Raw genomic sequence first — 60,948 nt, forward strand, 5'->3', positions numbered from 1 at the left:
CACTAAGCATTGCGCCAAGGAAGCTTAGAATTTAAATTGTTGTCAGGTATTGTGGAAAAACTTTGGCTTTTTACGTTACTTTTGAGATATCACAACACCGCTCCCGGAAGGGCTCGAACCACCAACCTTTCGGTTAACAGATGAACGCACTAAGCATTGCGTCAAGGAAGCTTAGAATTTAAATTGTTGTCAGGTATTGTGGAAAAACTTTGACTTTTCACGTTACATTTGAGATCTCACAACACCGCTCCCGGATGGGCTCGAACCACCAACCTTTCAGTTAACAGCCGAACGCGCTAACCATTGAGCCACGGAAGCTCAGAAATTCAATGGTTGTCAGGTATTGTGGAAAAACTTTGACTTTTTACGTCACATCTGAGACCTCACAACACCGCTCCCGGATGGGCTCGAACCACCAACCTTTCGGTTAACAGCCGAACGCACTAAGCATTGCGTCAAGGAAGGTTAGAATTTAAATTGTTGTCAGGTATTGTGGAAAAACTTTGACTTTTCACGTTACATTTGAGATCTCACAACACCGCTCCCGGGTGGGCTCGAACGACTAACCTTTCGGTTTACAGCCGAACGCGCTAACCATTGAGCCACGGAAGCTCAGAAATTAAATGGTTGTCAGGTATTGTGGAAAAACTTTGACTTTTTACGTCACATCTGAGACCTCACAACACCGCTCCCGGGAGGGCTCGAACCACCAACCTTTCGGTTAACAGATGAACGCGATAACCATTGCGCAACGGAAGCCCAAAAATTATATCGTCGTCAGGTATTGTGGAAAAACTTTGACTTTTTACGTCACGTCTGAGATCTCACAACACCGGTCCGGGATGGGCTCGAACCACCAACCTTTCGGTTAACAGCCGAATGCGCTAACCATTGCGCCACGGAAGCCCAAAAAATAAACGTTCGTCAGGTATTGTGGGAAAACTTTGACTTTATACGTCACATCTGAGGCCTCAAAACACCGCTCCCGGATGGGCTCGAACCACCGACCTTTCGGATAACAGCCGAACGCACTAAGCATTGCGCAATGGAAGCTTAGAATTTAAAATGTTGTCAGGTATTGTGGAAAAAGTTTGGCTTTTTACGTTACTTTTGAGATCTCACAACACCGCTCCCGGGTGGGCTCGAACCACCAACCTTTCGGTTAACAGATGAACGCGATAACCATTGCGCAACGGAAGCCCAAAATTATATCGTCGTCAGGTATTGTGGAAAAACTTTGACTTTTTACGTCACATCTGAGACTTCACAACACCGCTCCCGGATGGGCTCGAACCACCATCCTTACAGTTAACAGCCGAACGCGCTAACCATTGAGCCACGGAATCTCAGAAATTCAATGGTTGTCAGGTATTGTGGAAAAACTTTGACTTTTTACGTCACATCTGAGATCTCACAACACCGCTCCCGGATGGGCTCGAACCACCAACCTTTCAGTTAACAGCCGAACGCGCTAACCATTGAGCCACGGAAGCTCAGAAATTCAATGGTTGTCAGGTATTGTGGAAAAACTTTGACTTTTTACGTCACATCTGAGACCTCACAACACCGCTCCCGGATGGGCTCGAACCACCAATCTTTCGGTTAACAGCCGAACGCACTAAGCATTGCGTCAAGGAAGGTTAGAATTTAAATTGTTGTCAGGTATTGTGGAAAAACTTTGACTTTTCACGTTACATTTGAGATCTCACAACACCGCTCCCGGGTGGGCTCGAACGACTAACCTTTCGGTTTACAGCCGAACGCGCTAACCATTGAGCCACGGAAGCTCAGAAATTAAATGGTTGTCAGGTATTGTGGAAAAACTTTGACTTTTTACGTCACATCTGAGACCTCACAACACCGCTCCCGGGAGGGCTCGAACCACCAACCTTTCGGTTAACAGATGAACGCGATAACCATTGCGCAACGGAAGCCCAAAAATTATATCGTCGTCAGGTATTGTGGAAAAACTTTGACTTTTTACGTCACGTCTGAGATCTCACAACACCGGTCCGGGATGGGCTCGAACCACCAACCTTTCGGTTAACAGCCGAATGCGCTAACCATTGCGCCACGGAAGCCCAAAAAATAAACGTTCGTCAGGTATTGTGGGAAAACTTTGACTTTTTACGTCACATCTGAGGCCTCAAAACACCGCTCCCGGATGGGCTCGAACCACCGACCTTTCGGATAACAGCCGAACGCACTAAGCATTGCGCAATGGAAGCTTAGAATTTAAAATGTTGTCAGGTATTGTGGAAAAAGTTTGGCTTTTTACGTTACTTTTGAGATCTCACAACACCGCTCCCGGGTGGGCTCGAACCACCAACCTTTCGGTTAACAGATGAACGCGATAACCATTGCGCAACGGAAGCCCAAAATTATATCGTCGTCAGGTATTGTGGAAAAACTTTGACTTTTTACGTCACATCTGAGACTTCACAACACCGCTCCCGGATGGGCTCGAACCACCAACCTTTCAGTTAACAGCCGAACGCGCTAACCATTGAGCCACGGAAGCTCAGAAATTCAATGGTTGTCAGGTATTGTGGAAAAACTTTGACTTTTTACGTCACATCTGAGACCTCACAACACCGCTCCCGGATGGGCTCGAACCACCAACCTTTCGGTTAACAGACGAGCGCACTAAGCATTGCGCCAAGGAAGCTTAGAATTTAAATTGTTGTCAGGTATTGTGGAAAAACTTTGGCTTTTTACGTTACTTTTGAGATATCACAACACCGCTCCCGGAAGGGCTCGAACCACCAACCTTTCGGTTAACAGATGAACGCACTAAGCATTGCGTCAAGGAAGCTTAGAATTTAAATTGTTGTCAGGTATTGTGGAAAAACTTTGACTTTTCACGTTACATTTGAGATCTCACAACACCGCTCCCGGATGGGCTCGAACCACCAACCTTTCAGTTAACAGCCGAACGCGCTAACCATTGAGCCACGGAAGCTCAGAAATTCAATGGTTGTCAGGTATTGTGGAAAAACTTTGACTTTTTACGTCACATCTGAGACCTCACAACACCGCTTCCGGATGGGCTCGAACCACCAACCTTTCGGTTAACAGCCGAACGCACTAAGCATTGCGTCAAGGAAGGTTAGAATTTAAATTGTTGTCAGGTATTGTGGAAAAACTTTGACTTTTCACGTTACATTTGAGATCTCACAACACCGCTCCCGGGTGGGCTCGAACGACTAACCTTTCGGTTTACAGCCGAACGCGCTAACCATTGAGCCACGGAAGCTCAGAAATTAAATGGTTGTCAGGTATTGTGGAAAAACTTTGACTTTTTACGTCACATCTGAGACCTCACAACACCGCTCCCGGGAGGGCTCGAACCACCAACCTTTCGGTTAAAAGATGAACGCGATAACCATTGCGCAACGGAAGCCCAAAAATTATATCGTCGTCAGGTATTGTGGAAAAACTTTGACTTTTTACGTCACGTCTGAGATCTCACAACACCGGTCCGGGATGGGCTCGAACCACCAACCTTTCGGTTAACAGCCGAATGCGCTAACCATTGCGCCACGGAAGCCCAAAAAATAAACGTTCGTCAGGTATTGTGGGAAAACTTTGACTTTTTACGTCACATCTGAGGCCTCAAAACACCGCTCCCGGATGGGCTCGAACCACCGACCTTTCGGATAACAGCCGAACGCACTAAGCATTGCGCAATGGAAGCTTAGAATTTAAAATGTTGTCAGGTATTGTGGAAAAAGTTTGGCTTTTTACGTTACTTTTGAGATCTCACAACACCGCTCCCGGGTGGGCTCGAACCACCAACCTTTCGGTTAACAGATGAACGCGATAACCATTGCGCAACGGAAGCCCAAAATTATATCGTCGTCAGGTATTGTGGAAAAACTTTGACTTTTTACGTCACATCTGAGACTTCACAACACCGCTCCCGGATGGGCTCGAACCACCAACCTTACAGTTAACAGCCGAACGCGCTAACCATTGAGCCACGGAATCTCAGAAATTCAATGGTTGTCAGGTATTGTGGAAAAACTTTGACTTTTTACGTCACATCTGAGACCTCACAACACCGCTCCCGGATGGGCTCGAACCAACAACCTTTTGGTTAACAGCCGAACGCACTAAGCATTGCGTCAAGGAAGCTTAGAATTTAAATTGTTGTCAGGTATTGTGGAAAAACTTTGACTTTTCACGTTACATTTGAGATCTCACAACACCGCTCCCGGGTGGGCTCGAACGACCAACCTTTCGGTTAACAGCCGAACGCGCTAACCATTGAGCCACGGAAGCTCAGAAATTAAATGGTTGTCAGGTATTGTGGAAAAACTTTGACTTTTTACGTCACATCTGAGACCTCACAACACCGCTCCCGGATTGGCTCGAACCACCAACCTTTCGGTTAACAGCCGAACGCACTAAGCATTGCGCCACGGAAGCTTAGAATTTAAAATGTTGTCAGGTATTGTGGAAAAACTTTGGCTTTATACGTTACTTTTGAGATCTCACAACACCGCTCCCGGGAGGGCTCGAACCACCAACCTTTCGGTTAACAGATGAACGCGATAACCATTGCGCAACGGAAGCCCAAAAATTATATCGTCGTCAGGTATTGTGGAAAAACTTTGACTTTTTACGTCACGTCTGAGATCTCACAACACCGCTCCGGGATGGGTTCGAACCACCAACCTTTCGGTTAACAGCCGAATGCGCTAACCATTGCGCCACGGAAGCCCAAAAAATAAACGTTCGTTGGTATTGTGGGAAAACTTTGACTTTTTACGTCACATTTGAGGCCTCACCACACCGCTCCCGGATGGGCTCGAACCACCGACCTTTCGGTTAACAGCCGAACGCACTAAGCATTGCGCAATGGAAGCTTAGAATTTAAAATGTTGTCAGGTATTGTGGAAAAACTTTGGGTTTATACGTTACTTTTGAGATCTCACAACACCGCTCCCGGGTGGGCTCGAACCACCAACCTTTCGGTTAACAGATGAACGCGATAACCATTGCGCAACGGAAGCCCAAAATTATATCGTCGTCAGGTATTGTGGAAAAACTTTGACTTTTTACGTCACATCTGAGACTTCACAACACCGCTCCCGGATGGGCTCGAACCACCAACCTTACAGTTAACAGCCGAACGCGCTAACCATTGAGCCACGGAAGCTCAGAAATTCAATGGTTGTCAGGTATTGTGGAAAAACTTTGACTTTTTACGTCACATCTGAGACCTCACAACACCGCTCCCGGATGGGCTCGAACCAACAACCTTTTGGTTAACAGCCGAACGCACTAAGCATTGCGTCAAGGAAGCTTAGAATTTAAATTGTTGTCAGGTATTGTGGAAAAACTTTGACTTTTCACGTTACATTTGAGATCTCACAACACCGCTCCCGGGTGGGCTCGAACGACCAACCTTTCGGTTAACAGCCGAACGCGCTAACCATTGAGCCACGGAAGCTCAGAAATTAAATGGTTGTCAGGTATTGTGGAAAAACTTTGACTTTTTACGTCACATCTGAGACCTCACAACACCGCTCCCGGATTGGCTCGAACCACCAACCTTTCGGTTAACAGCCGAACGCACTAAGCATTGCGCCACGGAAGCTTAGAATTTAAAATGTTGTCAGGTATTGTGGAAAAACTTTGGCTTTATACGTTACTTTTGAGATCTCACAACACCGCTCCCGGGAGGGCTCGAACCACCAACCTTTCGGTTAACAGATGAACGCGATAACCATTGCGCAACGGAAGCCCAAAAATTATATCGTCGTCAGGTATTGTGGAAAAACTTTGACTTTTTACGTCACGTCTGAGATCTCACAACACCGCTCCGGGATGGGTTCGAACCACCAACCTTTCGGTTAACAGCCGAATGCGCTAACCATTGCGCCACGGAAGCCCAAAAAATAAACGTTCGTTGGTATTGTGGGAAAACTTTGACTTTTTACGTCACATTTGAGGCCTCACCACACCGCTCCCGGATGGGCTCGAACCACCGACCTTTCGGTTAACAGCCGAACGCACTAAGCATTGCGCAATGGAAGCTTAGAATTTAAAATGTTGTCAGGTATTGTGGAAAAACTTTGGCTTTATACGTTACTTTTGAGATCTCACAACACCGCTCCCGGGAGGGCTCGAACCACCAACCTTTCGGTTAACAGATGAACGCGATAACCATTGCGCAACGGAAGCCCAAAAATTATATCGTCGTCAGGTATTGTGGAAAAACTTTGACTTTTTACGTCACGTCTGAGATCTCACAACACCGGTCCGGGATGGGCTCGAACCACCAACCTTTCGGTTAACAGCCGAATGCGCTAACCATTGCGCCACGGAAGCCCAAAAAATATACGTTCGTCAGGTATTGTGGGAAAACTTTGACTTTATACGTCACATCTGAGGCCTCAAAACACCGCTCCCGGATGGGCTCGAACCACCGGCCTTTCGGATAACAGCCGAACGCACTAAGCATTGCGCAATGGAAGCTTAGAATTTAAAATGTTGTCAGGTATTGTGGAAAAAGTTTGGCTTTTTACGTTACTTTTGAGATCTCACAACACCGCTCCCGGGTGGGCTCGAACCACCAACCTTTCGGTTAACAGATGAACGCGATAACCATTGCGCAACGGAAGCCCAAAAATTATATCGTCGTCAGGTATTGTGGAAAAACTTTGACTTTTTACGTCACGTCTGAGATCTCACAACACCGCTCCGGGATGGGTTCGAACCACCAACCTTTCGGTTAACAGCCGAATGCGCTAACCATTGCGCCACGGAAGCCCAAAAAATAAACGTTCGTTGGTATTGTGGGAAAACTTTGACTTTTTACGTCACATTTGAGGCCTCACCACACCGCTCCCGGATGGGCTCGAACCACCGACCTTTCGGTTAATTGCCGAACGCACTAAGCATTGCGCAATGGAAGCTTAGAATTTAAAATGTTGTCAGGTATTGTGGAAAAACTTTGGCTTTATACGTTACTTTTGAGATCTCACAACACCGCTCCCGGGAGGGCTCGAACCACCAACCTTTCGGTTAACAGATGAACGCGATAACCATTGCGCAACGGAAGCCCAAAAATTATATCGTCGTCAGGTATTGTGGAAAAACTTTGACTTTTTACGTCACGTCAGAGATCTCACAACACCGGTCCGGGATGGGCTCGAACCACCAACCTTTCGGTTAACAGCCGAATGCGCTAACCATTGCGCCACGGAAGCCCAAAAAATATACGTTCGTCAGGTATTGTGGGAAAACTTTGACTTTATACGTCACATCTGAGGCCTCAAAACACCGCTCCCGGATGGGCTCGAACCACCGACCTTTCGGATAACAGCCGAACGCACTAAGCATTGCGCAATGGAAGCTTAGAATTTAAAATGTTGTCAGGTATTGTGGAAAAAGTTTGGCTTTTTACGTTACTTTTGAGATCTCACAACACCGCTCCCGGGTGGGCTCGAACCACCAACCTTTCGGTTAACAGATGAACGCGATAACCATTGCGCAACGGAAGCCCAAAAATTATATCGTCGTCAGGTATTGTGGAAAAACTTTGACTTTTTACGTCACGTCTGAGATCTCACAACACCGCTCCGGGATGGGTTCGAACCACCAACCTTTCGGTTAACAGCCGAATGCGCTAACCATTGCGCCACGGAAGCCCAAAAAATAAACGTTCGTTGGTATTGTGGGAAAACTTTGACTTTTTACGTCACATTTGAGGCCTCACCACACCGCTCCCGGATGGGCTCGAACCACCGACCTTTCGGTTAACAGCCGATCGCACTAAGCATTGCGCAATGGAAGCTTAGAATTTAAAATGTTGTCAGGTATTGTGGAAAAACTTTGGCTTTATACGTTACTTTTGAGATCTCACAACACCGCTCCCGGGAGGGCTCGAACCACCAACCTTTCGGTTAACAGATGAACGCGATAACCATTGCGCAACGGAAGCCCAAAAATTATATCGTCGTCAGGTATTGTGGAAAAACTTTGACTTTTTACGTCACGTCTGAGATCTCACAACACCGGTCCGGGATGGGCTCGAACCACCAACCTTTCGGTTAACAGCCGAATGCGCTAACCATTGCGCCACGGAAGCCCAAAAAATATACGTTCGTCAGGTATTGTGGGAAAACTTTGACTTTATACGTCACATCTGAGGCCTCAAAACACCGCTCCCGGATGGGCTCGAACCACCGACCTTTCGGATAACAGCCGAACGCACTAAGCATTGCGCAATGGAAGCTTAGAATTTAAAATGTTGTCAGGTATTGTGGAAAAAGTTTGGCTTTTTACGTTACTTTTGAGATCTCACAACACCGCTCCAGGGTGGGCTCGAACCACCAACCTTTCGGTTAACAGATGAACGCGATAACCATTGCGCAACGGAAGCCCAAAAATTATATCGTCGTCAGGTATTGTGGAAAAACTTTGACTTTTTACGTCACATCTGAGATCTCATAACACCACTCCGGGATGGGCTCGAACCACCAACCTTTCGGTTAACAGCCGAATGCGCTAACCATTGCGCCACGGAAGCCGAAAAAATAAATGTTCGTCAGGTATTGTGGGAAAACTTTGACTTTTTACGTCACATCTGAGGCCTCACAACTCCGCTCCCGGGTGGGCTCGAACCACCAACCTTTCGGTTAACAGCAGAAAGCACTAAGCATTGCGCCAAGGAAGCTTAGAATTTAAATTGATGTCAGGTATTGTGGAAAAACTTTGGCTTTTTACGTTACTTTTGAGATCTCACAACACCGCTCCCGGAAGGGCTCGAACCACCAACCTTTCGGTTAACAGATGAACGCGATAACCATTGCGCAACGGAAGCCCAAAATTATATCGTCTTCAGGTATTGTGGAAAAACTTTGACTTTTTACGTCACATCTGAGACTTCACAACACCGCTCCCGGATGGGCTCGAACCACCAACCTTTCAGTTAACAGCCGAACGCGCTAACCATTGAGCCACGGAAGCTCAGAAATTCAATGGTTGTCAGGTATTGTGGAAAAACTTTGACTTTTTACGTCACAACTTAGACCTCACAACACCGCTCCCGGATGGGCTCGAACCACCAACCTTTCGGTTAACAGCCGAACGCACTAAGCATTGCGTCAAGGAAGCTTAGAATTTAAATTGTTGTCAGGTATTGTGGCATACTGTATCTGTAATGCAAATAAAATAAACATTTTGAATTTAATTGAATTGAAACTTTGACTTTTCACGTTACATTTGATATCTCACAACACCGCTCCCGGGTGGGCTCGAACGATCAACCTTTCGGTTAACAGCCGAACGCGCTAACCATTGAACCACGGAAGCTCAGAAATTAAATGGTTGTCAGGTATTGTGGAAAAACTTTGACTTTTTACGTCACATCTGAGACCTCACAACACCGCTCCCGGATTGGCTCGAACCACCAACCTTTCGGTTAACAGCCGAACGCACTAAGCATTGCGCCACGGAAGCTTAGAATTTAAAATGTTGTCAGGTATTGTGGAAAAACTTTGGCTTTATACGTTACTTTTGAGATCTCACAACACCGCTCCCGGGAGGGCTCGAACCACCAACCTTTCGGTTAACAGATGAACGCGATAACCATTGCGCAACGGAAGCCCAAAATTATATCGTCGTCAGGTATTCTGGAAAAACTTTGACTTTTTACGTCACGTCTGAGATCTCACAACACCGCTCCGGGATGGGTTCGAACCACCAACCTTTCGGTTAACAGCCGAATGCGCTAACCATTGCGCCACGGAAGCTCAGAAATTCAATGGTTGTCAGGTATTGTAAAAAAACTTTGACTTTTTACATCACATCTGAGACCTCACAACACCGCTCCCGGATGGGCTCGAACCACCAACCTTTCGGTTAACAGCCGAGCGCACTAAGCATTGCGCCAAGGAAGCTTAGAATTTAAATTGTTGTCAGGTATTGTGGAAAAACTTTGGCTTTTTACGGTACTTTTGAGATCTCACAACACCGCTCCCGGGAGGGCTAGAACCACCAACCTTTCGGTTAACAGATGAACGCGATAACCATTGCGCAACGGAAGCCCAAAATTATACCGTCGTCAGGTATTGTGGAAAAACTTTTACTTTTTACGTCACATCTGAGACTTCACAACACCGCTCCCGGATGGGCTCGAACCACTAACCTTTCAGTTAAAAGCCGAACGCGCTAACCATTGAGCCACGGAAGCTCAGAAATTCAATGGTTGTCAGGTATTGTGGAAAAACTTTGACTTTTTACGTCACATCTGAGACCTCACAACACCGCTCCCGGATGGGCTCGAACCACCAACCTTTCGGTTAACAGCCAAACGCACTAAGCATTGCACCAAGGAAGCTTTGAATTTAAATTGTTGTCAGGTATTGTGGAAAAACTTTGGCTTTTTACGTACTTTTGAGATCTCACAACACCGCTCTCGGGAGAGCTCGAATCACCAACCTTTCGGTTAACAGATGAACGCGATAACCCTTGCGCAACGGAAGCTCAAAAATTATATCGTCGTCAGGTATTGTGGAAAAACTTTGACTTTTTACGTCACATCTGAGATCTCATAACACCGCTCCGGGATGGGCTCGAACCACCAACCTTTCGGTTAACAGCCGAATGCGCTAACCATTGCGCCACGGAAGCCGAAAAAATAAATGTTCGTCAGGTATTGTGGGAAAACTTTGACTTTTTACGTCACATCTGAGGCCTCACAACACCGCTCCCGGATGGGCTCGAACCACCGACCTTTCGGTTAACAGCCGAACGCACAAAGCATTGCGCCATGGAAGCTTAGAATTTAAAATGTTGTCAGGTATTGTGGAAAAACTTTGGCTTTTTACGTTACTTTTGAGATCTCACAACACCGCTCCCGGGTGGGCTCGAGCCACCAACCTTTCGGTTAACAGATGAACGCGATAACCGTTGCGCAACGGAAGCCCAAAAATTGTAACGTCGTCAGGTATTATGGAAAAACTTTGACTTTTTACGTCACATCTGAGACCTCACAACACCGCTCCCGCATGGGCTCGAACCACCAACCTTTCAGTTAACAGCCGAACGCGCTAGCCATTGAGCCACGGAAGCTTAGAATTTAAAATGTTGTCAGGTATTGTGGAAAAACTTTGGCTTTTTACGACACATCTGAGACCTCACAACACCGCTCCCGGATGGGCTCGAACCACCAACCTTTCGGTTAACAGCCGAACGCACTAAGCATTGCGCCACGGAAGCTTAGAATTTAAAATGTTGTCAGGTATTGTGGAAAAACTTTGACTTTTCACGTTACATTTGAGATCTCACAACACCGCTCCCGGGTGGGCTCGAACGACCAACCTTTCGGTTAACAGCCGAACGCGCTAACAATTGAGCCACGGAAGCTCAGAAATTAAATGGTTGTCAGGTATTGTGGAAAAACTTTGACTTTTTACGTCACATCTGAGACCTCACAACACCGCTCCCGCATGGGCTCGAACCACCAACCATTCGGTTAACAGCCGAACGCACTAAGCATTGCGCCACGGAAAATTAGAATTTAAAATGTTGTCATGTATTGTGGAAAACTTATGACTTTTTACGTCACATCTGGGACTCCACAACACCGCTCCGGGATGGGCTCGAACCACCAACCTTTCGGTTAACATCCGAATGCGCTAACCTTTGCGCCACGGAAGCCCAAAAAATAAATGTTCGTCAGGTATTGTGGGAAAACTTTGACTTTTTACGTCACATCTGAGGCCTCACAACACCGCTCCCGGGTGGGCTTGAACCACCGACCTTTCGGTTAACAGCCGAACGCACTAAGCATTGCGCCATAGAAGCTTAGAATTTAAAATGTTGTCAGGTATTGTGGAAAAACTTTGGCTTTTTACGTTACTTTTGAGATCTCACAACACCGCTTCTGGATGGGCTCGAATCACCAACCTTTCGGTTAACAGATGAACGCGATAACCATTGCGCAACGGAAGCCCAAAAATTATATCGTCGTCAGGTATTGTGGAAAAACTTTGACTTTTTACGTCACATCTGAGATCTCATAACACCGCTCCGGGATGGGCTCGAACGACCAACCTTTCGGTTAACAGCCGAACGCGCTAACCATTGAGCCACGGAAGCTCAGAAATTAAATGGTTGTCAGGTATTGTGGAAAAACTTTGACTTTTTACGTCACATCTGAGACCTCACAACACCGCTCCCGCATGGGCTCGAACCACCAACCATTCGGTTAACAGCCGAACGCACTAAGCATTGCGCCACGGAAAATTAGAATTTAAAATGTTGTCATGTATTGTGGAAAACTTATGACTTTATACGCTACATCTGAGACCTCACACCTCTCCCGGGTGGGCTGGAACCACCAACCTTTCGATTAACAGCCGAACGCGCTAACCATTGCGCCACAGAAGCCCAAAAATTAAATGGCCGTCAGGTATTGTGGAAAAACTTTGACTTTTACGTCATATCTGAGACCTCACAACACCGCTCCCGGATGGGCTCGAACCACCAACCTTTCGGTTAACAGCCGAACGCACTAAGCATTGCACCAAGGAAGCTTAGAATTTAAATTGTTGTCAGGTATTGTGGAAAAACTTTGGCTTTTTACGTTACTTTTGAGATCTCACAACACCGCTCTCGGGAGGGCTCGAATCACCAACCTTTCGGTTAACAGATGAACGCGATAACCCTTGTGCAACGGAAGCCCAAAAATTATATCGTCGTCAGGTATTGTGGAAAAACTTTGACTTTTTACGTCACATCTGAGATCTCATAACACCGCTCCGGGATGGGCTCGAACCACCAAGCTTTCGGTTAACAGCCGAATGCGCTAACCATTGCGCCACGGAAGCCGAAAAAATAAATGTTCGTCAGGTATTGTGGGAAAACTTTGACTTTTTACGTCACATCTGAGGCCTCACAACACCGCTCCCGGATGGGCTCGAACCACCGACCTGTCGGTTAACAGCCGAACGCACAAAGCATTGCGCCATGGAAGCTTAGAATTTAAAATGTTGTCAGGTATTGTGGAAAATCTTTGGCTTTTTACGTTACTTTTGAGATCTCACAACACCGCTCCCGGGTGGGCTCGAGCCACCAACCTTTCGGTTAACAGATGAACGCGATAACCGTTGCGCAACGGAAGCCCAAAAATTGTAACGTCGTCAGGTATTATGGAAAAACTTTGACTTTTTACGTCACATCTGAGACCTCACAACACCGCTCCCACATGGGCTCGAACCACCAACCTTTCAGTTAACAGCCGAACGCGCTAACCATTGAGCCACGGAAGCTCAGAAATTCAATGGTTGTCAGATATTGTGGAAAAACTTTGACTTTTTACGACACATCTGAGACCTCACAACACCGCTCCTGGATGGGCTCGAACCACCAACCTTTCGGTTAACAGCTGAACGCACTAAGCATTGCGCCACGGAAGCTTAGAATTTAAAATGTTGTCAGGCATTGTGGAAAAACTTTGACTTTTCACGTTACATTTGAGATCTCACAACACCGCTCCCGGGTGGGCTCGAACGACCTACCTTTCGGTTAACAGCCGAACGCGCTAACCATTGAGCCACGGAAGCTCAGAAATTAAATGGTTGTCAGGTATTGTGGAAAAACTTTGACTTTTTACGTCACATCTGAGACCTCACAACACCGCTTCCGCATGGGCTCGAACCACCAACCATTCGGTTAACAGCCGAACGCACTAAGCATTGCGCCACGGAAAATTAGAATTTAAAATGTTGTCATGTATTGTGGAAAACTTATGACTTTTTACGCTACATCTGAGACCTCACAACACCTCTCCCGGGTGGGCTGGAACCACCAACCTTTCGATTAACAGCCGAACGCGATAGCCATTGCGCCACGGAAGCCCAAAAATTAATTGGCCGTCGGGTATTGTGGAAAAACTTTGGCTTTTTACGACACATCTGAGACCTCACAACACCGCTCCTGGATGGGCTCGAACCACCAACCTTTCGGTTAACAGCCGAACGCACTAAGCATTGCGCCACGGAAGCTCAGAAATTCAATGGTTGTCAGGTATTGTGGAAAAACTTTGACTTTTTACGACACATCTGAGACCTCACAACACCGCTCCTGGATGGGCTCGAACCACCAACCATTCGGTTAACAGCCGAACGAACTAAGCATTGCGCCACGGAAGCTTAGAATTTAAAATGTTGTCAGGTATTGTGGAAAAACTTTGGCTTTATACGTTACTTTTGAGATCTCACAACACCGCTCCCGGGAGGGCTCGAACCACCAACCTTTCGGTTAACAGATGAACGCGATAACCGTTGCGCAACGGAAGCCCAAAAATTGTAACGTCGTCAGGTATTATGGAAAAACTTTGACTTTTTACGTCACAACTGAGACCTCACAACACCGCTCCCACATGGGCTCGAACCACCAACCTTTCAGTTAACAGCCGAACGCGCTAACCATTGAGCCACGGAAGCTCAGAAATTCAATGGTTGTCAGGTATTGTGGAAAAACTTTGACTTTTTACGACACATCTGAGACCTCACAACACCGCTCCTGGATGGGCTCGAACCACCAACCATTCGGTTAACAGCCGAACGAACTAAGCATTGCGCCACGGAAGCTTAGAATTTAAAATGTTGTCAGGTATTGTGGAAAAACTTTGGCTTTATACGTTACTTTTGAGATCTCACAACACCGCTCCCGGGAGGGCTCGAACCACCAACCTTTCGGTTAACAGATGAACGCGATAACCATTGCGCAACGGAAGCCCAAAATTATATCGTCGTCAGGTATTCTGGAAAAACTTTGACTTTTTACGTCACGTCTGAGATCTCACAACACCGCTCCGGGATGGGTTCGAACCACCAACCTTTCGGTTAACAGCCGAATGCGCTAACCATTGCGCCACGGAAGCCGAAAAAATAAACGTTCGTCAGGTATTGTGGGAAAACTTTGACTTTTTACGTCACATTTGAGGCCTCACCACACCGCTCCCGGCTGGGCTCGAACCACCGACCTTTCGGTTAACAGCCGAACGCACTAAGCATTGCGCAATGGAAGCTTAGAATTTAAAATGTTGTCAGGTATTGTGGAAAAAGTTTGGCTTTTTACGTTACTTTTGAGATCTCACAACACCGCTCCCGGGTGGGCTCGAACCACCAACCTTTCGGTTAACAGATGAACGCGATAACCATTGCGCAACGGAAGCCCAAAATTATATCGTCGTCAGGTATTCTGGAAAAACTTTGACTTTTTACGTCACATCTGAGACTTCACAACACCGCTCCCGGATGGGCTCGAACCACCAACCTTTCAGTTAACAGCCGAACGCGCTAACCATTGAGCCACGGAAGCTCAGAAATTCAATGGTTGTCAGGTATTGTAAAAAAACTTTGACTTTTTACATCACATCTGAGACCTCACAACACCGCTACCGGATGGGCTCGAACCACCAACCTTTCGGTTAACAGCCGAGCGCACTAAGCATTGCGCCAAGGAAGCTTAGAATTTAAATTGTTGTCAGGTATTGTGGAAAAACTTTGGCTTTTTACGGTACTTTTGAGATCTCACAACACCGCTCCCGGGAGGGCTAGAACCACCAACCTTTCGGTTAACAGATGAACGCGATAACCATTGCGCAACGGAAGCCCAAAATTATACCGTCGTCAGGTATTGTGGAAAAACTTTTACTTTTTACGTCACATCTGAGACTTCACAACACCGCTCCCGGATGGGCTCGAACCACTAACCTTTCAGTTAAAAGCCGAACGCGCTAACCATTGAGCCACGGAAGCTTAGAATTTAAAATGTTGTCAGGTATTGTGGAAAAACTTTGGCTTTTTACGTTACTTTTGAGATCTCACAACACCGCTCCCGGGTGGGCTCGAGCCACCAACCTTTCGGTTAACAGATGAACGCGATAACCGTTGCGCAACGGAAGCCCAAAAATTGTAACGTCGTCAGGTATTATGGAAAAACTTTGACTTTTTACGTCACATCTGAGACCTCACAACACCGCTCCCGGATGGGCTCGAACCACCAACCTTTCGGTTAACAGCCGAACGCACTAAGCATTGCGCCACGGAAGCTTAGAATTTAAAATGTTGTCAGGTATTGTGGAAAAACTTTGACTTTTCACGTTACATTTGAGATCTCACAACACCGCTCCCGGGTGGGCTCGAACGACCAACCTTTCGGTTAACAGCCGAACGCGCTAACCATTGAGCCACGGAAGCTCAGAAATTAAATGGTTGTCAGGTATTGTGGAAAAACTTTGACTTTTTACGTCACATCTGAGACCTCACAACACCGCTCCCGGATGGGCTCGAACCACCAACCTTTCGGTTAACAGCCAAACGCACTAAGCATTGCACCAAGGAAGCTTTGAATTTAAATTGTTGTCAGGTATTGTGGAAAAACTTTGGCTTTTTACGTACTTTTGAGATCTCACAACACCGCTCTCGGGAGGGCTCGAATCACCAACCTTTCGGTTAACAGATGAACGCGATAACCCTTGCGCAACGGAAGCTCAAAAATTATATCGTCGTCAGGTATTGTGGAAAAACTTTGACTTTTTACGTCACATCTGAGATCTCATAACACCGCTCCGGGATGGGCTCGAACCACCAACCTTTCGGTTAACAGCCGAATGCGCTAACCATTGCGCCACGGAAGCCGAAAAAATAAACGTTCGTCAGGTATTGTGGGAAAACTTTGACTTTTTACGTCACATTTGAGGCCTCACCACACCGCTCCCGGCTGGGCTCGAACCACCGACCTTTCGGTTAACAGCCGAACGCACTAAGCATTGCGCAATGGAAGCTTAGAATTTAAAATGTTGTCAGGTATTGTGGAAAAAGTTTGGCTTTTTACGTTACTTTTGAGATCTCACAACACCGCTCCCGGGTGGGCTCGAACCACCAACCTTTCGGTTAACAGATGAACGCGATAACCATTGCGCAACGGAAGCCCAAAATTATATCGTCGTCAGGTATTCTGGAAAAACTTTGACTTTTTACGTCACATCTGAGACTTCACAACACCGCTCCCGGATGGGCTCGAACCACCAACCTTTCAGTTAACAGCCGAACGCGCTAACCATTGAGCCACGGAAGCTCAGAAATTCAATGGTTGTCAGGTATTGTAAAAAAACTTTGACTTTTTACATCACATCTGAGACCTCACAACACCGCTACCGGATGGGCTCGAACCACCAACCTTTCGGTTAACAGCCGAGCGCACTAAGCATTGCGCCAAGGAAGCTTAGAATTTAAATTGTTGTCAGGTATTGTGGAAAAACTTTGGCTTTTTACGGTACTTTTGAGATCTCACAACACCGCTCCCGGGAGGGCTAGAACCACCAACCTTTCGGTTAACAGATGAACGCGATAACCATTGCGCAACGGAAGCCCAAAATTATACCGTCGTCAGGTATTGTGGAAAAACTTTTACTTTTTACGTCACATCTGAGACTTCACAACACCGCTCCCGGATGGGCTCGAACCACTAACCTTTCAGTTAAAAGCCGAACGCGCTAACCATTGAGCCACGGAAGCTTAGAATTTAAAATGTTGTCAGGTATTGTGGAAAAACTTTGGCTTTTTACGTTACTTTTGAGATCTCACAACACCGCTCCCGGGTGGGCTCGAGCCACCAACCTTTCGGTTAACAGATGAACGCGATAACCGTTGCGCAACGGAAGCCCAAAAATTGTAACGTCGTCAGGTATTATGGAAAAACTTTGACTTTTTACGTCACATCTGAGACCTCACAACACCGCTCCCGGATGGGCTCGAACCACCAACCTTTCGGTTAACAGCCGAACGCACTAAGCATTGCGCCACGGAAGCTTAGAATTTAAAATGTTGTCAGGTATTGTGGAAAAACTTTGACTTTTCACGTTACATTTGAGATCTCACAACACCGCTCCCGGGTGGGCTCGAACGACCAACCTTTCGGTTAACAGCCGAACGCGCTAACCATTGAGCCACGGAAGCTCAGAAATTAAATGGTTGTCAGGTATTGTGGAAAAACTTTGACTTTTTACGTCACATCTGAGACCTCACAACACCGCTCCCGGATGGGCTCGAACCACCAACCTTTCGGTTAACAGCCAAACGCACTAAGCATTGCACCAAGGAAGCTTTGAATTTAAATTGTTGTCAGGTATTGTGGAAAAACTTTGGCTTTTTACGTACTTTTGAGATCTCACAACACCGCTCTCGGGAGGGCTCGAATCACCAACCTTTCGGTTAACAGATGAACGCGATAACCCTTGCGCAACGGAAGCTCAAAAATTATATCGTCGTCAGGTATTGTGGAAAAACTTTGACTTTTTACGTCACATCTGAGATCTCATAACACCGCTCCGGGATGGGCTCGAACCACCAACCTTTCGGTTAACAGCCGAATGCGCTAACCATTGCGCCACGGAAGCCGAAAAAATAAATGTTCGTCAGGTATTGTGGGAAAACTTTGACTTTTTACGTCACATCTGAGGCCTCACAACACCGCTCCCGGATGGGCTCGAACCACCGACCTTTCGATTAACAGCCGAACGCACAAAGCATTGCGCCATGGAAGCTTAGAATTTAAAATGTTGTCAGGTATTGTGGAAAAACTTTGGCTTTTTACGTTACTTTTGAGATCTCACAACACCGCTCCCGGGTGGGCTCGAGCCACCAACCTTTCGGTTAACAGATGAACGCGATAACCGTTGCGCAACGGAAGCCCAAAAATTGTAACGTCGTCAGGTATTATGGAAAAACTTTGACTTTTTACGTCACATCTGAGACCTCACAACACCGCTCCCGGATGGGCTCGAACCACCAACCTTTCGGTTAACAGCCGAACGCACTAAGCATTGCGCCACGGAAGCTTAGAATTTAAAATGTTGTCAGGTATTGTGGAAAAACTTTGACTTTTCACGTTACATTTGAGATCTCACAACACCGCTCCCGGGTGGGCTCGAACGACCAACCTTTCGGTTAACAGCCGAACGCGCTAACCATTGAGCCACGGAAGCTCAGAAATTAAATGGTTGTCAGGTATTGTGGAAAAACTTTGACTTTTTACGTCACATCTGAGACCTCACAACACCGCTCCCGCATGGGCTCGAACCACCAACCATTCGGTTAACAGCCGAACGCACTAAGCATTGCGCCACGGAAAATTAGAATTTAAAATGTTGTCATGTATTGTGGAAAACTTATGACTTTTTACGCTACATCTGAGACCTCACAACACCTCTCCCGGGTGGGCTGGAACCACCAACCTTTCGATTAACAGCCGAACGCGCTAACCATTGCGCCACGGAAGCCCAAAAATTAAATGGCCGTCAGGTATTGTGGAAAAACTTTGACTTTTTACGTCACATCTGAGGCCTCACAACACCGCTCCCGGGTGGGCTCGAACCACCGACCTTTCGGTTAACAGCCGAACGCACTAAGCATTGCGCCATGGAAGCTTAGAATTTAAAATGTTGTCAGGTATTGTGGAAAAACTTTGGCTTTTTACGTTACTTTTGAGATCTCACAACACCGCTCCTGGGTGGGCTCGAACCACCAACCTTTCGGTTAACAGATGAACGCGATAACCATTGCGCAACGGAAGCCCAAAAATTATATCGTCGTCAGGTATTGTGGAAAAACTTTGACTTTTTACGTCACATCTGAGATCTCATAACACCGCTCCGGGATGGGCTCGAACGACCAACCTTTCGGTTAACAGCCGAACGCGCTAACCATTGAGCCACGGAAGCTCAGAAATTAAATGGTTGTCAGGTATTGTGGAAAAACTTTGACTTTTTACGTCACATCTGAGACCTCACAACACCGCTCCCGCATGGGCTCGAACCACCAACCATTCGGTTAACAGCCGAACGCACTAAGCATTGCGCCACGGAAAATTAGAATTTAAAATGTTGTCATGTATTGTGGAAAACTTATGACTTTTAACGCTACATCTGAGACCTCACAACACCTCTCCCGGGTGGGCTGGAACCACCAACCTTTCGATTAACAGCCGAACGCGCTAACCATTGCGCCACGGAAGCCCAAAAATTAAATGGCCGTCAGGTATTGTGGAAAAACTTTGACTTTTTACGTCACATCTGGGACTCCACAACACCGCTCCGGGATGGGCTCGAACCACCAACCTTTCGGTTAACAGCCGAATGCGCTAACCTTTGCGCCACGGAAGCCCAAAAAATAAATGTTCGTCAGGTATTGTGGGAAAACTTTGACTTTTTACGTCACATCTGAGGCCTCACAACACCGCTCCCGGGTGGGCTCGAACCACCGACCTTTCGGTTAACAGCCGAACGCACTAAGCATTGCGCCATAGAAGCTTAGAATTTAAAATGTTGTCAGGTATTGTGGAAAAACTTTGGCTTTTTACGTTACTTTTGAGATCTCACAACACCGCTTCTGGGTGGGCTCGAACCACCAACCTTTCGGTTAACAGCCGAACGCACTAAGCATTGCGCCACGGAAAATTAGAATTTAAAATGTTGTCATGTATTGTGGAAAACTTATGACTTTATACGCTACATCTGAGACCTCACACCTCTCGCGGGTGGGCTGGAACCACCAACCTTTCGATTAACAGCCGAACGCGCTAACCATTGCGCCACAGAAGCCCAAAAATTAAATGGCCGTCAGGTATTGTGGAAAAACTTTGACTTTTACGTCATATCTGAGACCTCACAACACCGCTCCCGGATGGGCTCGAACCACCAACCTTTCGGTTAACAGCCGAACGCACTAAGCATTGCACCAAGGAAGCTTAGAATTTAAATTGTTGTCAGGTATTGTGGAAAAACTTTGGCTTTTTACGTTACTTTTGAGATCTCACAACACCGCTCTCGGGAGGGCTCGAATCACCAACCTTTCGGTTAACAGATGAACGCGATAACCCTTGTGCAACGGAAGCCCAAATATTATATCGTCGTCAGGTATTGTGGAAAAACTTTGACTTTTTACGTCACATCTGAGATCTCATAACACCGCTCCGGGATGGGCTCGAACCACCAACCTTTCGGTTAACAGCCGAATGCGCTAACCATTGCGCCACGGAAGCCGAAAAAATAAATGTTCGTCAGGTATTGTGGGAAAACTTTGACTTTTTACGTCACATCTGAGGCCTCACAACACCGCTCCCGGATGGGCTCGAACCACCGACCTGTCGGTTAACAGCCGAACGCACAAAGCATTGCGCCATGGAAGCTTAGAATTTAAAATGTTGTCAGGTATTGTGGAAAAACTTTAGCTTTTTACGTTACTTTTGAGATCTCACAACACCGCTCCCGGGTGGGCTCGAGCCACCAACCTTTCGGTTAACAGATGAACGCGATAACCGTTGCGCAACGGAAGCCCAAAAATTGTAACGTCGTCAGGTATTATGGAAAAACTTTGACTTTTTACGTCACATCTGAGACCTCACAACACCGCTCCCACATGGGCTCGAACCACCAACCTTTCAGTTAACAGCCGAACGCGCTAACCATTGAGCCACGGAAGCTCAGAAATTCAATGGTTGTCAGGTATTGTGGAAAAACTTTGACTTTTTACGACACATCTGAGACCTCACAACACCGCTCCTGGATGGGCTCGAACCACCAACCTTTCGGTTAACAGCCGAACGCACTAAGCATTGCGCCACGGAAGCTTAGAATTTAAAATGTTGTCAGGTATTGTGGAAAAACTTTGGCTTTTTACGTTACTTTTGAGATCTCACAACACCGCTCTCGGGAGGGCTCGAATCACCAACCTTTCGGTTAACAGATGAACGCGATAACCCTTGTGCAACGGAAGCCCAAAAATTATATCGTCGTCAGGTATTGTGGAAAAACTTTGACTTTTTACGTCACATCTGAGATCTCATAACACCGCTCCGGGATGGGCTCGAACCACCAACCTTTCGGTTAACAGCCGAATGCGCTAACCATTGCGCCACGGAAGCCGAAAAAATAAATGTTCGTCAGGTATTGTGGGAAAACTTTGACTTTTTACGTCACATCTGAGGCCTCACAACACCGCTCCCGGATGGGCTCGAACCACCGACCTGTCGGTTAACAGCCGAACGCACAAAGCATTGCGCCATGGAAGCTTAGAATTTAAAATGTTGTCAGGTATTGTGGAAAAACTTTGGCTTTTTACGTTACTTTTGAGATCTCACAACACCGCTCCCGGGTGGGCTCGAGCCACCAACCTTTCGGTTAACAGATGAACGCGATAACCGTTGCGCAACGGAAGCCCAAAAATTGTAACGTCGTCAGGTATTATGGAAAAACTTTGACTTTTTACGTCACATCTGAGACCTCACAACACCGCTCCCACATGGGCTCGAACCACCAACCTTTCAGTTAACAGCCGAACGCGCTAACCATTGAGCCACGGAAGCTCAGAAATTCAATGGTTGTCAGGTATTGTGGAAAAACTTTGACTTTTTACGACACATCTGAGACCTCACAACACCGCTCCTGGATGGGCTCGAACCACCAACCTTTCGGTTAACAGCCGAACGCACTAAGCATTGCGCCACGGAAGCTTAGAATTTAAAATGTTGTCAGGTATTGTGGAAAAACTTTGGCTTTTTACGTTACTTTTGAGATCTCACAACACCGCTCTCGGGAGGGCTCGAATCACCAACCTTTCGGTTAACAGATGAACGCGATAACCCTGGTGCAACGGAAGCCCAACAAGTTGGGAAAACCAAAATATTACCTCTCCGAGTCAAGAGGACTACTTACAAATTTAATTTATGAAATACTAAAGCAGTATACAAAGCATAGCAAATATACTGTAAATCAGACGACATTTTACATCCAATAATGATATACTTGTACACATTAAAATCATCCGATGGGGAAAAACGGGAAATGAAGAGATAAAACTTTGGAGGGATATTACCTTTACGTGTTTGTAAAGGCCCAATTTTCTACTCCTCAACTGTATGCCCTCTATGTTCAAAGCCATATTCACAACAGGGTTGCCATGCAAACACTATCCTCTCGTTTCACCTCAACAATTTTCATAGTTTGTCAACATGACTGTTAACGTTACAAACACCAAAGCTTATTTGTGGCTACACACACTGAAAGTAAATGCGTACCATAAAAAGCATGAAAACACGAAGCTATTATCCGATTACGATCAGACCTTTCACTGGTCTGGGCTGCGTTCAGCAGAGCTCACAAAAAAGACAGCGGATTTTGGAAATGTTTACCGGTGAGCTCTGTCGTCATAGCTTTTCTCCGGTCATCGGCGTTTTATAAATGACGCTAGCGCAATAAAGCGTGCAAGGTACCAAGGCTTAACAAAAATTGTATGATAACATATTTATAGAGATAGATAACAACTTTTATAATTAAAATTAGAAACTAACATATCTCTTAAAATTCTCTCGTGATCAACTGGTTTCACGCCAATTAAATAGCTATAGTCCCATAGAGCAAAGAAAATATACGCTCCGGGAATGGAAGGTATGTCTCGGGGTTGGGCTGATCAAGGAACTTCCGGTCTATGCAATTTCAAAGTAGCCGGAAATACCTCCGTCAACCGAGCCTGCCTTTGGAGCGTACTAGGAGGGGAGAGACAAAAATTTACACTAGAGGAAGCTACAGTTTCCATTCCTGGGGCGTGTATCTTCTTTGCATAGAGCTATTTGTATTAATTCCTCCATGGTTTTTTCGCCAAGCTGAGAACTACTCGATTTACGTCACGTTATCCAAAGAGCCGACTATTTTCTTTGAAGACCGCGCTAACTCAGCGCTAGACACCGTGACGTCAAAACTCAAAAACAAAATCCCGTTATGCAAGACACTGCTAACAGCGCTGGGCTCTGCTGAACGCGGCCCAGATTTCCACCATGATTATATAATCTAAGCCTAATTATTTAAAAGTGTATTTAACTTTCGGCTCACTCTGAACCGTTAATGTCTCTGCATTACAGAAACGAAAACCAAACCCAAGCGTTTACTTTTTGGTTCACTATGCCTATTGACAAATAAAAATTCATTTGACCAACATAGTAGTGTTGTGCTTGTATTCACTTTAGAAAGGATTATGCTATAAACAGATGTAGTATAGCTTAAGTAATATATAAACATCCATTTTAAATAATAATATTAAAAAAAATCTTTGGAATATCAAAATGAAATAGAGCTTTAAAGCTACAAAAGTACTAAATGCATCATAATTACGAATAATATTTCCACATATTCACTTTATATTAAGGATAAAGGGAATATTAGGGTTCTGTAGGATTTCTTTACACATCAAAACAAAACGAACTTTTAACGCAGCGCACTACTGTAACAACGGACGGACACACACAGACAAAAACATAGACTGCTTTTTAACTCTTTCCGTATTAATTTTGAATTGAGAAACAAGATTATCTTAAATATTAAAATAAATATAATTAATATTTAATATTTTCTTCGTTAGTTATTCGCCTTATTGAACGTTACATCGTTTTAAAAAAGAACAATTAAACAATCTTGAGAGACTTGACTAATATTGGCGTTTGAAATGAAGCATACCCCGGTTGCTTCGCCTTTCTCAAATAGGTAGTATATAGGGGTGTCGAACTACACCTAAAAGCAAGAACAACCGCAATTGCGAAAACCTTTGGTGGAGATCCCACCTTAGGGAGGCTAGACGTTTCTCGTAACCCTAGCTGATCGCCGCGAATGTCTTAAACCAAACGATGACGATGGAGTAGAAACCAGTGTTTACAGACTGGTGTCCAAGTGGGATGGACAAAGACCAGAAGATGGTGGTGATTAGAAGCCAGTATGTACAGACTGGTGTCCAAGTGGAATGGACGAAGACCAGAAGATGGTGGTGTTAGAAGCCAGTGTGTACAGACTGGTGTCCATGTGGGATGGACGAAGACCAAAAGATGGTGGTGAATAGAAGCCAGTATGTACAGACTGGCGTCCAAGTGGAATGGACGAAGACCAGAAGATGGTGGTGATTAGAAGCCAGTATGTACAGACTGGTGTCCATGTGGGATGGACGAAGACCAAAAGATGGTGGTTATTAGAAGCCAGTAAGTACAGACTGGTGTCCGTGTGGGATGGACAAAGACCAGAAGATGCTGGTGTGAGAACTCAAGTAGAGGAGCCATTTCCGTGACTGTGAAAGCAGTTCGGAAATGGCGAACACGTTTGCTCCGATTTGGAAACTGCGAACGCGGTCACGTGGGGTCTGACAGACACACATCCACACAGACAGACAGACAGACAGACACACACACACACACAGACACGTCCAGTGTAAAACCTCTCCGTGACGTCATCGTCACTCGGAGAGGTAAAAATTATATCGTCGTCAGGTATTGTGGAAAAACTTTGACTTTTTACGTCACATCTGAGATCTCATAACACCGCTCCGGGATGGGCTCGAACCACCAACCTTTCGGTTAACAGCCGAATGCGCTAACCATTGCGCCACGGAAGCCGAAAAAATAAATGTTCGTCAGGTATTGTGGGAAAACTTTGACTTTTTACGTCACATCTGAGGCCTCACAACACCGCTCCCGGATGGGCTCGAACCACCGACCTGTCGGTTAACAGCCGAACGCACAAAGAATTGCGCCATGGAAGCTTAGAATTTAAAATGTTGTCAGGTATTGTGGAAAAACTTTGGCTTTTTACGTTACTTTTGAGATCTCACAACACCGCTCCCGGGTGGGCTCGAGCCACCAACCTTTCGGTTAACAGATGAACGCGATAACCGTTGCGCAACGGAAGCCCAAAAATTGTAACGTCGTCAGGTATTATGGAAAAACTTTGACTTTTTACGTCACATCTGAGACCTCACAACACCGCTCCCACATGGGCTCGAACCACCAACCTTTCAGTTAACAGCCGAACGCGCTAACCATTGAGCCACGGAAGCTCAGAAATTCAATGGTTGTCAGGTATTGTGGAAAAACTTTGACTTTTTACGACACATCTGAGACCTCACAACACCGCTCCTGGATGGGCTCGAACCACCAACCATTCGGTTAACAGCCGAACGAACTAAGCATTGCGCCACGGAAGCTTAGAATTTAAAATGTTGTCAGGTATTGTGGAAAAACTTTGACTTTTCACGTTACATTTGAGATATCACAACACCGCTCCCGGGTGGGCTCGAACGACCTACCTTTCGGTTAACAGCCGAACGCGCTAACCATTGAGCCACGGAAGCTCAGAAATTAAATAGTTGTCAGGTATTGTGGAAAAACTTTGACTTTTTACGTCACATCTGAGACCTCACAACACCGCTTCCGCATGGGCTCGAACCACCAACCATTCGGTTAACAGCCGAACGCACTAAGCATTGCGCCACGGAAAACTAGAATTTAAAATGTTGTCATGTATTGTGGAAAACTTATGACTTTTTACGCTACATCTGAGACCTCACAACACCTCTCCCGGGTGGGCTGGAACCACCAACCTTTCGATTAACAGCCGAACGCGATAACCATTGCGCCACGGAAGCCCAAAAGTTAATTGGCCGTCAGGTATTGTGGAAAAACTTTGACTTTTTACGTCACATCTGGGACTCCACAACACCGCTCCGGGATGGGCTCGAACCACCAACCTTTCGGTTAACAGCCGAACGCACTAAGCATTGCGCCACGGAAAACTAGAATTTAAAATGTTGTCATGTATTGTGGAAAACTTATGACTTTTTACGCTACATCTGAGACCTCACAACACCTCTCCCGGGTGGGCTGGAACCACCAACCTTTCGATTAACAGCCGAACGCGATAACCATTGCGCCACGGAAGCCCAAAAAATAAATGTTCGTCAGGTATTGTGGGAAAACTTTGACTTTTTACGTCACATCTGAGGCCTCACAACACCGGGTGGGCTCGAACCACCGACCTTTCGGTTAACAGCCGAACGCACTAAGCATTGCGCCATGGAAGCTTAGAATTTAAAATGTTGTCAGGTATTGTGGAAAAACTTTGGCTTTTTACGTTACTTTTGAGATCTCACAACACCGCTAACGGGTGGGCTCGAACCACCAACCTTTCGGTTAACAGATGAATGCGATAACCGTTGCGCAACGGAAGCCCAAAAATTATATCGTCGTCAGGTATTGTGGAAAAACTTTGACTTTTTACGTCATATCTGAGACCTCACAACACCGCTCCCGGATGGGCTCGAACCACCAACCTTTCGGTTAACAGCCGAACGCACTAAGCATTGCGCCACGGAAGCTTAGAATTTAAAATGTAGTCAGGTATTGTGGAAAAACTTTGACTTTTCACGTTACATTTGAGATCTCACAACACCGCTCCCGGGTGGGCTCGAACGACCAACCTTTCGGTTAACAGCCGAACGCGCTAACCATTGAGCCACGGAAGCTCAGAAATTAAATGGTTGTCAGGTATTGTGGAAAAACTTTGACTTTTTACGTCACATCTGAGACCTCACAACACCGCTCCCGGATTGGCTCGAACCACCAACCTTTCGGTTAACAGCCGAACGCACTAGGCATTGCGCCACGGAAGCTTAGAATTTAAAATGTTGTCAGGTATTGTGGAAAAACTTTGGCTTTATACGTTACTTTTGAGATCTCACAACACCGCTCCCGGGAGGGCTCGAACCACCAACCTTTCGGTTAACAGATGAACGCGATAACCATTGCGCAACGGAAGCCCAAAAATTATATCGTCGTCAGGTATTGTGGAAAAACTTTGACTTTTTACGTCACATCTGATATCTCACAACACCGCTCCGGGATGGGCTCGAACCACCAACCTTTCGGTTAACAGCCGAATGCGCTAACCATTGCGCCACGGAAGCCCAAAAATTAAATGGTCGTCAGGTATTGCTGAAAAACTTTGGCTTTTTACGTTACATTTGAGATCTCGCAACACCGCTCCCGGGTGGGCTCGACCCACCAACCTTTCGGTTAATAGCCGAACGCGCTAACCATTGAGCCACGGAAGCTCAGAAATTAAATGGTTGTCAGGTATTGTGGAAAACTTATGACTTTTTACGCTACATCTGAGACCCCACAACATCTCTCCCGGGTGGGCTCGAACCACCAACCTTTCGGTTAACAGCTGAACGCGCTAAACTTTACGCCACGGAAGCCCAAAAATTAGATTTTCGTCAGGCATTGTGGAAAAGCTCCGACGTTTTACGTTACATCTGAGACCTCACAACACCGCTCCCGGATGGGCTCGAACCACCAACCTTTCGGTTAACAGCCGAACGCGCTAACCATTGCGCCACGGAAGCCCAAAAATTAAATGTTCGTCTGGTATTGTGCAAAAACACTGACTTTTTACGTTACATCTGAGACCTCACAACACCGCTCCCGGTTGGGCTCGAACCACCAACCTTTCGGTTAAGAGCCGAACGCGCTAACCATTGCACCACGGAAGCCCAAAAATTAAATGGTCGTCAAGTATTGTTGAAAAACTTTGGCTTTTTACGTTACATTTGAAATCTCACAACACCGCTCCCGGGTGGGCTCGAACCACCAACCTTTCGGTTAACAGCCGAACGCGCTAACCATTGCGCCACGGAAGCTCAGAAATTCAATGGTTGTCCGGTATTGTGGAAAACTTATGACTTTTTACGCTACATCTGAGACCCCACAACACCTCTCCTGGGTGAGCTTGAACCACCAACCTTTCGGTTAACAGATGATCGCGATAACCATTGCGCAACGGAAGCCCAAAAATTATATCGTCGTCAGGTATTGTGGAAAAACTTTGACTTTTTACGTCACATCTGAGGCCTCACAACACCGCTCCCGGATGGGCTCGAACCACCGACCTTTCGGTTAACAGCCGAACGCACTAAGCATTGCGCCATGGAAGCCGAAAAAATAAATGTTCGTCAGGTATTGTGGGAAAACTTTGACTTTTTACGTCACATCTGAGGCCTCACAACACCGCTCCCGGATGGTCTCGAACCACCGACCTGTCGGTTAACAGCCGAACGCACAAAGCATTGCGCCATGGAAGCTTAGAATTTAAAATGTTGTCAGGTATTGTGGAAAAACTTTGGCTTTTTACGACACATCTGAGACCTCACAACACCGCTCCTGGATGGGCTCGAACCACCAACCATTCGGTTAACAGCCGAACGAACTAAGCATTGCGCCACGGAAGCTTAGAATTTAAAATGTTGTCAGGTATTGTGGAAAAACTTTGACTTTTCACGTTACATTTGAGATATCACAACACCGCTCCCGGGTGGGCTCGAACGACCTACCTTTCGGTTAACAGCCGACCGCGCTAACCATTGAGCCACGGAAGCTCAGAAATTAAATAGTTGTCAGGTATTGTGGAAAAACTTTGACTTTTTACGTCACATCTGAGACCTCACAACACCGCTTCCGCATGGGCTCGAACCACCAACCATTCGGTTAACAGCCGAACGCACTAAGCATTGCGCCACGGAAAACTAGAATTTAAAATGTTGTCATGTATTGTGGAAAACTTATGACTTTTTACGCTACATCTGAGACCTCACAACACCTCTCCCGGGTGGGCTGGAACCACCAACCTTTCGATTAACAGCCGAACGCGATAACCATTGCGCCACGGAAGCCCAAAAGTTAATTGGCCGTCAGGTATTGTGGAAAAACTTTGACTTTTTACGTCACATCTGGGACTCCACAACACCGCTCCGGGATGGGCTCGAACCACCAACCTTTCGGTTAACAGCCGAACGCACTAAGCATTGCGCCACGGAAAACTAGAATTTAAAATGTTGTCATGTATTGTGGAAAACTTATGACTTTTTACGCTACATCTGAGACCTCACAACACCTCTCCCGGGTGGGCTGGAACCACCAACCTTTCGATTAACAGCCGAACGCGATAACCATTGCGCCACGGAAGCCCAAAAAATAAATGTTCGTCAGGTATTGTGGGAAAACTTTGACTTTTTACGTCACATCTGAGGCCTCACAACACCGGGTGGGCTCGAACCACCGACCTTTCGGTTAACAGCCGAACGCACTAAGCATTGCGCCATGGAAGCTTAGAATTTAAAATGTTGTCAGGTATTGTGGAAAAACTTTGGCTTTTTACGTTACTTTTGAGATCTCACAACACCGCTCCCGGGTGGGCTCGAACCACCAACCTTTCGGTTAACAGATGAATGCGATAACCGTTGCGCAACGGAAGCCCAAAAATTATATCGTCGTCAGGTATTGTGGAAAAACTTTGACTTTTTACGTCATATCTGAGACCTCACAACACCGCTCCCGGATGGGCTCGAACCACCAACCTTTCGGTTAACAGCCGAACGCACTAAGCATTGCGCCACGGAAGCTTAGAATTTAAAATGTAGTCAGGTATTGTGGAAAAACTTTGACTTTTCACGTTACATTTGAGATCTCACAACACCGCTCCCGGGTGGGCTCGAACGACCAACCTTTCGGTTAACAGCCGAACGCGCTAACCATTGAGCCACGGAAGCTCAGAAATTAAATGGTTGTCAGGTATTGTGGAAAAACTTTGACTTTTTACGTCACATCTGAGACCTCACAACACCGCTCCCGGATTGGCTCGAACCACCAACCTTTCGGTTAACAGCCGAACGCACTAGGCATTGCGCCACGGAAGCTTAGAATTTAAAATGTTGTCAGGTATTGTGGAAAAACTTTGGCTTTATACGTTACTTTTGAGATCTCACAACACCGCTCCCGGGAGGGCTCGAACCACCAACCTTTCGGTTAACAGATGAACGCGATAACCATTGCGCAACGGAAGCCCAAAAATTATATCGTCGTCAGGTATTGTGGAAAAACTTTGACTTTTTACGTCACATCTGATATCTCACAACACCGCTCCGGGATGGGCTCGAACCACCAACCTTTCGGTTAACAGCCGAATGCGCTAACCATTGCGCCACGGAAGCCCAAAAATTAAATGGTCGTCAGGTATTGCTGAAAAACTTTGGCTTTTTACGTTACATTTGAGATCTCGCAACACCGCTCCCGGGTGGGCTCGACCCACCAACCTTTCGGTTAATAGCCGAACGCGCTAACCATTGAGCCACGGAAGCTCAGAAATTAAATGGTTGTCAGGTATTGTGGAAAACTTATGACTTTTTACGCTACATCTGAGACCCCACAACATCTCTCCCGGGTGGGCTCGAACCACCAACCTTTCGGTTAACAGCTGAACGCGCTAAACTTTACGCCACGGAAGCCCAAAAATTAGATTTTCGTCAGGCATTGTGGAAAAGCTCCGACGTTTTACGTTACATCTGAGACCTCACAACACCGCTCCCGGATGGGCTCGAACCACCAACCTTTCGGTTAACAGCCGAACGCGCTAACCATTGCGCCACGGAAGCCCAAAAATTAAATGTTCGTCTGGTATTGTGCAAAAACACTGACTTTTTACGTTACATCTGAGACCTCACAACACCGCTCCCGGTTGGGCTCGAACCACCAACCTTTCGGTTAAGAGCCGAACGCGCTAACCATTGCACCACGGAAGCCCAAAAATTAAATGGTCGTCAAGTATTGTTGAAAAACTTTGGCTTTTTACGTTACATTTGAAATCTCACAACACCGCTCCCGGGTGGGCTCGAACCACCAACCTTTCGGTTAACAGCCGAACGCGCTAACCATTGCGCCACGGAAGCTCAGAAATTCAATGGTTGTCCGGTATTGTGGAAAACTTATGACTTTTTACGCTACATCTGAGACCCCACAACACCTCTCCTGGGTGAGCTTGAACCACCAACCTTTCGGTTAACAGATGATCGCGATAACCATTGCGCAACGGAAGCCCAAAAATTATATCGTCGTCAGGTATTGTGGAAAAACTTTGACTTTTTACGTCACATCTGAGGCCTCACAACACCGCTCCCGGATGGGCTCGAACCACCGACCTTTCGGTTAACAGCCGAACGCACTAAGCATTGCGCCATGGAAGCCGAAAAAATAAATGTTCGTCAGGTATTGTGGGAAAACTTTGACTTTTTACGTCACATCTGAGGCCTCACAACACCGCTCCCGGATGGGCTCGAACCACCGACCTGTCGGTTAACAGCCGAACGCACAAAGCATTGCGCCATGGAAGCTTAGAATTTAAAATGTTGTCAGGTATTGTGGAAAAACTTTGGCTTTTTACGTTACTTTTGAGATCTCACAACACCGCTCCCGGGTGGGCTCGAACCACCAACCTTTCGGTTAATAGATGAACGCTTTAACCATTGCGCAACGGAAGCCCAAAAATTATATCGTCGTCAGGTATTGTGGAAAAACTTTGACTTTTAACGTTACTTATAACACTTCACACCAACGTTCTCGGCTGGGCTTGAGCCACCAACCTTTCGGATAACAGCCGAACGCGCTAACCATTGCGCCACGGAAGCCCAAAAAAGGGAATGGCCGTCAGGTATTGTGGAAAAACTTTGACTTTTTACGTCACATCTGAGACCTCACAACACCGCTCCCGGATTGGCTCGAACCACCAACCTTTCGGTTAACAGCCGAACGCACTAGGCATTGCGCCACGGAAGCTTAGAATTTAAAATGTTGTCAGGTATTGTGGAAAAACTTTGGCTTTATACGTTACTTTTGAGATCTCACAACACCGCTCCCGGGAGGGCTCGAACCACCAACCTTTCGGTTAACAGATGAACGCGATAACCATTGCGCAACGGAAGCCCAAAAATTATATCGTCGTCAGGTATTGTGGAAAAACTTTGACTTTTTACGTCACATCTGATATCTCACAACACCGCTCCGGGATGGGCTCGAACCACCAACCTTTCGGTTAACAGCCGAATGCGCTAACCATTGCGCCACGGAAGCCCAAAAATTAAATGGTCGTCAGGTATTGCTGAAAAACTTTGGCTTTTTACGTTACATTTGAGATCTCGCAACACCGCTCCCGGGTGGGCTCGACCCACCAACCTTTCGGTTAATAGCCGAACGCGCTAACCATTGAGCCACGGAAGCTCAGAAATTAAATGGTTGTCAGGTATTGTGGAAAACTTATGACTTTTTACGCTACATCTGAGACCCCACAACATCTCTCCCGGGTGGGCTCGAACCACCAACCTTTCGGTTAACAGCTGAACGCGCTAAACTTTACGCCACGGAAGCCCAAAAATTAGATTTTCGTCAGGCATTGTGGAAAAGCTCCGACGTTTTACGTTACATCTGAGACCTCACAACACCGCTCCCGGATGGGCTCGAACCACCAACCTTTCGGTTAACAGCCGAACGCGCTAACCATTGCGCCACGGAAGCCCAAAAATTAAATGTTCGTCTGGTATTGTGCAAAAACACTGACTTTTTACGTTACATCTGAGACCTCACAACACCGCTCCCGGTTGGGCTCGAACCACCAACCTTTCGGTTAAGAGCCGAACGCGCTAACCATTGCACCACGGAAGCCCAAAAATTAAATGGTCGTCAAGTATTGTTGAAAAACTTTGGCTTTTTACGTTACATTTGAAATCTCACAACACCGCTCCCGGGTGGGCTCGAACCACCAACCTTTCGGTTAACAGCCGAACGCGCTAACCATTGCGCCACGGAAGCTCAGAAATTCAATGGTTGTCCGGTATTGTGGAAAACTTATGACTTTTTACGCTACATCTGAGACCCCACAACACCTCTCCTGGGTGAGCTTGAACCACCAACCTTTCGGTTAACAGATGATCGCGATAACCATTGCGCAACGGAAGCCCAAAAATTATATCGTCGTCAGGTATTGTGGAAAAACTTTGACTTTTTACGTCACATCTGAGGCCTCACAACACCGCTCCCGGATGGGCTCGAACCACCGACCTTTCGGTTAACAGCCGAACGCACTAAGCATTGCGCCATGGAAGCCGAAAAAATAAATGTTCGTCAGGTATTGTGGGAAAACTTTGACTTTTTACGTCACATCTGAGGCCTCACAACACCGCTCCCGGATGGGCTCGAACCACCGACCTGTCGGTTAACAGCCGAACGCACAAAGCATTGCGCCATGGAAGCTTAGAATTTAAAATGTTGTCAGGTATTGTGGAAAAACTTTGGCTTTTTACGTTACTTTTGAGATCTCACAACACCGCTCCCGGGTGGGCTCGAACCACCAACCTTTCGGTTAATAGATGAACGCTTTAACCATTGCGCAACGGAAGCCCAAAAATTATATCGTCGTCAGGTATTGTGGAAAAACTTTGACTTTTAACGTTACTTATAACACTTCACACCAACGTTCTCGGCTGGGCTTGAGCCACCAACCTTTCGGATAACAGCCGAACGCGCTAACCATTGCGCCACGGAAGCCCAAAAAAGGGAATGGCCGTCAGGTATTGTGGAAAAACTTTGACTTTTTACGTCACATCTGAGACCACACAACACCGCTCCCGGATGGGCTCGAACCACCAACCTTTCGGTTAACAGCCGAACGCACTAAGCATTGCGCCACGGAAGCTTAGAATTTAAAATGTTGTCAGGTATTGTGGAAAAACTTTGACTTTTTACGTCACATCTGAGATCTCACAACACCGCGCCGGGATTGGGCTCGAACCACCAACCTTTCGGTTAACTGCCGAATGCGCTAACCATTAAGCCACAGAAGCCCAATAAATAAATGTTCGTCAGGTATTGTGGGAAAACTTTGACTTTTTACGTCACATCTGAGGCCTCACAACACCGCTCCCGGGTGGGCTCGAACCACCGACCGTTCGGTTAACAGATGAACGTGATAACCATTGCGAAAAGGAAGCCCAAAAATTAAATGGTATTCAGGTATTGTGGAAAAACTTTTATATTCTGGGTTACAGCTGACACCTCACAACACCGCTCCCGGATATGTTGTCAGGTATTTTGGAAAAACTTTGGCTTTTTACGTTACTTTTGAGATCTCACAACACCACTCCGGGTGGGCTCGAACCACCGACCTTTCGGTTAACAGCCGAACGCAATAAGCATTGCGCCATGGAAGCTTAGAATTTAAAATGTTGTCAGGTATTGTGGAAAAACTTTGACTTTTTACGTCACATCTGAGACCTCACAACACCGCTCCCGGGTGGCTTCGAACCACCGACCTTTCGGTTAACAGCCGAACGCACTAAGCATTGCGCCACGGAAGCTTAGAATTTAAAATGTTGTCAGGTATTGTGGAAAAACTTTGGCTTTTTACGTTACTTTTGAGATCTCACAACACCGCTCCCGGGTGGGCTCGAACCACCAACCTTTCGGTTAACAGATGAACGCGATAACCATTGCGCAACGGAAGCCCAAAAATTATATCGTCGTCAGGTATTGTGGAAAAACTTTGACTTTTTACGTCACATCTGAGACCTCACAACACCGCTCCCGGATGGGCTCGAACCACCAACCATTCGGTTAACAGCCGAACGCACTAAGCATTGCGCCACGGAAGCTTAGAATTTAAAATGTTGTCAGGTATTGTGGAAAAACTTTGGCTTTTTACGTTACATTTGAGATCTCACAACACCGCTCCCGGGTGGGCTCGAACGACCAACCTTTCGGTTAACAGATGAACGTGATAACCATTGCGAAAAGGAAGCCCAAAAATTAAATGGTCTTCAGGTATTGTGGAAAAACTTTTATATTCTGGGTTACAGCTGACACCTCACAACACCGCTCCCGGATGGGCTCGAACCACCACTCTTTCAGTTAACAGACGAAAGCACAAAACATTGCGCCACGGAAGCTTAGAATTTAAAATGTTGTCAGGTATTTTGGAAAAACTTTGGCTTTTTACGTTACTTTTGAGATCTCACAACACCGCTCCCGGGTGGGCTCGAACCACCAACCTTTCGGTTAACAGATGAACGCGATAACCATTGCGCAACGGAAGCCCAAAAATTATATCGTCGTCAGGTATTGTGGAAAAACTTTGACTTTTTACGTCACATCTGAGACCTCACAACACCGCTCCCGGATGGGCTCGAACCACCAACCATTCGGTTAACAGCCGAACGCACTAAGCATTGCGCCACGGAAGCTTAGAATTTAAAATGTGGTCAGGTATTGTGGAAAAACTTTGGCTTTTTACGTTACTTTTGAGATCTCACAACACCGCTCCCGGGTGGGCTCGAACCACCAACCTTTCGGTTAACAGATAAATGCGATAACCGTTGCGCAACGGAAGCCCAAAAATTATATCGTCGTCAGGTATTGTGGAAAAACTTTGACTTTTTACGTCATATCTGAGACCTCACAACACCGCTCCCGGATGGGCTCGAACCACCAACCTTTCGGTTAACAGCCGAACGCACTAAGCATTGCGCCACGGAAGCTTAGAATTTAAAATGTAGTCAGGTATTGTGGAAAAACTTTGACTTTTCACGTTACATTTGAGATCTCACAACACCGCTCCCGGGTGGGCTCGAACGACCAACCTTTCGGTTAACAGCCGAACGCGCTAACCATTGAGCCACGGAAGCTCAGAAATTAAATGGTTGCCAGGTATTGTGGAAAAACTTTGACTTTTTACGTCACATCTGAGACCTCACAACACCGCTCCCGGATTGGCTCGAACCACCAACCTTTCGGTTAACAGCCGAACGCACTAGGCATTGCGCCACGGAAGCTTAGAATTTAAAATGTTGTCAGGTATTGTGGAAAAACTTTGGCTTTATACGTTACTTTTGAGATCTCACAACACCGCTCCCGGGAGGGCTCGAACCACCAACCTTTCGGTTAACAGATGAACGCGATAACCATTGCGCAACGGAAGCCCAAAAATTATATCGTCGTCAGGTATTGTGGAAAAACTTTGACTTTTTACGTCACATCTGAGATCTCACAACACCGCTCCGGGATGGGCTCGAACCACCAACCTTTCGGTTAACAGCCGAATGCGCTAACCATTGCGCCACGGAAGCCCAAAAATTAAATGGTCGTCAGGTATTGCTGAAAAACTTTGGCTTTTTACGTTACATTTGAGATCTCGCAACACCGCTCCCGGGTGGGCTCGACCCACCAACCTTTCGGTTAACAGCCGAACGCGCTAACCATTGCGCCACGGAAGCCCAAAAATTAAATGTTCGTCTGGTATTGTGCAAAAACACTGACTTTTTACGTTACATCTGAGACCTCACAACACCGCTCCCGGATGGGCTCGAACCACCAACCTTTCGGTTAACAGCCGAACGCGCTAACCATTGCGCCACGGAAGCCCAAAAATTAAATGTTCGTCTGGTATTGTGCAAAAACACTGACTTTTTACGTTACATCTGAGACCTCACAACACCGCTCCCGGGTGGGCTCGAACCACCAACCTTTCGGTTAAGAGCCGAACGCGCTAACCATTGCACCACGGAAGCCCAAAAATTAAATGGTCGTCAAGTATTGTTGAAAAACTTTGGCTTTTTACGTTACATTTGAAATCTCACAACACCGCTCCCGGGTGGGCTCGAACCACCAACCTTTCGGTTAACAGCCGAACGCGCTAACCATTGCGCCACGGAAGCTCAGAAATTCAATGGTTGTCCGGTATTGTGGAAAACTTATGACTTTTTACGCTACATCTGAGACCCCACAACACCTCTCCTGGGTGAGCTTGAACCACCAACCTTTCGGTTAACAGATGAACGCGATAACCATTGCGCAACGGAAGCCCAAAAATTATATCGTCGTCAGGTATTGTGGAAAAACTTTGACTTTTTACGTCACATCTGAGGCCTCACAACACCGCTCCCGGATGGGCTCGAACCACCGACCTTTCGGTTAACAGCCGAACGCACTAAGCATTGCGCCATGGAAGCCGAAAAAATAAATGTTCGTCAGGTATTGTGGGAAAACTTTGACTTTTTACGTCACATCTGAGGCCTCACAACACCGCTCCCGGATGGGCTCGAACCACCGACCTGTCGGTTAACAGCCGAACGCACAAAGCATTGCGCCATGGAAGCTTAGAATTTAAAATGTTGTCAGGTATTGTGGAAAAACTTTGGCTTTTTACGTTACTTTTGAGATCTCACAACACCGCTCTCGGGAGGGCTCGAATCACCAACCTTTCGGTTAACAGATGAACGCGATAACCCTTGTGCAACGGAAGCCCAAAAATTATATCGTCGTCAGGTATTGTGGAAAAACTTTGACTTTTTACGTCACATCTGAGATCTCATAACACCGCTCCGGGATGGGCTCGAACCACCAACCTTTCGGTTAACAGCCGAATGCGCTAACCATTGCGCCACGGAAGCCGAAAAAATAAATGTTCGTCAGGTATTGTGGGAAAACTTTGACTTTTTACGTCACATCTGAGGCCTCACAACACCGCTCCCGGATGGGCTCGAACCACCGACCTGTCGGTTAACAGCCGAACGCACAAAGGATTGCGCCATGGAAGCTTAGAATTTAAAATGTTGTCAGGTATTGTGGAAAAACTTTGGCTTTTTACGTTACTTTTGAGATCTCACAACACCGCTCCCGGGTGGGCTCGAGCCACCAACCTTTCGGTTAACAGATGAATGCGATAACCGTTGCGCAACGGAAGCCCAAAAATTGTAACGTCGTCAGGTATTATGGAAAAACTTTGACTTTTTACGTCACATCTGAGACCTCACAACACCGCTCCCACATGGGCTCGAACCACCAACCTTTCGGTTAACAGCCGAATGCGCTAACCATTGCGCCACGGAAGCCGAAAAAATAAATGTTCGTCAGGTATTGTGGGAAAACTTTGACCTTTTACGTCACATCTGAGGCCTCACAACACCGCTCCCGGATGGGCTCGAACCACCGACCTTTCGGTTAACAGCCGAACGAACTAAGCATTGCGCCATGGAAGCTTAGAATTTAAAATGTTGTCAGGTATTGTGGAAAAACTTTGGCTTTTTACGACACATCTGAGACCTCACAACACCGCTCCTGGATGGGCTCGAACTGCCAACCTTTCGGTTAACAGCCGAACCCACTAAGCATTGCGCCACGGAAGCTTAGAATTTAAAATGTTGTCAGGTATTGTGGAAAAACTTTGGCTTTTTACGTTACTTTTGAGATCTCACAACACCGCTCCCGGGTGGGCTCGAGCCACCAACCTTTCGGTTAACAGATGAACGCGATAACCGTTGCGCAACGGAAGCCCAAAAATTGTAACGTCGTCAGGTATTATGGAAAAACTTTGACTTTTTACGTCACATCTGAGACCTCACAACACCGCTCCCACATGGGCTCGAACCACCAACCTTTCAGTTAACAGCCGAACGCGCTAACCATTGAGCCACGGAAGCTCAGAAATTCAATGGTTGTCAGGTATTGTGGAAAAACTTTGACTTTTTACGACACATCTGAGACCTCACAACACCGCTCCTGGATGGGCTCGAACCACCAACCATTCGGTTAACAGCCGAACGAACTAAGCATTGCGCCACGGAAGCTTAGAATTTAAAATGTTGTCAGGTATTGTGGAAAAACTTTGACTTTTCACGTTACATTTGAGATATCACAACACCGCTCCCGGGTGGGCTCGAACGACCTACTTTTCGGTTAACAGCCGAACGCGCTAACCATTGAGCCACGGAAGCTCAGAAATTAAATGGTTGTCAGGTATTGTGGAAAAACTTTGACTTTTTACGTCACATCTGAGACCTCACAACACCGCTTCCGCATGGGCTCGAACCACCAACCATTCGGTTAACAGCCGAACGCACTAAGCATTGCGCCACGGAAAACTAGAATTTAAAATGTTGTCATGTATTGTGGAAAACTTATGACTTTTTACGCTACATCTGAGACCTCACAACACCTCTCCCGGGTGGGCTGGAACCACCAACCTTTCGATTAACAGCCGAACGCGATAACCATTGCGCCACGGAAGCCCAAAAATTAATTGGCCGTCAGGTATTGTGGAAAAACTTTGACTTTTTACGTCACATCTGAGGCCTCACAACACCGCTCCCGGGTGGGCTCGAACCACCGACCTTTCGGTTAACAGCCGAACGCACTAAGCATTGCGCCATGGAAGCTTAGGATTTAAAATGTTGTCAGGTATTGTGGAAAAACTTTGGCTTTTTACGTTACTTTTGAGATCTCACAACACCGCTCCTGGGTGGACTCGAACCACCAACCTTTCGGTTAACAGATGAACGCGATAACCATTGCGCAACGGAAGCCCAAAAATTATATCGTCGTCAGGTATTGTGGAAAAACTTTGACTTTTTACGTCACATCTGAGATCTCATAACACCGCTCCGGGATGGGCTCGAACCACCAACCTTTCGGTTAACAGCCGAATGCGCTAACCATTGCGCCACGAAAGCCGAAAAAATAAATGTTCGTCAGGTATTGTGGGAAAACTTTGACCTTTTACGTCACATCTTAGGCCTCACAAAACCGCTCCCGGATGGGCTCGAACCACCGACCTTTCGGTTAACAGCCGAACGCACTAAGCATTGCGCCACGGAAGCTTAGGATTTAAAATGTTGTCAGGTATTGTGGAAAAACTTTGACTTTTCACGTTACATTTGAGACCTCACAACACCGCTCCCGGATGGGCTCGAACCACCAACCATTCGGTTAACAGCCGAACGCACTAAGCATTGCGCCACGGAAAATTAGAATTTGAAATGTTGTCATGTATTGTGGAAAACTTATGACTTTTTACGCTACATCTTAGACCCCACAACACCTCTCCCGGGTGGGCTGAAACCACCAACCTTTCGGTTAACAGATGAACGCGATAACCATTGCGCAACGGAAGCCCAAAAATTAAACGTTCGTCAGGTATTGTGGAAAAACTTTGACTTTTTACGTTACATTTGAGATCTCACAACACCGCTCCCGGGTGGGCTCGAACGACCAACCGTTCGGTTAACAGATGAACGCGATAACCATGGCGCATAGGAAGCCCAAAAATTAAATGGTCTTCAGGTATTGTGGAAAAACTTTTATATTCTGGGTTACAGCTGACACCTCACAACACCGCTCCCGGATGGGCTCGAACCACCACCCTTTTGGTTAACAGCCGAACGCACTAAGCATTGCGCCACGGAAGCTTAAAATTTAAAATGTTGTCAGGTATTGTGGAAAACTTATGACTTTTTACGCTACATCTGAGACCCCACAACACCTCTCCCTGGTGGGCTGGAACCACCAACCTTTCGATTAACAGCCGAACGCGCTAACCATTGCGCCACGGAAGCCCAAAAATTAAATGTCCGTCAGGTATTGTGGAAAAACTTTGACTTTTTACGTCACATCTGAGGCCTCACAACACCGCTCCCGGGTGGGCTCGAACCACCGACATTTCGGTTAACAGCAGAACGCACTAAGAATGCGCCATGGAAGCTTAGAATTTAAAATGTGGTCAGGTATTGTGGAAAAACTTTGGCTTTTTACGTTACTTTTGAGATCTCACAACACCGCTCCCGGGTGGGCTCGAACCACCAACCTTTCGGTTAACAGATGAATGCGATAACCGTTGCGCAACGGAAGCCCAAAAATTATATCGTCGTCAGGTATTGTGGAAAAACTTTGACTTTTTACGTCATATCTGAGACCTCACAACACCGCTCCCGGATGGGCTCGAACCACCAACCTTTCGGTTAACAGCCGAACGCGCTAACCATTGCGCCACGGAAGCTCAGAATTTCAATGGTTGTCCGGTATTGTGGAAAACTTATGACTTTTTACGCTACATCTGAGACCCCACAACACCTCTCCTGGGTGAGCTTGAACCACCAACCTTTCGGTTAACAGATAAACGCGATAACCATTGCGCAACGGAAGCCCAAAAATTATATCGTCGTCAGGTATTGTGGAAAAACTTTGACTTTTTACGTCACATCTGAGAACTCACAACACCGCTCCGGGATGGGCTCGAACCACCAACCTGTCGGTTAACAGCCGAATGCGCTAACCATTGCGCCACGGAAGCCCAAAAAATAAACGTTCGTCAGGTATTGTGGGAAAACTTTGACTTTTTACGTCACATCTGAGGCCTCACAACACCGCTCCCGGATGGGCTCGAACCACCGACCTTTCGGTTAACAGCCGAACGCACTAAGCATTGCGCAATGGAAGCTTAGAATTTAAAATGTTGTCAGGTATTGTGGAAAAAGTTTGGCTTTTTACGTTACTTTTGAGATCTCACAACACCGCTCCCGGGTGGGCTCGAACCACCAACCTTTCGGTTAACAGCCGAACGCGCTAACCATTGAGCCACGGAAGCTCAGAATTTAAATGGTTGTCAGGTATTGTGGAAAACTTATGACTTTTTACGCTACATCTGAAACCCCACAACATCTCTCCCGGGTGGGCTCGAACCACCAACCTTTCGGTTAACAGCTGAACGCGCTAAACTTTACGCCACGGAAGCCCAAAAATTAGATTTTCGTCAGGCATTGTGGAAAAGCTCCGACGTTTTACGTTACATCTGAGACCTCACAACACCGCTCCCGGATGGGCTCGAACCACCAACCTTTCGGTTAACAGCCGAACGCGCTAACCATTGCGCCACGGAAGCCCAAAAATTAAATGTTCGTCTGGTATTGTGCAAAAACACTGACTTTTTACGTTACATCTGAGACCTCACAACACCGCTCCCGGGTGGGCTCGAACCACCAACCTTTCGGTTAAGAGCCGAACGCGCTAACCATTGCACCACGGAAGCCCAAAAATTAAATGGTCGTCAAGTATTGTTGAAAAACTTTGGCTTTTTACGTTACATTTGAAATCTCACAACACCGCTCCCGGGTGGGCTCGAACCACCAACCTTTCGGTTAACAGCCGAACGCGCTAACCATTGCGCCACGGAAGCTCAGAAATTCAATGGTTGTCCGGTATTGTGGAAAACTTATGACTTTTTACGCTACATCTGAGACCCCACAACACCTCTCCTGGGTAAGCTTGAACCACCAACCTTTCGGTTAACAGATGAACGCGATAACCATTGCGCAACGGAAGCCCAAAAATTATATCGTCGTCAGGTATTGTGGAAAAACTTTGACTTTTTACGTCACATCTGAGATCTCACAACACCGCTCCGGGATGGGCTCGAACCACCAACCTGTCGGTTAACAGCCGAATGCGCTAACCATTGCGCCACGGAAGCCCAAAAAATAAACGTTCGTCAGGTATTGTTGGAAAACTTTGACTTTTTACGTCACATCTGAGGCCTCACAACACCGCTCCCGGATGGGCTCGAACCACCGACCTTTCGGTTAACAGCCGAACGCACTAAGCATTGCGCAATGGAAGCTTAGAATTTAAAATGTTGTCAGGTATTGTGGAAAAAGTTTGGCTTTTTACGTTACTTTTGAGATCTCACAACACCGCTCCCGGGTGGGCTCGAACCACCAACCTTTCGGTTAACAGATGAACGCGATAACCATTGCGCAACGGAAGCCCAAAATTATATCGTCGTCAGTAATTCTGGAAAAACTTTGACTTTTTACGTCACATCTGAGACTTCACAACACCGCTCCCGGATGGGCTCGAACCACCAACCTTTCAGTTAACAGCCGAACGCGCTAACCATTGAGCCACGGAAGCTCAGAAATTCAATGGTTGTCAGGTATTGTGGAAAAACTTTGACTTTTTACGTCACATCTGAGACCTCACAACACCGCTCCCGGATGGGCTCGAACCACCAACCTTTCGGTTAACAGCCGAACGCGCTAACCATTGCGCCAAGGAAGCCCAAAAATTAAATGGTTGTCAGGTATTGTGGAATACTTATGACTTTTTACGCTACATCTGAGACCCCACAACATCTCTCCCGGGTGGGCTCGAACCACCAACCTTTCGGTTAACAGCTGAACGCGCTAAACTTTACGCCACGGAAGCCCAAAAATTGGATTTTCGTCAGGCAGTGTGGAAAAGCTCCGACGTTTTACGTTACATCTGAGACCTCACAACACCGCTCCCGGGTGGGCTCGAACCACCAACCTTTCGGTTAAGAGCCGAACGCGCTAACCATTGCACCACGGAAGCCCAAAAATTGAATGGTCGTCAAGTATTGTTGAAAAACTTTGGCTTTTTACGTTACATTTGATATCACACAACACAGCTCCCGGGTGGGCTCGAACCACCAACCTTTCGGTTAACAGCCGAACGCGCTAACCATTGCGCCACGGAAGCTCAGAAATTCAATGGATGTCCGGTATTGTGGAAAACTTATGACTTTTTACGCTACATCTGAGACCCCACAACACCTCTCCTGGGTGAGCTTGAACCACCAACCTTTCGGTTAACAGATGAACGCGATAACCATTGCGCAACGGAAGCCCAAAAATTATATCGTCGTCAGGTATTGTGGAAAAACTTTGACTTTTTACGTCACATCTGAGATCTCACAACACCGCTCCGGGATGGGCTCGAACCACCAACCTGTCGGTTAACAGCCGAATGCGCTAACCATTGCGCCACGGAAGCCCAAAAAATAAACGTTCGTCAGGTATTGTGGGAAAACTTTGACTTTTTACGTCACATCTGAGGCCTCACAACACCGCTCCCGGATGGGCTCGAACCACCGACCTTTCGGTTAACAGCCGAACGCACTAAGCATTGCGCAATGGAAGCTTAGAATTTAAAATGTTGTCAGGTATTGTGGAAAAAGTTTGGCTTTTTACGTTACTTTTGAGATCTCACAACACCGCTCCCAGGTGGGCTCGAACCACCAACCTTTCGGTTAACAGATGAACGCGATAACCATTGCGCAACGGAAGCCCAAAATTATATCGTCGTCAGTAATTCTGGAAAAACTTTGACTTTTTACGTCACATCTGAGACTTCACAACACCGCTCCCGGATGGGCTCGAACCACCAACCTTTCAGTTAACAGCCGAACGCGCTAACCATTGAGCCACGGAAGCTCAGAAATTCAATGGTTGTCAGGTATTGTGGAAAAACTTTGACTTTTTACGTCACATCTGAGACCTCACAACACCGCTCCCGGATGGGCTCGAACCACCAACCTTTCGGTTAACAGCCGAACGCACTAAGCATTGCGTCAAGGAAGCTTAGAATTTAAATTGTTGTCAGGTATTGTGGAAAAACTTTGACTTTTCACGTTACATTTGAGATCTCACAACACCGCTCCCGGGTGGGCTCGACCCACCAACCTTTCGGTTAATAGCCGAACGCGCTAACCATTGAGCCACGGAAGCTCAGAAATTAAATGGTTGTCAGGTATTGTGGAAAACTTATGACTTTTTACGCTACATCTGAGACCCCACAACATCTCTCCCGGGTGGGCTCGAACCACCAACCTTTCGGTTAACAGCTGAACGCGCTAAACTTTACGCCACGGAAGCCCAAAAATTAGATTTTCGTCAGGCATTGTGGAAAAGCTCCGACGTTTTACGTTACATCTGAGACCTCACAACACCGCTCCCGGATGGGCTCGAACCACCAACCTTTCGGTTAACAGCCGAACGCGCTAACCATTGCGCCACGGAAGCCCAAAAATTAAATGTTCGTCTGGTATTGTGCAAAAACACGGACTGTTTACGTTACATCTGAGACCTCACAACACCGCTCCCGGGTGGGCTCGAACCACCAACCTTTGGGTTAAGAGCCGAAGGCGCTAACCATTGCACCACGGAAGCCCAAAAATTAAATGGTCGTCAAGTATTGTTGAAAAACTTTGGCTTTTTACGTTACATTTGATATCTCACAACACCGCTCCCGGGTGGGCTCGAACCACCAACCTTTCGGTTAACAGCCGAACGCGCTAACCATTGCGCCACGGAAGCTCAGAAATTCAATGGTTGTCCGGTATTGTGGAAAACTTATGACTTTTTACGCTACATCTGAGACCCCACAACACCTCTCCTGGGTGAGCTTGAACCACCAACCTTTCGGTTAAGAGCCGAACGCGCTAACCATTGCGCAACGGAAGCCCAAAAATTATATCGTCGTCAGGTATTGTGGAAAAACTTTTACTTTTTACGTCACATCTGAGATCTCACAACACCGCTCCGGGATGGGCTCGAACCACCAACCTTTCGGTTAACAGCCGAATGCGCTAACCATTGCGCCACGGAAGCCCAAAAAATAAACGTTCGTCAGGTATTGTGGGAAGTCAAAGTTTTCCCACAATACCTGACGAACGTTTATTTTTTGGGCTTCCGTGGCGCAATGGTTAGCGCATTCGGCTGTTAACCGAAAGGTTGGTGGTTCGAGCCCATCCCGGAGCGGTGTTGTGAGATCTCAGATGTGACGTAAAAAGTCAAAGTTTTTCCACAATACCTGACGACGATATAATTTTTGGGCTTCCGTTGCGCAATGGTTATCGCGTTCATCTGTTAACCGAAAGGTTGGTGGTTCAAGCTCACCCAGGAGAGGTGTTGTGGGGTCTCAGATGTAACGTAAAAAGTCAGTGTTTTTGCACAATACCAGACGAACATTTAATTTTTGGGCTTCCGTGGCGCAATGGTTAGCGCGTTCGGCTGTTAACCGAAAGGTTGGTGGTTCGAGCCCATCCGGGAGCGGTGTTGTGAGGTCTCAGATGTAACGTAAAACGTCGGAGTTTTTCCACAATGCCTGACGAAAATCTAATTTTTGGGCTTCCGTGGCGTAAAGTTTAGCGCGTTCAGCTGTTAACCGAAAGGTTGGTGGTTCGAGCCCACCCGGGAGAGATGTTGTGGGGTCTCAGATGTAGCGTAAAAAGTCATACGTTTTCCACAATACCTGACAACCATTTAATTTCTGAGCTTCCGTGGCTCAATGGTTAGCGCGTTCGGCTATTAACCGAAAGGTTGGTGGGTCGAGCCCACCCGGGAGCGGTGTTGCGAGATCTCAAATGTAACGTAAAAAGCCAAAGTTTTTCCACAATACCTGACGACGATATAATTTTTGGGCTTCCGTTGCGCAATGGTTATCGCGTTCATCTGTTAACCGAAAGGTTGGTGGTTCGAGCCCTCCCGGGAGCGGTGTTGTGAGATCTCAAAAGTAACGTATAAAGCCAAAGTTTTTCCACAATACCTGACAACATTTTAAATTCTAAGCTTCCGTGGCGCAATGCTTAGTGCGTTCGGCTGTTAACCGAAAGGTTGGTGGCTCGAGCCAATCCGGGAGCGGTGTTGTGAGGTCTCAGATGTGACGTAAAAAGTCAAAGTTTTTCCACAATACCTGACAACCATTTAATTTCTGAGCTTCCGTGGCTCAAAGGTTAGCGCGTTCGGCTGTTAACCGAAAGGTTGGTCGTTCGAGCCCACCCGGGAGCGGTGTTGTGAGATCTCAAATGTAACGTGAAAAGTCAAAGTTTTTCCACAATACCTGACAACATTTTAAATTCTAAGCTTCCGTGGCGCAATGCTTAGTGCGTTCGGCTGTTAACCGAAAGGTTGGTGGTTCGAGCCCATCCGGGAGCGGTGTTGTGAGGTCTCAGATGTGACATAAAAAGTCAAAGTTTTTCCACAATACCTGACGACGATATAATTTTTGGGCTTCCGTTGCGCAACGGTTATCGCATTCATCTGTTAACCGAAAGGTTGGTGGTTCGCGCCCACCCGGGAGCGGTGTTGTGAGATCTCAAAAGTAACGTAAAAAGCCAAAGTTTTTCCACAATACCTGACCACATTTTAAATTCTAAGCTTCCATGGCGCATTCTTAGTGCGTTCTGCTGTTAACCGAAATGTCGGTGGTTCGAGCCCAACCGGGAGCGGTGTTGTGAGGCCTCAGATGTGACGTAAAAAGTCAAAGTTTTCCCACAATACCTGACGAACATTTATGTTTTCGGCTTCCGTGGCGCAATGGTTAGCGCATTCGGCTGTTAACCGAAAGGTTGGTGGTTCGAGCCCATCCCGGGGCGGTGTTGTGGAGTCTCAGATGTGACGTAAAAGTCAAAGTTTTTCCACAATACCTGACAACATTTTAAATTTTAAGCTTCCGTGGCGCAATGCTTAGTGCGTTCGGCTGTTAACCAAAAGGGTGGTGGTTCGAGCCCATCCGGTAGCGGTGTTGTGAGGTGTCAGCTGTAACCCAGAATATAAAAGTTTTTCCACAATACCTGAAGACCATTTAATTTTTCGGCTTCCGTGGCGCAATGGTTAGCGCATTCGGCTGTTAACCGAAAGGTTGGTGGTTCGAGCCCATCCCGGGGCGGTGTTGTGGAGTCTCAAATGTAACGTAAAAAGTCATAAGTTTTCCACAATACATGACAACATTTCAAATTCTAATTTTCCGTGGCGCAATGCTTAGTGCGTTCGGCTGTTAACCGAATGGTTGGTGGTTCGAGCCCATCCGGGAGCGGTGTTGTGAGGTCTCAAATGTAACGTGAAAAGTCAAAGTTTTTCCACAATACCTGACAACATTTTAAATTCTAAGCTTCCGTGGCGCAATGCTTAGTGCGTTCGGCTGTTAACCGAAAGGTTGGTGGTTCGAGCCCATCCAGGAGCGGTGTTGTGAGGTCTCAGATGTGTCGTAAAAAGCCAAAGTTTTTCCACAATACCTGACAACATTTTAAATTCTAAGCTTCCATGGCGCAATGCTTAGTTCGTTCGGCTGTTAACCGAAAGGTCGGTGGTTCGAGCCCATCCGTGAGCGGTTTTGTGAGGCCTAAGATGTGACGTAAAAGGTCAAAGTTTTCCCACAATACCTGACGAACATTTATTTTTTCGGCTTCCGTGGCGCAATGGTTAGCGCATTCGGCTGTTAACCGAAAGGTTGGTGGTTCGAGCCCATCCCGGAGCGGTGTTATGAGATCTCAGATGTGACGTAAAAAGTCAAAGTTTTTCCACAATACCTGACGACGATATAATTTTTGGGCTTCCGTTGCGCAATGGTTATCGCGTTCATCTGTTAACCGAAAGGTTGGTGGTTCGAGCCCACCCAGTAGCGGTGTTGTGAGATCTCAAAAGTAACGTAAAAAGCCAAAGTTTTTCCACAATACCTGACAACATTTTAAATTCTAAGCTTCCATGGCGCAATGCTTAGTGCGTTCGGCTGTTAACCGAAATGTCGGTGGTTCGAGCCCACCCGGGAGCGGTGTTGTGAGGCCTCAGATGTGACGTAAAAAGTCAAAGTTTTCCCACAATACCTGACGAACATTTATTTTTTGGGCTTCCGTGGCGCAAAGGTTAGCGCATTCGGCTGTTAACCGAAAGGTTGATGGTTCGAGCCCATCCCGGAGCGGTGTTGCGGAGTCCCAGATGTGACGTAAAAAGTCAAAGTTTTTCCACAATACCTGACGGCCATTTAATTTTTGGGCTTCCGTGGCGCAATGGTTAGCGCGTTCGGCTGTTAATCGAAAGGTTGGTGGTTCCAGCCCACCCGGGAGGGGTGTTGTGAGGTCTCAGATGTAGCGTAAAAAGTCATAAGTTTTCCACAATACATGACAACATTTTAAATTCTAATTTTCCGTGGCGCAATGCTTAGTGCGTTCGGCTGTTAACCGAATGGTTGGTGGTTCGAGCCCATGCGGAAGCGGTGTTGTGAGGTCTCAGATGTGACGTAAAAAGTCAAAGTTTTTCCACAATTCCTGACAACCATTTAATTTCTGAGCTTCCGTGGCTCAATGGTTAGCGCGTTCGGCTGTTAACCGAAAGGTAGGTCGTTCGAGCCCACCCGGGAGCGGTGTTGTGAGATCTCAAATGTAACGTGAAAAGTCAAAGTTTTTCCACAATACCTGACAACATTTTAAATTCTAAGCTTCCGTGGCGCAATGCTTAGTGCGTTCGGCTGTTAACCGAAAGGGTGGTGGATCGAGCCCATCCAGGAGCGGTGTTGTGAGGTCTCAGATGTGTCGTAAAAAGTCAAAGTTTTTCCACAATACCTGACAACATTTTAAATTTTAAGCTTCCGTGGCGCAATGCTTAGTGCGTTCGGCTGTTAACCAAAAGGGTGGTGGTTCGAGCCCATCCGGTAGCGGTGTTGTGAGGTGTCAGCTGTAACCCAGAATATAAAAGTTTTTCCACAATACCTGAAGACCATTTAATTTTTCGGCTTCCGTGGCGCAATGGTTAGCGCATTCGGCTGTTAACCGAAAGGTTGGTGGTTCGAGCCCATCCCGGGGCGGTGTTGTGGAGTCTCAAATGTAACGTAAAAAGTCATAAGTTTTCCACAATACATGACAACATTTCAAATTCTAATTTTCCGTGGCGCAATGCTTAGTGCGTTCGGCTGTTAACCGAATGGTTGGTGGTTCGAGCCCATCCGGGAGCGGTGTTGTGAGGTCTCAAATGTAACGTGAAAAGTCAAAGTTTTTCCACAATACCTGACAACATTTTAAATTCTAAGCTTCCGTGGCGCAATGCTTAGTGCGTTCGGCTGTTAACCGAAAGGTTGGTGGTTCGAGCCCATCCAGGAGCGGTGTTGTGAGGTCTCAGATGTGTCGTAAAAAGCCAAAGTTTTTCCACAATACCTGACAACATTTTAAATTCTAAGCTTCCATGGCGCAATGCTTAGTTCGTTCGGCTGTTAACCGAAAGGTCGGTGGTTCGAGCCCATCCGTGAGCGGTTTTGTGAGGCCTAAGATGTGACGTAAAAGGTCAAAGTTTTCCCACAATACCTGACGAACATTTATTTTTTCGGCTTCCGTGGCGCAATGGTTAGCGCATTCGGCTGTTAACCGAAAGGTTGGTGGTTCGAGCCCATCCCGGAGCGGTGTTATGAGATCTCAGATGTGACGTAAAAAGTCAAAGTTTTTCCACAATACCTGACGACGATATAATTTTTGGGCTTCCGTTGCGCAATGGTTATCGCGTTCATCTGTTAACCGAAAGGTTGGTGGTTCGAGCCCACCCAGTAGCGGTGTTGTGAGATCTCAAAAGTAACGTAAAAAGCCAAAGTTTTTCCACAATACCTGACAACATTTTAAATTCTAAGCTTCCATGGCGCAATGCTTAGTGCGTTCGGCTGTTAACCGAAATGTCGGTGGTTCGAGCCCACCCGGGAGCGGTGTTGTGAGGCCTCAGATGTGACGTAAAAAGTCAAAGTTTTCCCACAATACCTGACGAACATTTATTTTTTGGGCTTCCGTGGCGCAAAGGTTAGCGCATTCGGCTGTTAACCGAAAGGTTGATGGTTCGAGCCCATCCCGGAGCGGTGTTGCGGAGTCCCAGATGTGACGTAAAAAGTCAAAGTTTTTCCACAATACCTGACGGCCATTTAATTTTTGGGCTTCCGTGGCGCAATGGTTAGCGCGTTCGGCTGTTAATCGAAAGGTTGGTGGTTCCAGCCCACCCGGGAGGGGTGTTGTGAGGTCTCAGATGTAGCGTAAAAAGTCATAAGTTTTCCACAATACATGACAACATTTTAAATTCTAATTTTCCGTGGCGCAATGCTTAGTGCGTTCGGCTGTTAACCGAATGGTTGGTGGTTCGAGCCCATGCGGAAGCGGTGTTGTGAGGTCTCAGATGTGACGTAAAAAGTCAAAGTTTTTCCACAATTCCTGACAACCATTTAATTTCTGAGCTTCCGTGGCTCAATGGTTAGCGCGTTCGGCTGTTAACCGAAAGGTAGGTCGTTCGAGCCCACCCGGGAGCGGTGTTGTGAGATCTCAAATGTAACGTGAAAAGTCAAAGTTTTTCCACAATACCTGACAACATTTTAAATTCTAAGCTTCCGTGGCGCAATGCTTAGTGCGTTCGGCTGTTAACCGAAAGGGTGGTGGATCGAGCCCATCCAGGAGCGGTGTTGTGAGGTCTCAGATGTGTCGTAAAAAGTCAAAGTTTTTCCACAATACCTGACAACCATTGAATTTCTGAGCTTCCGTGGCTCAATGGTTAGCGCGTTCGGCTGTTAACTGAAAGGTTGGTGGTTCGAGCCCATGCGGGAGCGGTGTTGTGAGGTCTCAGATGTGACGTAAAAAGTCAAAGTTTTTCCACAATACCTGACAACCATTTAATTTCTGAGCTTCCGTGGCTCAATGGTTAGCGCGTTCGGCTGTTAACCGAAAGGTAGGTCGTTCGAGCCCACCCGGGAGCGGTGTTGTGAGATCTCAAATGTAACGTGAAAAGTCAAAGTTTTTCCACAATACCTGACAACATTTTAAATTCTAAGCTTCCATGGCGCAATGCTTTGTGCGTTCGGCTGTTAACCGACAGGTCGGTGGTTCGAGCCCATCCGGGAGCGGTGTTGTGAGGCCTCAGATGTGACGTAAAAAGTCAAAGTTTTCCCACAATACCTGACGAACATTTATTTTTTCGGCTTCCGTGGCGCAATGGTTAGCGCATTCGGCTGTTAACCGAAAGGTTGGTGGTTCGAGCCCATCCCGGAGTGGTGTTATGAGATCTCAGATGTGACGTAAAAAGTCAAAGTTTTTCCACAATACCTGACGACGATATAATTTTTGGGCTTCCGTTGCACAAGGGTTATCGCGTTCATCTGTTAACCGAAAGGTTGGTGATTCGAGCCCTCCCGAGAGCGGTGTTGTGAGATCTCAAAAGTAACGTAAAAAGCCAAAGTTTTTCCACAATACCTGACAACAATTTAAATTCTAAGCTTCCTTGGTGCAATGCTTAGTGCGTTCGGCTGTTAACCGAAAGGTTGGTGGTTCGAGCCCATCCGGGAGCGGTGTTGTGAGGTCTCAGATGTGACGTAAAAAGTCAAAGTTTTTCCACAATACCTGACGACGATATAATTTTTGGGCTTCCGTTGCGCAATGGTTATCGCGTTCATCTGTTAACCGAAAGGTTGGTGGTTCGAGCCCACCCAGGAGCGGTGTTGTGAGATCTCAAAAGTAACGTAAAAAGCCAAAGTTTTTCCACAATACCTGACAACATTTTAAATTCTAAGCTTCCATGGCGCAATGCTTAGGGCGTTCGGCTGTTAACCGAAAGGTCGGTGGTTCGAGCCCACCCGGGAGCGGTGTTGTGAGGCCTCAGATGTGACGTAAAAAGTCAAAGTTTTCCCACAATACCTGACGAACATTTATTTTTTGGGCTTCCGTGGCGCAAAGGTTAGCGCATTCGGCTATTAACCGAAAGGTTGGTGGTTCGAGCCCATCCCGGAGCGGTGTTGTGGAGTCCCAGATGTGACGTAAAAAGTCAAAGTTTTTCCACAATACCTGACGGCCATTTAATTTTTGGGCTTCCGTGGCGCAATGGTTAGCGCGTTCGGCTGTTAATCGAAAGGTTGGTGGTTCCAGCCCACCCGGGAGAGGTGTTGTGAGGTCTCAGATGTAGCGTAAAAAGTCATAAGTTTTCCACAATACATGACAACATTTTAAATTCTAATTTTCCGTGGCGCAATGCTTAGTGCGTTCGGCTGTTAACCGAATGGTTGGTGGTTCGAGCCCATACGGGAGCGGTGTTGTAAGGTCTCAGATGTGACGTAAAAAGTCAAAGTTTTTCCACAATACCTGACAACCATTTAATTTCTGAGCTTCCGTGGCTCAATGGTTAGCGCGTTCGGCTGTTAACCGAAAGGTTGGTCGTTCGAGCCCACCCGGGAGCGGTGTTGTGAGATCTCAAATGTAACGTGAAAAGTCAAAGTTTTTCCACAATACCTGACAACATTTTAAATTCTAAGCTTCCGTGGCGCAATGCTTAGTGCGTTCGGCTGTTAACCGAAAGGTTGGTGGTTCGAGCCCATCCGGGAGCGGTGTTGTGAGGTCTCAGATGTGTCGTAAAAAGTCAAAGTTTTTCCACAATGCCTGACAACCATTGAATTTCTGAGCTTCCGTGGCTCAATGGTTAGCGCGTTCGGCTGTTAACTGAAAGGTTGGTGGTTCGAGCCCATGCGGGAGCGGTGTTGTGAGGTCTCAGATGTGACGTAAAAAGTCAAAGTTTTTCCATAATACCTGACGACGTTACAATTTTTGGGCTTCCGTTGCGCAACGGTTATCGCGTTCATCTGTTAACCGAAAGGTTAGTGGCTCGAGCCCACCCGGGAGCGGTGTTGTGAGATCTCAAAAGTAACGTAAAAAGCCAAAGTTTTTCCACAATACCTGACAACATTTTAAATTCTAAGCTTCCATGGCGCAATGCTTTGTGCGTTCGGCTGTTAACCGAAAGGTCGGTGGTTCGAGCCCATCCGGGAGCGGTGTTGTGAGGCCTCAGATGTGACGTAAAAAGTCAAAGTTTTCCCACAATACCTGACGAACATTTATTTTTTCGGCTTCCGTGGCGCAATGGTTAGCGCATTCGGCTGTTAACCGAAAGGTTGGTGGTTCGAGCCCATCCCGGAGCGGTGTTATGAGATCTCAGATGTGACGTAAAAAGTCAAAGTTTTTCCACAATACCTGACAACAATTGAATTTCTGAGCTTCCGTGGCTCAATGGTTAGCGCGTTCGGCTGTTAACTGAAAGGTTGGTGGTTCGAGCCCATGCGGGAGCGGTGTTGTGAGGTCTCAGATGTGACGTAAAAAGTCAAAGTTTTTCCATAATACCTGACGACGTTACAATTTTTGGGCTTCCGTTGCGCAACGGTTATCGCGTTCATCTGTTAACCGAAAGGTTGGTGGCTCGAGCCCACCCGGGAGCGGTGTTGTGAGATCTCAAAAGTAACGTAAAAAGCCAAAGTTTTTCCACAATACCTGACAACAATTTAAATTCAAAGCTTCCTTGGTGCAATGCTTAGTGCGTTTGGCTGTAAACCGAAAGGTTGGTGGTTCGAGCCCATCCGGGAGCGGTGTTGTGAGGTCTCAGATGTGACGTAAAAAGTCAAAGTTTTTCCACAATACCTGACAACCATTGAATTTCTGAGCTTCCGTGGCTCAATGGTTAGCGCGTTCGGCTTTTAACTGAAAGGTTAGTGGTTCGAGCCCATCCGGGAGCGGTGTTGTGAAGTCTCAGATGTGACGTAAAAAGTAAAAGTTTTTCCACAATACCTGACGACGGTATAATTTTGGGCTTCCGTTGCGCAATGGTTATCGCGTTCATCTGTTAACCGAAAGGTTGGTGGTTCTAGCCCTCCCGGGAGCGGTGTTGTGAGATCTCAAAAGTACCGTAGAAAGCCAAAGTTTTTCCACAATACCTGACAACAATTTAAATTCTAAGCTTCCTTGGCGCAATGCTTAGTGCGCTCGGCTGTTAACCGAAAGGTTGGTGGTTCGAGCCCATCCGGGAGCGGTGTTGTGAGGTCTCAGATGTGACGTAAAAAGTCAAAGTTTTTTTACAATACCTGACAACCATTGAATTTCTGAGCTTCCGTGGCTCAATGGTTAGCGCGTTCGGCTGTTAACTGAAAGGTTGGTGGTTCGAGCCCATCCGGGAGCGGTGTTGTGAAGTCTCAGATGTGACGTAAAAAGTCAAAGTTTTTCCAGAATACCTGACGACGATATAATTTTGGGCTTCCGTTGCGCAATGGTTATCGCGTTCATCTGTTAACCGAAAGGTTGGTGGTTCGAGCCCACCCGGGAGCAGTGTTGTGAGATCTCAAAAGTAACGTAAAAAGCCAAACTTTTTCCACAATACCTGACAACATTTTAAATTCTAAGCTTCCATTGCGCAATGCTTAGTGCGTTCGGCTGTTAACCGAAAGGTCGGTGGTTCGAGCCCATCCGGGAGCGGTGTGGTGAGGCCTCAAATGTGACGTAAAAAGTCAAAGTTTTCCCACAATACCTGACGAACCTTTATTTTTTGGGCTTCCGTGGCGCAATGGTTAGCGCATTCGGCTGTTAACCGAAAGGTTGGTGGTTCGAACCCATCCCGGAGCGGTGTTGTGAGATCTCAGACGTGACGTAAAAAGTCAAAGTTTTTCCACAATACCTGACGACGATATAATTTTTGGGCTTCCGTTGCGCAATGGTTATCGCGTTCATCTGTTAACCGAAAGGTTGGTGGTTCGAGCCCTCCCGGGAGCGGTGTTGTGAGATCTCAAAAGTAACGTATAAAGCCAAAGTTTTTCCACAATACCTGACAACATTTTAAATTCTAAGCTTCCGTGGCGCAATGCTTAGAGCGTTCGGCTGTTAACCGAAAGGTTGGTGGTTCGACCCAATCCGGGAGCGGTGTTGTGAGGTCTCAGATGTGACGTAAAAAGTCAAAGTTTTTCCACAATACCTGACAACCATTTAATTTCTGAGCTTCCGTGGCTCAATGGTTAGCGCGTTCGGCTGTTAACCGAAAGGTTGGTCGTTCGAGCCCACCCGGGAGCGGTGTTGTGAGATCTCAAATGTAACGTGAAAAGTCAAAGTTTTTCCACAATACCTGGCAACATTTTAAATTCTAAGCTTCCGTGGCGCAATGCTTAGAGCGTTCGGCTGTTAACCGAAAGGTTGGTGGTTCGACCCAATCCGGGAGCGGTGTTGTGAGGTCTCAGATGTGACGTAAAAAGTCAAAGTTTTTCCACAATACCTGACAACCATTTAATTTCTGAGCTTCCGTGGCTCAATGGTTAGCGCGTTCGGCTGTTAACCGAAAGGTTGGTCGTTCGAGCCCACCCGGGAGCGGTGTTGTGAGATCTCAAATGTAACGTGAAAAGTCAAAGTTTTTCCACAATACCTGACAACAATTTAAATTCTAAGCTTCCTTGACGCAATGCTTAGTGCGTTCGGCTGTTAAACGAAAGGTTGGTGGTTCGAGCCCATCCGGGAGCGGTGTTGTGAGGTCTCAGATGTGACGTAAAAAGTCAAAGTTTTTCCACAATACCTGACAACCATTGAATTTCTGAGCTTCCGTGGCTCAATGGTTAGCGCGTTCGGCTGTTAACTGAAAGGTTGGTGGTTCGAGCCCATCCGGGAGCGGTGTTGTGAAGTCTCAGATATGTCGTAAAAAGTCAAAGTTTTTCCACAATACCTGACGACGATATAATTTTGGGCTTCCGTTGCGCAATGGTTATCGCGTTCATCTGTTAACCGAAAGGTTGGTGGTTCGAGCCCTTCCGGGAGCGGTGTTGTGAGATCTCAAAAGTAACGTAAAAAGCCAAAGTTTTTCCAAAATACCTGACATCAATTTAAATTCTAAGCTTCCTTGGCGCAATGCTTAGTGCGCTCGGCTGTTATCCGAAAGGTCGGTGGTTCGAGCCCATCCGGGAGCGGTGTTTTGAGGCCTCAGATGTGACGTAAAAAGTCAAAGTTTTCCCACAATACCTGACGAACGTTTATTTTTTGGGCTTCCGTGGCGCAATGGTTAGCGCATTCGGCTGTTAACCGAAAGGTTGGTGGTTCGAGCCCATCCCGGACCGGTGTTGTGAGATCTCAGACGTGACGTAAAAAGTCAAAGTTTTTCCACAATAGCTGACGACGATATAATTTTTGGGCTTCCGTTGCGCAATGGTTATCGCGTTCATCTGTTAACCGAAAGGTTGGTGGTTCGAGCCCTCCCGGGAGCGGTGTTGTGAGATCTCAAAAGTAACGTATAAAGCCAAAGTTTTTCCACAATACCTGACAACATTTTAAATTCTAAGCTTCCTTGACGCAATGCTTAGTGCGTTCGGCTGTTAACCGAAAGGTTGGTGGTTCGAGCCCATCCGGGAGCGGTGTTGTGAGGTCTCAGATGTGACGTAAAAAGTCAAAGTTTTTCCACAATACCTGACAACCATTGAACTTCTGAGCTTCCGTGGCTCAATGGTTAGCGCGTTCGGCTGTTAACTGAAAGGTTGGTGGTTCGAGCCCATCCGGGAGCGGTGTTGTGAAGTCTCAGATGTGACGTAAAAAGTCAAAGTTTTTCCACAATACCTGACGACGATATAATTTTGGGCTTCCGTTGCGCAATGGTTATCGCGTTCATCTGTTAACCGAAAGGTTGGTGGTTCGAGCCCTTCCGGGAGCGGTGTTGTGAGATCTCAAAAGTAACGTAAAAAGCCAAAGTTTTTCCACAATACCTGGCAACAATTTAAATTCTAAGCTTCCTTGGCGCAATGCTTAGTGCGCTCGGCTGTTAACCGAAAGGTTGGTGGTTCGAGCCCATCCGGGAGCGGTGTTGTGAGGTCTCAGATGTGACGTAAAAAGTCAAAGTTTTTCCACAATACCTGACACACATTGAATTTCTGAGCTTCCGTGGCTCAATGGTTAGCGCGTTCGGCTGTTAACTGAAAGGTTGGTGGTTCGAGCCCATCCGGGAGCGGTTTTGTGAAGTCTCAGATGTGACGTAAAACGTCAAAGTTTTTCCAGAATACCTGACGACGATATAATTTTGGGCTTCCGTTGCGCAATGGTTATCGCGTTCATCTGTTAACCGAAAGGTTGGTGGTTCGAGCCCACCCGGGAGCGGTGTTGTGAGATCTCAAAAGTAACGTAAAAAGCCAAACTTTTTCCACAATACCTGACAACATTTTAAATTCTAAGCTTCCATTGCGCAATGCTTAGTGCGTTCGGCTGTTATCCGAAAGGTCGGTGGTTCGAGCCCATCCGGGAGCGGTGTTTTGAGGCCTCAGATGTGACGTAAAAAGTCAAAGTTTTCCCACAATACCTGACGAACGTTTATTTTTTGGGCTTCCGTGGCGCAATGGTTAGCGCATTCGGCTGTTAACCGAAAGGTTGGTGGTTCGAGCCCATCCCGGAGCGGTGTTGTGAGATCTCAGATGTGACGTAAAAAGTCAAAGTTTTCCCACAATACCTGACGACGATATAATTTTTGGGTTTCCGTTGCGCAATGGTTATCGCGTTCATCTGTTAACCGAAAGGTTGGTGGTTCGAGCCCTCCCGGGAGCGGTGTTGTGAGATCTCAAAAGTAACGTATAAAGCCAAAGTTTTTCCACAATACCTGACAACATTTTAAATTCTAAGCTTCCGTGGCGCAATGCTTAGTGCGTTCGGCTGTTAACCGAAAGGTTGGTGGTTCGAGCCTATCCGGGAGCGGTGTTGTGAGGTCTCAGAGGTGACGTAAAAAGTCAAAGTTTTTCCACAATACCTGACGACGATATAATTTTGGGCTTCCGTTGCGCAATGGTTATCGCGTTCATCTGTTAACCGAAAGGTTGGTGGTTCGAGCCCTTCCGGGAGCGGTGTTGTGAGATCTCAAAAGTAACGTAAAAAGCCAAAGTTTTTCCACAATACCTGACAACAATTTAAATTCTAAGCTTCCTTGGCGCAATGGTTATCGCGTTCATCTGTTAACCGAAAGGTTGGTGGTTCGAGCCCTTCCGGGAGGAGTGTTGTGAGATCTCAAAAGTAACGTAAAAAGCCAAAGTTTTTCCACAATACCTGACAACAATTTAAATTCTAAGCTTCCTTGGCGCAATGCTTAGTGCGCTCGGCTGTTAACCGAAAGGTTGGTGGTTCGAGCCCATCCGGGAGCGGTGTTGTGGGGTCTCAGATGTGACGTAAAAAGTCAAAGTTTTTCCACAATACCTGACAACCATTGAATTTCTGAGCTTCCGTGGCTCAATGGTTAGCGCGTTCGGCTGTTAACTGAAAGGTTGGTGGTTCGAGCCCATCCGGGAGCGGTGTTGTGAAGTCTCAGATGTGACGTAAAAAGTCAAAGTTTTTCCAGAATACCTGACGACGATATAATTTTGGGCTTCCGTTGCGCAATGGTTATCGCGTTCATCTGTTAACCGAAAGGTTGGTGGTTCGAGCCCACCCGGGAGCGGTGTTGTGAGATCTCAAAAATAACGTAAAAAGCCAAACTTTTTCCACAATACCTGACAACAATTTAAATTCTAAGCTTCCTTGGCGCAATGCTTAGTGCGCTCGGCTGTTAACCGAAAGGTTGGTGGTTCGAGCCCATCCGGGAGCGGTGTTGTGAGTTCTCAGATGTGACGTAAAAAGTCAAAGTTTTTCCACAATACCTGACAACCATTGAATTTCTGAGCTTCCGTGGCTCAATGGTTAGCGCGTTCGGCTGTTAACTGAAAGGTTGGTGGTTCGAGCCCATCCGGGAGCGGTGTTGTGAAGTCTCAGATGTGACGTAAAAAGTCAAAGTTTTTCCAGAATACCTGACGACGATATAATTTTGGGCTTCCGTTGCGCAATGGTTATCGCGTTCATCTGTTAACCGAAAGGTTGGTGGTTCGAGCCCACCCGGGAGCGGTGTTGTGAGATCTCAAAAGTAACGTAAAAAGCCAAACTTTTTCCACAATACCTGACAACATTTTAAATTCTAAGCTTCCATTTTGCAATGCTTAGTGCGTTCGGCTGTTATCCGAAAGGTCGGTGGTTCGAGCCCATCCGGGAGCGGTGTTTTGAGGCCTCAGATGTGACGTAAAAAGTCAAAGTTTTCCCACAATACCTGACGAACGTTTATTTTTTGGGCTTCCGTGGCGCAATGGTTAGCGCATTCGGCTGTTAACCGAAAGGTTGGTGGTTCGAGCCCATCCCGGAGCGGTGTTGTGAGATCTCAGATGTAACGTAAAAAGTCAAAGTTTTTCCACAATACCTGACGACGATATAATTTTTGGGCTTCCGTTGCGCAATGGTTATCGCGTTCATCTGTTAACCGAAAGGTTGGTGGTTCGAGCCCTCCCGGGAGCGGTGTTGTGAGATCTCAAAAGTAACGTATAAAGCCAAAGTTTTTCCACAATACCTGACAACATTTTAAATTCTAAGCTTCCGTGGCGCAATGCTTAGTGCGTTCGGCTGTTAACCGAAAGGTTGGTGGTTCGAGCCTATCCGGGAGCGGTGTTGTGAGGTCTCAGATGTGACGTAAAAAGTCAAAGTTTTTCCACAATACCTGACAACCATTTAATTTTTGAGCTTCCGTGGCTCAATGGTTAGCGCGTTCGGCTGTTAACCGAAAGGTTGGTCTTTCGAGCCCACCCGGGAGCGGTGTTGTGAGATCTGAAATGTAACGTGAAAAGTCAAAGTTTTTCTACAATACCTGACAACATTTTAAATTCTAAGCTTCCGTGGCGCAATGCTTAGTGCGTTCGGCTGTTAACCGAAAGGTTGGTGGTTCAAGCCCATCCGGGAGCGGTGTTGTGAGGTCTCAGATGTGTCGCAAAAAGTCAAAGTTTTTCCACAATACCTGACAACCATTGAATTTCTGAGCTTCCGTGGCTCAATGGTTAGCGCGTTCGGCTGTTAACTGAAAGGTTGGTGGTTCGAGCCCATCCGGGAGCGGTGTTTTGAGGTCTCAGATGTGACGGAAATAGTCAAAGTTTTTCCACAATACCTGACGACGATATAATTTTTGGGCTTCCGTTGCGCAACGGTTATCGCGTTCATCTGTTAACCGAAAGGTTGGTGGTTCGAGCCCACCCGGGAGCGGTGTTGTGAGT

General features: G+C 46.7%; 16 non-coding genes across 16 annotated transcripts; 2 read left to right on the top strand and 14 right to left on the bottom strand.

Annotated features, from left to right (window-relative positions):
• Window positions 1–539: 539 nt before the first annotated feature.
• Window positions 540–612, bottom strand: TRNAY-GUA (transfer RNA tyrosine (anticodon GUA)). Its single transcript has one exon. It is a non-coding gene; the product is annotated as a tRNA-Tyr (tRNA).
• Window positions 613–1,714: 1,102 nt separating this feature from the next.
• On the bottom strand, window positions 1,715–1,787 carry TRNAY-GUA (transfer RNA tyrosine (anticodon GUA)). Its single transcript has one exon. It is a non-coding gene; the product is annotated as a tRNA-Tyr (tRNA).
• Window positions 1,788–3,183: 1,396 nt separating this feature from the next.
• Window positions 3,184–3,256, bottom strand: TRNAY-GUA (transfer RNA tyrosine (anticodon GUA)). Its single transcript has one exon. It is a non-coding gene; the product is annotated as a tRNA-Tyr (tRNA).
• Window positions 3,257–27,877: 24,621 nt separating this feature from the next.
• On the bottom strand, window positions 27,878–27,950 carry TRNAN-AUU (transfer RNA asparagine (anticodon AUU)). The gene has a single exon. It is a non-coding gene; the product is annotated as a tRNA-Asn (tRNA).
• Window positions 27,951–28,318: 368 nt separating this feature from the next.
• TRNAK-CUU (transfer RNA lysine (anticodon CUU)) lies at window positions 28,319–28,391 on the bottom strand. Its single transcript has one exon. It is a non-coding gene; the product is annotated as a tRNA-Lys (tRNA).
• A 2,567-nt stretch (window positions 28,392–30,958) lies between these two features.
• TRNAN-AUU (transfer RNA asparagine (anticodon AUU)) lies at window positions 30,959–31,031 on the bottom strand. The gene has a single exon. It is a non-coding gene; the product is annotated as a tRNA-Asn (tRNA).
• A 368-nt stretch (window positions 31,032–31,399) lies between these two features.
• On the bottom strand, window positions 31,400–31,472 carry TRNAK-CUU (transfer RNA lysine (anticodon CUU)). The gene has a single exon. It is a non-coding gene; the product is annotated as a tRNA-Lys (tRNA).
• Window positions 31,473–32,870: 1,398 nt separating this feature from the next.
• On the bottom strand, window positions 32,871–32,943 carry TRNAN-AUU (transfer RNA asparagine (anticodon AUU)). The gene has a single exon. It is a non-coding gene; the product is annotated as a tRNA-Asn (tRNA).
• Window positions 32,944–33,311: 368 nt separating this feature from the next.
• Window positions 33,312–33,384, bottom strand: TRNAK-CUU (transfer RNA lysine (anticodon CUU)). Its single transcript has one exon. It is a non-coding gene; the product is annotated as a tRNA-Lys (tRNA).
• A 3,823-nt stretch (window positions 33,385–37,207) lies between these two features.
• Window positions 37,208–37,280, bottom strand: TRNAK-CUU (transfer RNA lysine (anticodon CUU)). Its single transcript has one exon. It is a non-coding gene; the product is annotated as a tRNA-Lys (tRNA).
• Window positions 37,281–42,498: 5,218 nt separating this feature from the next.
• Window positions 42,499–42,571, bottom strand: TRNAK-CUU (transfer RNA lysine (anticodon CUU)). The gene has a single exon. It is a non-coding gene; the product is annotated as a tRNA-Lys (tRNA).
• Window positions 42,572–43,820: 1,249 nt separating this feature from the next.
• On the bottom strand, window positions 43,821–43,893 carry TRNAK-CUU (transfer RNA lysine (anticodon CUU)). The gene has a single exon. It is a non-coding gene; the product is annotated as a tRNA-Lys (tRNA).
• Window positions 43,894–44,995: 1,102 nt separating this feature from the next.
• On the bottom strand, window positions 44,996–45,068 carry TRNAN-AUU (transfer RNA asparagine (anticodon AUU)). The gene has a single exon. It is a non-coding gene; the product is annotated as a tRNA-Asn (tRNA).
• A 368-nt stretch (window positions 45,069–45,436) lies between these two features.
• Window positions 45,437–45,509, bottom strand: TRNAK-CUU (transfer RNA lysine (anticodon CUU)). The gene has a single exon. It is a non-coding gene; the product is annotated as a tRNA-Lys (tRNA).
• A 1,106-nt stretch (window positions 45,510–46,615) lies between these two features.
• Window positions 46,616–46,688, top strand: TRNAN-AUU (transfer RNA asparagine (anticodon AUU)). Its single transcript has one exon. It is a non-coding gene; the product is annotated as a tRNA-Asn (tRNA).
• Window positions 46,689–52,787: 6,099 nt separating this feature from the next.
• Window positions 52,788–52,860, top strand: TRNAN-AUU (transfer RNA asparagine (anticodon AUU)). Its single transcript has one exon. It is a non-coding gene; the product is annotated as a tRNA-Asn (tRNA).
• Window positions 52,861–60,948: the final 8,088 nt, after the last annotated feature.

This window comes from Phalangium opilio, unplaced genomic scaffold, assembly GCF_054372755.1.
Source record: "Phalangium opilio isolate 3A_F unplaced genomic scaffold, DU_Popi_V2 ptg000101l_1, whole genome shotgun sequence".
In the NCBI taxonomy this organism is placed as follows: domain Eukaryota; kingdom Metazoa; phylum Arthropoda; class Arachnida; order Opiliones; family Phalangiidae; genus Phalangium; species Phalangium opilio.